The sequence below is a fragment of the Euphorbia lathyris genome, chromosome 10 (assembly GCF_963576675.1).
Source record: "Euphorbia lathyris chromosome 10, ddEupLath1.1, whole genome shotgun sequence".
Taxonomy (NCBI): domain Eukaryota; kingdom Viridiplantae; phylum Streptophyta; class Magnoliopsida; order Malpighiales; family Euphorbiaceae; genus Euphorbia; species Euphorbia lathyris.
In genome coordinates, this window is record NC_088919.1 from 375,428 (window position 1) to 447,516 (window position 72,089).

Sequence of the window (72,089 nt, forward strand, 5' to 3'; positions counted from 1 at the left end):
CTCTAACTCTTCCTCTTCCCTCCTAAATCCTTATTGCTCTTAGAGTATAAAATCTTCACCAAAAACCAAAAATGTACTCAGCAAATCTCAACTATCAAACCAAAAACCATCAAACTCAATATCACGCCCAACTAAGGACGAGGGATTCAATTGTAGGGCGCACGAGTTCACCAACAGCTCCACCATTAGTATGATATTGTCTGCTTTGGGCCAAGCCTGCACGGATTTGTTTTTGGGCTCCTTCCCAAAAGGCCTCATATTAATGTAGTTGGTGAACTTCTTTAAAACTATGTAACTCCCTTATATCTTTCCGATGTGGGACTTGGGATGTATACCCAACATCAAGGACATACCATTGTGGAGTCAATTTGAGGTTTTATGTACATCTCATGGTGGTGAAGGTGGAAGTAGGGTCTCGAGGTGCAAATATTGTAGTAAGACAATAACCGGTTCTTATTCTACATTGAAAGCGCATTTATTGCCCAACAAGGTGTTCAAGCTTGCAAGTCTTTGATAAATGACTTATATTGTGCTTTTTTGGTATATATATATATATATATATATTTATATATATATCAATTCATGTATCCCCGTATCCATGTCCAAGACGATGTTTCTGTATTCAAAAATTTCAAGCTTGTCGTACTGGATACTCTGATTTGCACTAGTATCAGATACGGATTCCCAAGTCCATGTAACATAGATTATTATTATTATTAATGTGCTATGAGAATTCTGTATAGGTTAGGATCAGCGTGTTAGTCCGACCAGGTCCTGTGATTTTTTCACTACAAATGTTTCGGATGTCTCTACATAGGGCATATAATGTGTTGGGATTTCAGTTAACTTCTGATCTTGATAAGTATTTGCGTATTCAAGTCCTTCACAACCAACTCTCTAAGGAAATTTATAAATTCGTTCTCATCTTTCCAGTTAGAAAAGCTAAATGTCTTAATTTAGTAGATAGAATCACTTGTGTTAAATTAGTTGCTTCTGCTATCCCAAATTACAACTGTAATATTCTAACAATTAGGTCAATAAGAATTAATTATGATTAAATAATAATTAGGATGATGAAAAATAACGTACCAAAATATATTTTTTTCAATAGTATGTACCAAATTATTTAATGTATATAAATAAATGATAATAATTTTTAAGTGGGTCAAGTAATCGTAGATAGTTGGGTTTAAATAGAATGGGCTTAAATTTATAATCAGATGCATATTTAAGTGGCCCATTTCAGTGAGAGCATTGGGGTCTTTTTTTTTTTTTTTTTTTTTTATGAAAAATGCTTGTATTTTCATTACATGATAGAAGAAGTACAACAAGCAAAATACAACAAAGAAAACATTACACAAGCAGAGGCTAAAGCCAATACAAGATCCACGAAGGGATTAAAAAGACTACAAAGAGCAAATAAAACCATCAAAGGTATAAAAAACATCAAACAATAATATAACATATATTTTTTGTAAATCGAAATCTGTAGAAAAGCATCTGCAATCCAAATTTCATCCTTTAAGCCATTCCGAATATTCGGATCTGAGTCCTTTTTTCTGTTGCAACCACGCAGATTTATTGATCCACGGATAAGATAAACCGTTTCCGCTCTTGCTAAATCCGAGAACAGTATAAACGACAGAATAATAGAGAGTAGATACAATTCAAACAGATAATGAAGATCCGATAAAAAAATATATGATCAGACAAAACAAAAAACAATAATAATAAAAAAAATATAAAAACCTAACCCGATAGAAGGAGGGTAAAGGAAACAAACTTCCTTTATCCTCCTTGTAGTAGATCAACAAAACAGAGACTTTGACACACAGGAAGGGAAGGGAAGGGAAGGGAAGGGAAGGGAAGGGAAGAAAAGAATATATGAAAATCACATCAGTTATATTATAATTACATCATATCATAAAACTTAATTCTAACAATGTCATTATTTTTTATATATTATAAATTAAATATATTTTTTTATTCTAATTTATAAATTTTAAACTCAAATTTATAAATTCTAACCCTAAAAAATATAGCATATACTCCTAATTTATAAATCATAATCCTTAAAATATACTCCATCCATTTCATATTACATGTGGTTTTAGAGAGTTGCGTAGAAATTAAGATATTAGAAAAAACGATATTATTGTCCCTTCTTTATTGATTTTACTATTTATTTATTCTATAATAAATTCATTATTTTAATTAATTTTCATAAACTCAAGTTTTATTGCAGGAAGAGTAATCCTGGTCTTGTTCGTGACGACAAGCTCCTGAGAAATTCAGATGGCACTTAATTGGGTGGTTAATTTGGTGTCAATATTGGAGTGTGTACCACTTTTGTTACTGAGCTTTAGGGGCTTTTATGGGCTTTAGTTAGCTTATTAAAGAGTGCATTCAGCTTTGAGATTGTGCCTAGGACATTCGTTTTATACATATTTTTTGTGAGGGGATCGTTCGTAGTTTTTTCTTTCCCTTTCTTTTTTGTTTGGACCATGTGCCTTATTCTGTAACAAAAAAAAAAAATGATAACAATAGTAATTCAATCAAAGAGGAATAATCTACACAAATACAAGAATAAATGTATCTTCTATCAAAGAGGAAGATGAACACTTGGCGGGCTAAGAATTATGATGAATCCGAGTCTTTGTTCGATAATGAAATTTGTTTATCTTATTCTTCTATAATTCATCATCATTTTTATGATTATTGGAGTCTATAAACACTTATTCTTTGTCCAATATGCTATTTTTATATTAGTTTATTAAATAAAAAGTATATGACTTTGTTTGGTTTACTTGGTTTCAAAGAATGCAAGATACCCGTACTCGGATTACAAGTTTCATTGCCTTCGTGTTCTTCATCTATATAGGCCTCTACCTACCTACACACAAGGAAATCACTCAAATGGGGCAATCATTAAATAAAATAACTCCAGGTACCTATCCTTTCTTCATTTTATTTCCATTCATCGATCATATTTATTAGAAAATTTATAAATATTTATTATTAGGGTTAATTACAAATGGATATTTTATGGTTTTGCAATGAATATATGTGATATTTTTCGTTACACATATAATTCTGTGGTTTGCAAAATTTTCATTTTTTTATTGATTTTGCCAAATTTGTCCGATAACGACCTCAAGATGAAAATTTTCAAGAATTAATATTGTTTATTATCATATTTACAATGAAACCATATTTTTTATTTTTCCAAATCATCATTTTTGGAGTTTTCTCTCTCTAAATATTAACTTTCTCTTGTAAAAACAAAGTCTGAATAACTTCAAACCTAAAAGATTGAAGAATTAAAACTCATTGAAATATGAGAGAGAAAACTCAAAAAATGAAGATTTTGAAAAAAAAAACGCGTTTCACAGTAAATATGATAATAAACAATTTTAATTCTTAAAAAATTTCGTCTTAGGGTCATTATCGGCCAAATTTGACAAAGTCAACAGAAAATGAAAATTTTGCACAGATATCCATGTGTAAATCCGTAATTCGTGAAACCACAAAGCATCTATTTGTAATTAACCCTTATTATTATTACCTGAAAATCATATATTCTCTATTGAATCTTTAAAATAAAAATGCAGGAGCGGAGGAGAAGAAACAAAATGACATAGGTTCAATAATAGAAGAATGTTATAACAATTATTTTGCAGACACCAAAGACTGGACCTTAGCTGATTTCTACAGAGCTATTTGTCAAACCGTCGAGTAATTATTTAATTAATTAATTAATCAAATATATAATTTCTTTGAATATCAAGTTTAATAATATGAAAACATTTGTTATGACAGAGAAATTAATAAGAAGCTTAACAGCACACAATTTCGAGTGCCAAATGCTGACAAACTCAATGAAGTCTACCAGGTATGCTCCGGAGACTTAGGTGCCAATCTAGTTGGGATGTCTTTTCTCTGTTCCGGAGCTTTTACTAAGAAGAATAACTATTTTATATGCTATTAATTAAATAGTTTAAAATGAATGTATGTAGATGCATTACAAAGAGAAAGGAAAAACAATAAGCAAGGAAGAATTTCAGAAGATATTGGAAGAAGTGATAATGAAAACTGGGTTTACAGGATTTGGATCAAAAGATATACTAATCTTTCTCTATGGAATTCCAGCTGCTGCTTTGTTCATCAAGCAACGTATTGCTCCTAAAGCTCTCTCAGATGATGTTTTCATCCCTGCTGTCACTTCTGCTACTGTTTTCCTCCTTGCCAAGCTAAACAAAATTTGATTCCAAAGAACAAAATGTCGAAAAATGTAATAGAAAACAACAAATCTTGTGACGAAAATTGTAATTGAAATTGAATCAAACTTGAAGCTTAAATGAATTAATGCTTAGAAATGACCTCGGTCTTTAAAAACTTGATGATTGCTTAGAAATCCGTTGCAAGTAGGATCTTCCGCTATAGATTTTAAGGCCCGTTCTACATGAAACAAGAATATGGACTAGAGTTGGTTAAAATTGTTTAAAAAAATTAAAAAACAAGCATACACGTTTTTCTTGTTGCTGAAACAAATTTGTAGGAAGCAATTAATGCCAATAATCCAATCTTACTGAGATTTTTTATGATATGTACTTCAAATCTTCAAACGCTTTGACAAACGGCATGTAGGATGGTCCCAGGCCGATACCCGTCAATAAATCTTCTTTCCCCATTTAGATATTGTAAAGAAGCTAAATGATTAAAAAGATGTTTGGCCTTTTGAATATAAAAGGAGATATATTCATCTTCCTCGATAATAACCGTCGAAGCTATGTGGACAGTAAAAAAACCTCAAAATAATGCGTATTGAAATTGAACAATCCAGCGGGTATCTTAATAGTAATGTGTATAAAGTCACAGTATTTCATTAATTTGTTACTGTATATAAAGTGGAATATCCAGCAAATATTTTTTTACATTGAACAAGTCCATATAACATTGAAATTATTAGGTATAAAAGGACTGAATGGTAGAAATTCTGATGTTTTGTATTTCTGCATTTAGTCTTTCAACAAATCATAGAAAACTTGTGGCCTTCTATAATCTGATATGCACATACCCTGCAACAATACAATTTTACTTAATTGCTATTTAATATGAATGATCAGGAATAAAAAAAAAAAAAAAAGCTTAATATTTCTCCAGTTCCCTCTACTTGTCCCGCTTTGTCACTTAGCTCTCTATATTTAGTAGCTAACCTTTCAGTCCCTAAACTCAACAATTGTAACACATTTAGTCCTTTTTTGCTACATGACATTGACATGGTACATGTTGGTGTTACCAACACTAGGAGGCACGTATGTGCCATATCACTGCCATGTAGGCAAAAAAAGTGATTTACTAAATCCAGCCCTAATTTTACACTTCTAGCCCCGTGAATAGACCGAAATACCCTTTGCACTAAATTTCAAAAAACTCAAAACCTCTCAAGAAGCCGAAACGATTTTTGCTCAAATCCGGACAAATTACTGAGCCGAATCATGGATGGTGATAGAAACCGTAAAGGAAAAGCTAAAATGGTACGATTTACCGCTTTATTTCATTGATTTATGGATCGTTTTGGATCTGTTGTGATGTTTAAAAATTTCGGCCGGAATCGCAGTCGGGCGTATGAACATCACGCCCGATCTGCGGTTCGGGCGTATGAGTATCACGCCCGACCAGTGGTTCGGGCGTGATAGCCACATGCCCGAACCAATGGTAGGGCGTGATGCTCATACGCCCTAACCACTGATAGGGCGTGATGTGCATACGCCCGACCAATGGTTCGGGCGTGATACTCATACGCCCCCTTTTTTAATAAAAATTAATATTTTTTAAAATTTTAGTAAATTTAGTGTAATTTTAGTTTAATTATAGTAAACATTTTAGTAATTTAGTGTAATTTTAGTATAATTTAGTATAAATTGAGAATAACTATATTATAATTTTATTAGTTTAGTAGTATTTTAGCATAATTTTATAAATTTAGTATAATTTACATTATTTACAATTTTATTAATTTAGTGTAATTTTTTTTTGTAGACGGAGCGGCCTACTAGGGGTGGGAAATCCATCCCGTCATCTGCTCGTCGTCTAGATATGGACGACGAGGATGATACACCACGGCATACGAGATTGCGTGGTATAGATATTTCTGGTCGTAGGCGGAGAGGGGCTGCGACGGAGCAGTTGAGGAGGGGGCCGATTGCGGATCAGGCCGATATTCATGGCTCAGAGGGGGCGACTGATTTTGATGACAGAGAGCCCGATGGCGATTCTTTTCAGGACTACCTAGATGTGGTTGCCCGGGCAGTGCGACAGTCCGCTGTTGCACATGATCGCGAGGTTGAGGAGAGCGATGAGCAGCCGACCCCGGGGAGACAGCCGACCCAGCGTGTAGGAGGTCGTTTTGCGAGTACAGGTATTTTTTAGTATAATTTTAGTATAATTTAGTATTTTTTTAGTATAATTTAGTATAATTTTAGTATAATTTAATATAATTTAGTATTTTTTATTATAATTTAGTATAATTTTAGTATAATTTAGTATAATTTTAGTATAATTTAGTATTTTTTAGTATAATTTTAGTATAATTTAATATAATTTTAGTATAATTTAGTATAATTTAGTATTTTTTATTATAATTTAGTATAATTTAGTATAATTTAGTATTTTTTAGTATAATTTAGTATAATTTAGTATTTTTTAGTATAATTTAGTATAATTTAGTATAATTTTAGTATAATTTAGTATAATTTAGTATTTTTTAGTATAATTAGTATAATCTTGTATAATTTTGTATAATTTAGTATTTTTTAGTATAATTTAGTATAATCTAGTATAATTTTGTATAATCTAGTATAATTTTGTATAATTTAGTATAATCTAGTATAATTTTGTATAATCTAGTATAATTTTATATAATCTAGTATAATCTAGTATAATTTAGTATAATTTAGTATTTTTTAGTATAATTTAGTATAATCTAGTATAATTTTGTATAATTTTATAATTATCAGGGACAAGCAAACGTCCCAAAGGTAGTGAGGACGAGAGCTGGGTAGTTACTGCACCGGTTGCTGGTGGTCCCATTGATGGTTCCGTGATTCCTAGTTTTCTAGGACATGTTGCCTCACGGATGTTGGGAGGAGAGATTCGGTCGTTTCTGACATGCTACAACAGATCATCAGCATGCCGAGATTTGTGTCAGTGGTTTTCTGGTGCGTCACCCGAGGTAAGAATAATATAGTGTGTCAACATTTATTGTAATTCGTATTTTTAACTATAAACATACAAAACATTCTGTAATTGTATAAATTGTATATGTGTCATTTTACAGCTGAGGGAGATGATCGAGAGGACTGGTTTGTCTCACCTTCCACGTGCCATGTTCAGGAACCTCGACACTCCGCTATTGACTGCGTTCGTGGAGCGGTGGCAGCCCGATACGAACTCCTTCCACATGCCGTTCGGTGAGATGACTATCCAGCTGCATAATGTGTGGCAGATTCTTCGGATCCCGATCGACGGTCCGATGGTGTCCGAGTCTCCCACTACTGACTCGCTTCATGCCATGTGCATGATGATGTTTGGGGTGAGTCAGGCTGAGCTTCTGTTGCCGACTAGTCATTTATGGGGAGGTGGAGGTGTATTTGTTGGGGCTATACAAGGGCTTCTCGCCGAGGGTAGGGATGACGCTACTCGGGCCACAGCGTGGATGTGGCTTATGCTTGGATCCACTCTGTTTGTTGACAAGTGTGGAGATAGGATTAGGCCAGCCCATCTTCATGAGGTTTACAGCGGTGTCAGCGGGGCAGCTGGACTATCATGGGGGTCTGCCACACTAGCCATGTTGTACCGGCAGCTGGGGATAGCGAGCAGAGGAGACTGCTCAGGTATATGCGGATGTTTGACCCTACTGCAGGCATGGATATATGAGTATTTTCCGGTTTTCCGGCCGCATAGAGGAGCTCACCTGATCCCAGCTGACCATGCCCGTGCATTGAGATGGGAGGTCGGGGTACCAGGCAAGACGACCGCCTGACTAGATACCTTTCGGGGGCAGCTGGATCGTATGACGGCGGCAGAGGTATTTTATAAAATTTTAGAATTTATTTAATTATTATTTATAGTATATTATTTTTTTATTGAGTATTACTTTTTTCCAGGTGACGTGGTTGCCTTATGGTCCTGTCGCTGATGATGATCGGCTTCGAGTGTCCTACGCCGATTGGATACGGTGTAGAGACATCGTCGAGCCGTATATGCCCGACCGAGCGCTGCGACAGGTCGGATATACTCAGCCTATCCCAGTTGAGCGTATTAGACCTGATAAAGCAGTACGACCATGGAAGTCGTTATCGTACAGGCTCACGCATTCCTTAGTCACAGTTGAGGACACCTGGCGGAGATTTCCATCGGCTCGGGGCATTGATCGGAGGAGATGCCGACCAGTTGGATACGATCCCACTGCCTGTGATCCTGCTTATATGGATTGGTATATGCAATATTCGCATCCCCATCTCCTTCATGCACCACAGGCTGGACCGGTACAGCATGCTCGCGCCAACAGCGAATTTGTAAGTTTATTATTATTTAATATTATTATTTAGTATTAGTTTATATGTGTTTAATTTTTAATATTTATTTATTACTTTTTTTTTTGCAGTGGGTTAGCTGGTTGTGGCGTGTCACCCAACTATCGGCTATCCACCGATCTGACGAGGATGTTCCACGCATTAAGAGGGAGATGGATGAGTTTATGGATGCGTGGCGTCGGGCGAGCTGATTTTTTGTTGTACACATTTTTTTGTTGTACACATTCATACATTTAAACACTTTTTGTTGTAGATATGAAATTTACTCTATTACGTTTATAAATGTTTATGTTTATTAATGTTTATTTTAATTTTTATGTTTTAAATTTTTTTTTGTTAAGTACATTTATGTAGTTACGGGCTTAACAGACTATTTACGGGTTTAACGGCCTATTTACGGGATACATAAGCTATTTTTTTTGCTCTCTCGATACACGGGCGTGTGAAGATCACGCCTTCCCGTGTGGTCGGGCGTGATTGCCCTACGCCTCACCGTGCGCCTTCCCGTGTGGTCGGGCGTGATAGCCCTACGCCTCACCGTGTGGTCGGACGTGCACGTCCGACCACACGGTGAGGCGTAGGGCTATCACGCCCGACCACACGGGAAGGCGTGATCTTTATACGCCCCACCATGAGGTGAGGCGTGATGTCCATACGCCCGTGCATCTAGAGAGAAAAAAAATAGCTTTTTCCACCCCCAAACCTATGAAAGGGTAATTTCGTCCTTCCACGGGGCTAGGGGTGGAAAATTGGGGCTGGGTTTAACAACACCCTAAAAAAATGACTAAAATGTATTACAATTGTTGAATTTAAAGGGCTGAAATGTTAGCCAGTAAATATAGAGAGCTAAGTGACAATACGGGACAAGTTGAGGGCTGGAAAGGTATTAAGCAAAAAAATCAGAAACTAGTGAGGATTTATAAAATATTTTACCTGCATTGAAGAAGCAATATGGAGCAATGTTGGTTCAGACCATGGTCTTCCTATAAACTGAAGCCCAATAGGCAAACCCTTTTTGTCATACCCAACCTATATTTATATATATGTTCAAATTAATTAATATCATCAGCTTCAAAAAAATAAAATTTAATCATCAAAACTTCAAAAAAATTGCAATAATTACAGGGACTGTTATTGCTGGAAGTCCTAGAAAATTTCCTGCTATTTGATATCGGACAAGTGCAGCTGAAATTAACCCAAATTAAATAAAATAAATAAAGATATTTATCTAAAATACTTGTAAAAAGGAAAAACAAATAAAATAAAATACATACCTCCATTTATGTAGTCAAGCTCACCGGTCTTCGCCGTATCATTAAGAATAGGGTATGCTGTTACGCTGTCGTTTTTTATGAACAATTCTTAATTATTATAATAATATTCCAATTAATTTTTTATTTGTTTTTCAGAATTGAAAGATAAAATTAAAATACCCTGTTGTTGGTGTGACAATGACATCTGCTATGCCAAATATTTTATTGTGAAACTGCATCATCCGATTCCTAAAATATTAATTAATTCATGATGTAAAAAATTAATATTTGTAATTTAATGCATACAAATTGATAATTATGATATAATAAGTAGATGAAATTTTAAAAATATATATATTATTAAAAATAGGATTATAAATTGGGATATTTACCTAAGTTTTTGAGCCTTGACATAGTCTTTGCCACTGAAAGCACCGTATACAGAAAGGGCTACCCTTACATCCCATCCTAACTCACTATAATTCCTACATATTTCAAAAATGAAATAATAATAATAATAATAATAATAAGGTTTAATATATCAGTAGCTACTGAACTTATAAAAAAAATAATTGGTTTCTAAATTTATAAAATAATCTTGTTTGCCTTTTGAACTCATTTAAAATTCTCCCTTATTTATGTCACGTGAATTTAGAGAGTTAAACTTAATCATTTTATTCTAAACAAGTTGGGGAGATTAACGAAACACTTATTAAATTCATGAGCACAATCAATTTTTTAGGTCAAGTTCAAGGAGCTTCTGGTATATTAACCTAAATAATAAGAATAAGGATTAATTATAAATAAATGGCATGTGGTTTCACGAAATTGTAAATTGGTACATGTAGTATTTTTCATTACTAACGCAATCCTGTGATATGTAAAAGTTTCATTTTTTTTACCGACCTTGCCAAATTTGACCGATAACAACCTCAAAGTGAAAATTTCAAAAATTAAAGCTGTTTAATATTATATTTACTATGAAACCACATTTTTTATTTTTTGAAATCATCATTCTTTGAGTTTTTTCTCTCTAAACATTAACTTTCACTCTCATAAAAAAAACAATGCCTAAATGACCTTAAACCTAAAAGGTTAAAGAATTAAAGTTGCTTAAAATATCATTTAACTCTTGAAAATTTTCATTTTGAGTCGTTATCAGCCAAATTTGACAAAGTCAGCAAAAAGTAAAATTTTTGCAAACTACATGATTGCCTTTGTAACGAAAAATACCACAAGTATCAATCTGCAAATCCGTGAAACCACATGACATCTATTTGTAATTAACCTTAATAATAATAATAATAATAATAATAAAAAAAATAATATTAAATACAGGTTTTGAAGATAGGAACTAAGAGAGGTGGTGGACTCAGTTCCAATTGTTACATAGTGAGCAAGGCGCATTGCTTCTATATCTGGTATGGTAACCTCTGTAACCTGTCAAATTTAATTAACTTAAAGTTTAGGGATTCAATAATAATAATAATAATACCTTCCACCCATAATAATAATAATACCTTCCACCCATAATTCTTATAGAGTTGATCCAATGCATTTGAACAACATATTCTAATTTCATCACTGCAATCATTAAACCACTAATTGACATGAAATGCACCCAATTAGTGATTTTTCAAAAAGAATAAGGATGAAATAAATTAAGTAAATTTGGGTTAAATTTGAAATTTTGAAAATTTCAATATTTGGTATAGGAAATTAAAAAGATTGCTAACCTCCCAATATACTGCAAGTTTCATGTTCGATATTGGACTTGAAGAGTTCAACAATGGAAAATACTGTGTTGCCTGAGAATGCCAAACAAATAAAGAAGCTAAAAATGAGAAAAATGCCATTTTTTAAATTATATATTATGATACACTTATCAAAAATATCATTTCTAATTTTTATTTAGTAATTTAGATTATAATTATAATTTCCGTATTAAAAAATTTATTTTTATAATCTATTGATTAGTTTAAAACATATCTATATTAGATATTTTACATATATTTTATATTTTACATATTTTTTTTTTTTGGTAAGAAGGGAAGAAAAAAAAACAAACAAACAAAAACCTAACCCGGGATCAGTCTAGGAAGACTGACCACAATCCTATCCTCAAGAAGAGAAGGTAACAGAAAAGAAGGAGGAACGGAAAGGGTAGAAACACCTAACATCCCCCCATGCCCAGCAGCTGCCAAGCGATCCGCCACGCGGTTTTGCTCCCTATAAATATGGGAGAAGGTAAGAGAATCGAAGGCAGGACGAAGCCTCAAGATGGCTTTAATGAGATTCTGACTCTTAAGACAAACAGCCTGTCTATCCGAAATCCTGTTGATAGCCTCCAAATTGTCAGACTCCACCGAAAGTCTTTTAACACCCATGCGAATGGCGAGTTTAATGCCAGACAAGATCCCCCAGAGCTCTGCAGTAAAGGAGGAGCCCGTACCTAAGTTATGGGTAAACCCAGCCAGCCAGGCGCCACCAGCATCCCGAAGAACTCCACCAGCAGCAATTCTGCCATTACTAAGGCAGGAGCCATCCGTATTCAACTTGACAACCCCTTCCCTGGGCTTCCTCCAACCAACTAACTGGACCTCTTTAACCGGGGAGGGGTGAACCAGGGGCTCTCCTTCAAAACTCTTTGTAATAACAGAGAGTTTTTTCGAGAAGTAAAACTGGAGGTCAGGAATAAAGACAGTCTTCTCAGCAAATAACTCTTCATTCCTCCATTTCCACATTTGGTGACAAATAATAGCGAAGAGAATAGCCCCGTGCTCCATACTGGCCAACAAATTCCCATTAACGCCTTCAGAGAACCAGTCAATATCAGAGAACCCCATAAAGGAAGGAAGGATGTGGTGAGGAAGGACCCCTTCCCAAACCTTTCTACTATTCGGGCAATCCCTCAAAGCATGGCACAATGTTTCCACATGGTCGTTGCATCTGCTACAGGCACCAGATACAGCCAAGTGCCTTCTGTGTCTATCTGCATTCGTGAGGAGCCTGTCTTTGACTCCCAGCCATAGGAAACTCCTAATGCGGTAGGGGACTTTGAGGGCCCAAATGGAATTCCAAATTTCCAAAGGAGGATCAGCCCTATTAGGGGTAAAAGCTTCATAGGCCGATTTGCAAGAATAAGAACCATTATTAGTCAAGGCCCAGCAGTGTCTCTCCTTATCCTCCTCCTGATTACTAATCTTCACACTTCTAATATTAAGGAGGGTCTCCAGGCTAAGAAAGGAGTCGAACTTAGACCAGATCCAGTCTCCCTCCGAGTCCACCACATCAGCAATTCTCCAGGAGAGGAGATCATTCGGCGGAGGGGCGATGCACACCTCAATCAACGGTTTGTCACCAATCCAGGTGTCATACCAGAAACTAATGGATCTCCCATTACCCACCTCCAAGCCAATCCCCGTACAGAACTCAGCAAAAACAGCACTAAGCCCTTTCCAGAGGAAGGAACAGCTGACAACCCTCTCCTTCGGGCCACCAAAGATTCTATCTTTCCTATACTTGCCGCACAGAAGATGAACCCAAAGGGAGGAGGGGGATTGCCACATTCTCCAAAGAAGCTTCATTAACAGGACTTTATTATTGTCCTTAGCTTGCCTTATACCAAGACCCCCCCTGCTCTTAGGCTGGCAGGCTTCCTTCCAAGGGACCAGGTGAATCTTCCTCCCATCCCCAGACTCTCCCCACAGAAAACGCCGATTAATTTTATCAAGGTCGTTGAGGACCGGCTCAGGGAGCTTACAGGCTTGCATGATGTGATTTGGAGCAGCGCAGTTGATAGACTGGATTAAAGTAAGGCGACCTGCAAGGGAAAGAGAATTAGCTTTCCAGCTAGCACACAAACCGTTAGATTTGTCCAAAATATCTTTAAAAGAGGCTTTGGACACCCTGTCACTATGAAGAGGGACCCCAAGGTATTTCCCAAACGATTGAGTCAGGGGAATGCCAGACATCTCACTCAGTCTTCTACACAAGCTATTATCCATATTCTTGGAACAAAGCATACGGGATTTATGGATGTTAATCTTCTGGCCAGAAGCCTCACAAAAGCAATCGAGGATATCCATCACAGCCTTAATTTGTTCCTCATTACCCTCCACAAAAAGCATGACATCATCAGCAAAGAGTAAATGGGTAACAGGGGGGCAATGTCTGTTGATGGAAACAGGGTGGAGAGTCCCTTTGCTCACCGCCTCTTGGATCAGGTGAGACAATCTTTCCATGGCAATAACAAAAAGGAAGGGGCTCATAGGATCCCCTTGACGAATACCCCTGGATGGAGAGAACTCATCCGACATATCCCCATTGATCATAACCTGGAAAACAGGAGAGGAGATACACTTTCCAATCAAATTCCTCCAGTTCTCCGGGATACCAGCTTTGGCTAAACTATCCAGAAGAAAGCTCCAGTTCAACCTATCATAGGCTTTCTCCAGATCCAGCTTGAGAGCCACGATCCCTTTCTTGCCTTTCTTAATCTTCATAGAATGGACAACCTCCTGGGCAATAACAACGTTATCCATCAATTGTCTTCCAGGAACAAAGCTCCCTTGATTTTGGCTGATAATATCCGGAAGGATCTTCCGGATTCTATTAGCCACAATCTTAGTAATAGCTTTATACAAGACATTACAAAGACTGATGGGTCTCATCTGGAGAAAGGAAGAAGGCTTGGCAACCTTAGGAATCAAGACAATGAGGGTTTTATTAACCAAACTGATATCGTTCAAACCACCAAAGACACCTAACACAAAGCTGTATATACCCTCTTTAACAGTGTCCCAGTGTTTATGATAGAAACTAGCGGGGATACCATCAATACCAGGAGCCTTAGTGGAACCGATGCTGGAGAAGGCCAGATCAATCTCTTTAAGCTCAATGGGATGGAAAGCATTATTAATAGCATCCTCCCCCAAACGAGGAAAGGAAATGCCAGAGTGGGCACTCTCTAGGTCCACAGCTTCCTCTCTGAACAGGTCCTTGTAGAAATCAAGGGCAAGGCGCCGAATGTCCTACTCCTCAAAAATCCACTCACCACTTTCGTCTTTAATAGCCTCGATCCTATTTCACTGTCTCCTAATGATCGTTGAGAGGTGGAAAAACCTGGTATTCCGGTCCCCGTCTTGAATCCAAGCCTTCCTAGATTTCTGGAACCACAGAAGCTCTTCCTGTCTAAGCACAGCTTCCAACTCGTTCTGAAGAGCTCTTAGGTGACCATTCAGGCTATGATCAAAACGAACCTCCAAGCAACGCTGAACACCTTCCATTCTCCTCAAGAGTTTGTTCTTCCTCCTGATAATATGACCAAAAGTATTTTTATTCCAAACAGCCACATTCCTCCTGAATTCCTCAGTAGCGAGGAGAACATCAGAGTGGGGATGCCAATTGCTTTTAACGAAATCCTTAAACTCGGGGTGAGACTCCCAAGCCACCAGATACCTAAAAGGTCTATTACCTTTCAGCCGATTTCCTTTGACCAAATTAATGAGGATAGGGCAATGGTCTGAGTGACGGAAAGGGAGATTAAGTACCTTGACCTCAGAAAACCTATAAATCGCTGCAACATTAGCGTACACCTTATCCAACCTAACAAACACACTATTCCTTTTCCAGGTAAATTTGTGGCCAGCAGCACCCAGGTCCGAAAGCCCACACATATCCATACTTTGCTTATGATTAAGACACCGGTTCACATAATGATTACCCCCTCCTCTCTGATCACTCAAGAGGGCAATGTCATTAAAATCCCCGGCAACCAACCACGCCTCCACCATGTTAGAGCTAAAAGAATGAAGGATCTCCCACAGCCTTCTTCGGTTAGTCGAAACAGGATCAGCATAGACGAAGGTAATAAAGAAGGGTTTATTACCCGGGTAACACACCTTACTATGGATGAATTGACTGTCCATAGTAACAATATCAATATTGACTTGACCTGGCTTCCAAAAGAGCCAAATCCCCCCTGCCCGGCCAGTAGCCTCCGACCTGACGCAATTCCAATTCTTAAACTTTCTAACCACCTCATCTGCTTTGGCTCCACTAACCTTGGTCTCAAGAAGGACAAAGCAGGAAGGGTTAAACTGTTTAATGAGATCATTGACATGAATGCGGGTAGCCTTGCTCGCCGCACCTCTAACATTCCAAACGAAGAAGTCCATCAGAGGGGGAGACTACAGACGCAGGCCCAAACCCTAGATCAGGTATTTGTTTGGGGCTCCGGAGAGCCTAGAGGCGGTCCTAGAAGGACCCCTTTTATCCAAAGAATTCAAACCATGAAGGTTCTTTTTAGGTTTCCCTTTGGGATTCTTCATGTTTAACTTACTCACTCCTATAGTCTTACCAATAGGAGCATCAACAGGAGGATGTAGAGTACTCGCCTCCCTACTCAAACCCTTCCCAGCTGACAGGATAGACTGGGGAATCTCTTTGCCTTTAGCAGAAGCATTAGAGACAAAGAGAGGATTAATAGAATTACCCAGACTAGAGGCATGCTCTACCGACTCCAGACTAGGCATGCTTAAATCAATCTGCTTATCAGAAGCATCCGAGTCTTGATCTTCCTCCATAGACAAAACACCGAACCTTGACCCGGAACCCGAAGCTGAGTCCACTCCAGTCTCAATCCCCTTCTTAATATCCGGGGGTCTGACCTTGATCTCAGGAGCAATCTGGAGAGTAGTCATCTTCGTACTGATATCTGGTGAATGATTAGCATTAACATTAGCCTGTGGCTTCCTTCTCACTGGTCTCTTGGCAAGCATCCATGGGCCAAAGCTCCTTACTTCCCCTTGACTCTTCTCAGCTTCGCCTATAATAGGTTGCACCAACTCCTCCACGTCCTTCCTCCTCTTAGGACAACCCTCAAGGGTATGGCCAAACATACCACATTCATAGCAGATGTTGTGTATACCTTCATATTCAATATGATAGACCTTGTTTTGAGTACAGAACTGAGAAAGAAGAGGCTTAGCGAGATCAATATCGATACATACCCTGGCAAACTTGCCTCTCACTGCCCCAATGGTAGTCTTATCAACATGGTGGACTTTCCCAACAAGGCTACCAATCTTGTTCAGGAACCTATCACTGTAGTATTCAAGAGGTAGGCCCGGGAACCTAACCCAAGTAAGGATCCTGTTAACAGAGCAATCATGGGGATCAAAATTTGGGACCCAAGGTCTTAGAGCCAACACATGATTGGAGATAATATACGGACCACCATTCACAACAGCATTGAAATCCTCAGCCCTTGTGAATTTAATGACATAATAGTCATTTTCAAGGTCTGTGATAGTAACCTTTCCTTTCTTTGCCCATTGAGCCTGGATCCTCTGGGCAAAATAATTGAAACTGATCCTTTTCCCCAACACAGTGACGATTAACGCCAATTTCCACTTCGATCTCATGACCCGCTTGTCATCTGAGGACAGCCGGATCCTAGGACACAACGGGTTATCAGGCTCTCCATCCTCAGAATCGGAATCAGAGAGAAAATCCCCGGAATCATTCTCAAAAGCATCCACCTCCATCATGGGATCCTCCTCTGACACCCCTAGCAACTTATCCCTCCAGGAGGGCCCTCCCAAATCCACGGAAACTTCCGCTTGAGCGGCTTGCGTAGTCTGTGCGGCTTGCGTGGCCTGCGCGGCCTGCGCGGCCAACGAAAGTCGCACGGCATGCTCATCCTGCTGGGGAGAGACGGCCGGTACTCCCTGTGGCCCAAGCACCGGAAGCGGCCCTCTAACTCCGGAATCATACGCGCGTCCCTCCGCGAAAAACGAGTCCAAAGCCGCGGCCGCGGCACCAACACCTTCCAGCCCCCGATTGGCCGCCGCATCCCTAGAAGCCCCCAACGACACCGACGCACCCCTAGCACCCCCCGTCGAAACCGCCGAATCTGCCTCCCCACCATCCACCCACTCCGATCTACTCCTATCCCTCGACCGATCCCTCCGAATCCTGCTGCTCCGCCTCCTCCCCCGAGGAGATCCCTCGGATCTCCCATCATCCGCCGCCGCCCACGCCTCATCGATCCCGGAGCCATTGCCCCGCCCGCGCCCCGCCACCACCAGATCCGACACAGGCCAGCCGCCTGCCTTCACCGACCCATCCCCCTTAACCTTCACGATCGCCTTGGTCATCGCCGAGAGAGAGAGAGAGAGATTTACTTTTCTTAAATTCTACTATTAGTTATAGTTAATTTAGTTATAACTAATTGAGAGAGAGAGAGAGAGAGAGAAAATTGAGTTATAAAATTGATCCTGTGTTTTAGAGAGAGAAGAGAGATCTGAAAGAGAGGAGATAGATCTAAAAGAGAGAAATAGATCTGAGAGAGAGAAGATAGATCTCAAAATTCTCCATCTTCATAAAAATTCTTCACCATGACAACAGATCTGAGAGAGAGAAGTCAGATCTGAAAAAGAGAAGATAGATCTAAAAGAGAGAGAAAGATCTAAAAGAGAATAGATCTCAAAACTCTCAATCTTCATAAAAATTCTTCACCATGACAACAGATCTGAGAGAGAGAAGACAGATCTGAAAAAGAACTACCTTGTATATCTTATATTTAATGACTAATTCTCATACAATATTCACTCTCTTCTTATATTTTACATATAACAGCAACTGTTAATCACAATTCTACCACACACTAATAATTAATTAGCTAACAATAACATAAACAACTATCACCTAATAGGTTAACCAAATAGACCTTTATATTAATATAATAGTATATTAAAAAAAATTAGTTATTTAACAAAAAAGGATTCCCCAAACATGAAAAGATTCGGAACATATGAGAAACATTCCATATGGAAGTTTTATTGGTAGGCTTATATAAAATATTTTTTATTGTTAGGATGGTGAGAAGATATCAATCAAACTCTAGGGACACACGAAATAATGTAGTAGAGAAGATGTTAAGGTACCTAAAAAGTAGAGCATCTCGAATGGTTTATACTCACAACCACTTAATATGTATGTCACATCATCAATTTAATAAACATCATTTTATTAAATTATCTAACTCCAATAGTTAAACTCTATAACCACCCAATCATAATGGATCCACCAATCACAAAAAATCCACCAATTAATTAAGTCAATCATAATGAATCCACCAATTAATTAACGGTTTTGATATATGCAGCCCTTAGGGCTGCATATAAGCATTAAATACAAATAGAATATTCTTTTGTATTTTCAAGATGTTTATTTATCATGCATTGAACTTTTAAATACACCAAAATTCATTTAATGTAATCATAAATTCTTTTATATTTTGTATATTTACATTAATTTTTTATTTTTTGAAAAGATATCTGCATTTATTATTTCAACAGATTATTTGTAACTGTGTTAGTAACAGAATAAAAGTTACAAATAACCAGTCGAAATAACACAGTTACAAATAACCTGTCGAAATGATAATGTTTAAGTCTGGCAGATAAAAGTTACAAATAACTTGTCGAAATAGCACAGTTATAAATAACCTGTCGAAATGATAATGTTTAAGTCTGACAGATAAAAATTATACACACAAAACTGCATATAACCCGTCAAAATACAATTAACTGTATGCAAATATAAATATTATCATTTTGACAGGTTATTTGTAACTGTGTTATTTCGACAGGTTATTTGTAACTTTTATTCTGTTACTAACATAGTTACAAATAACCTGTTGAAATAATAAATGAAGATGTCTTTTCAAAAAATAAAAAATTAATACAAATATAGAAAATATAAAAGAATTTATGATTGCATTAAATGAATTTTGGTGTATTTAAAAGTTCAATGCATGATAAATAAACATCTTGAAAATATAAAAGGATATTCTGTTTGTATTTAATGCTTATATCTGCATATATCAAAACCGATTAATTAAACCAATCATATTATTTTAAAAATAATCAAATATATATATAAATAATCAAAAGCTCAATAAACATTGTTATCACATATATTAAACTCACTCCAATGGGAAAGAGTTTATTAAAGAAGTATAATGAGTGGTTTATTAAGAAATTACTCTTTATGTTATCGACAAAAATATGAGGATACATAAATTTTTTGGTGGGGATTAAATGAGAGGAAATCCACTTCATGTTATATTTCATGCTAGGAAATTACATCATCTTTTTTTAGTAGCAAGAAATAAACATGTGTTTCATTATCTACCACGAAGCTGAGTATGTGGGATATTTTTTTTTTTTTGTATAATATGTGATATGGATTTATCGATTTTTGAACTATTCAAAGGTTATTGGCTCAAGTGCTTTAGTAGTGGTCAATAGTGATACCCAATCTTCAATTGATTATGCTGAGGATTAAAAGTTCCATAACAAGTCTAAGCATATAAAAATGAAATTTAACTTTGTAAGACATATAGTTGAATATAGAAAGATGAAAATAAAGTACATATCTACTCATTATGTTGGTCACACGAACTCTTAACAATATGAATGAGATGGGATAATAAAATGTGTTTTGTCACGTGTCAACGAGAGATGTTTGAATTTGAATATTCTGTGATTGGTTATAGGTCTAGATCCAACTCATGGGTGGAGGCTCATCATGTAATCCATATGTAGGTCCATATAGATAAGATAAGAATATAATCATATCTCTATGTTGTTTAGAATACGATGAGCACATATTATTAAGTTGGTCGGAATAAGATGAAATCATATCTCTATCCATTTTGAATAAGACAAGATCTTATCTTTTCCATCGCTCGAGTAATTACTGGAAATTCAGAACTACTAAAGTTTTTACACAAGTTTCAACGGTTTCAAATTCTTGGATTGTTTTGGGTCTTCTCTTTTTACTGTCAAAGTTCTCTTAATTATCCAATTAGTTCATGGATAGACACATACCAGTAACACATAGACATGTTGAAAAATCTTCCACTATAATTCCTAAAGAATTAGAAATCTACTCGATAAGAGGTAACATGTTTTTCTTGTATTTTGGATGTATATGTAGATTCAATGTATATTCTAGGATGTATTTTTCTCACAACAGTATCACTACCTTATATTTAAAACAATGGTTGATACACATATTTGCCCTTATGTTTTCCGAAAAAACAAATATGCCCTTATATCAAATAAACCAACTAAAATCTCCCTATATTTTCCACAAACCTACAGATATGCCCTAAACTAACAGAAATGTGATTTGGCACAAACGGCGTGCCACGTGTGATGCCACATCCCTCCACGTCAGTTGCCAACACATTAAAAAAATCCTACGTGGCAACTCGACCCTATAAAAGATAAAAAAAAATCTCATTTTACTGTACAATTTAGCGATTTTGGGTTAGAACATCTTCTTCCTTATCGATATGAAAGGGAAAGGGTTAGAGCATGTGTTCTTGAAAGAGAAAGGGTCGGGGCATCTTCTTCCCCCTCTTATTGTTTACTTTCTTCCTATGCTTTCTTCATATTAAAATTAAATTAAAAATCCCCAATATGTAAATGGGTTCATCTCCGAAACCCTAGAATCCCACTTCCAACGCCAACAAAATCCAGATTCTCTTCTACCTCATTTCGCCCATGGCCGCGTTCTTCATTTCCACTTCGCTTTTTGCTCTGTTTCATCCTCTTTTACCCACAATTACTGCTTTCAGACCCAATTTCACCTTTCTTTCCAAAGGTTTGATAAAGTTTCCAACTTTGCTCTCTACGGTGATGCCAAAGCGGTTTCTAATGGTTATGCGCTTCAACTCACTAACTCGGTGAATTCTAGTTCTGGGCGAGTAATGTACAAGAACCCAATCAAACTCGCTCGAGGTAATAATGAGAACCTGTGAATTTGGCTTTCCTTTTCAACTTACTTGTCGTTTTCGATGACACCAGAAAATGGAGATGGGTTGGCAAAATACAGTAAAAGGAGAAAAAACTATTCTCTTTTATAAGGTTTAGTTGACACGTAGGATTTTTTTTAATGTGTTGACAACTGACGTGGAGGTATGTGGCGTCATACGTGGCACGCTGTTTGTGCCAAATCACATTTCTGTTAGTTTAGGGTATATCGGTAGGTTTGTGGAAAATATAAGGAGATTTTAGTGGGTTTATTTGATATAAGGACATATTTGTTTTTTCGAAAAAATATAAGGGCAAATATGTATATTAACCCTTAAAATAATAAGGAAATAGAGAAGCTCCTACAACTTATTAAAGTAATCCCTTGGGCAATGGACTGGATATAAATGCATGCTAGTTTTTATTTGATAAGAAATATTGAAAATTCATAATAAAAGCATAAATAAACTTGAATAATTAATTATATTAAATTAATAATAAATTTCATTGAATAATTATATAATTATTGGAGTGAATTCTTACCGGTAGTATATTGGAGAGTTGATCTAATGGATGTTTCCCGCTAATAGCTGCATAACTGGAAACAAAAAACAATGTTATCTTAACTAACTTTTAATCACAAGAAATTTATGTAAACAAAACAGATACTAACGTGATAAATGCATCTTCTATGGTCCCTGCTAGTACTCCAACCATTCCCACTGTCCAGTTTAGAGGTATAACACTGTATCATATTACCAAAACTACATTAATTGCTTTTAAAAAAAATAAATTAAATCTTCACTCATTATTCTAATTTATAAGTATTAAAAGAAAACAAATACTAAGAGAAAGATGTTACGATTTAAGTAGTTACCCAGCATGTGGTACACGACCAAAAGTTGGTTTGAACCCCACAACACCACAGAGAGCAGCTGGCATTCTCACAGACCCTACTCATTTAACCAAGTAATACAGTAACATGATATATTATATATTAATTAGGACAACTAGTATCAAGTTTAGGCATGTAATTATATGTCATGTCTTTTATAAAACAAATTAACATATGTACCCTTAAGACTATCGTATGATTACATAAAATGGCCCATTACTCTTATAGAAAAAATTATATTTCAGTTTTACTCTTATAGTGAAAACTTTAGGTACATTACATACATTATATACAACATTTACCTTGTTTCATACTTTGGGGTGCAACCTTCATTTTTTCACACAAAACGCCACAACCTTATGGTGACCTCCCATTAAAGTGTATAGTGTATAAAAATGATCAGTCGACCTTAGTAAACCAACTATATCACCAATTTTTAATTAAAAAAAATGAGATTCAACCATCTTTTTCAACCCATTTTCTCTCTCTAACTCTCATTTTCCTTTTCTCTCTCTAACTCTCATTTTTTTCAAATTAAATATTTCAAATGAAGGAAAGCTGAAGAAAATTTCTTAAAGTCTTATCTCTGCTGATGGTGATTTAGTGATTTTACTGTACAAATAGTTTTTCTCTGTGTTGGGTTCACTCCCATTAGTTTGTCTCTTTGGTCGCCTATCAAGGATATTTGCTCTTCACTTCAAACTGACTATTTTTTGCGGCTGGGTACGAATCTAGTCTAAATTTTACATCAACAACTGACTAGTTTCAAACGCGGCGAATCAAATCAGGATTAACAATCATGACCAGCAGTGGCTTCGTGATCAACTTAAGGATTTCTGCAGCAATGGGGTGTGGTCGACAAATGATTTTTCACTACTTCTTGACCATGTTAATCATCAGATCTTGCCACAAACTTCTTTAAAATTAGCTTAAGAGCCTAACAAAATAGTGTTTTGGATATGTTCTAAGCAACTTTAATTTTTAAAGTTTTCGAATTTGAGGTTATTTAGGTCTTGCTTAGCTATAAAAGAGAAAGTATTGTTTAAAGAGATAATTCTCTGAAAATTGTTATTTAGAAAATTGAAAACGTAATTTCATGAGAATATGATACTAAACAAAATTTATTTCTTAAATTTTCCATTTCTAGATCGTTAACATTTATTTAAGTCGTTTATTTTCATAAAAGATTTTTTTTTATATTAGTAAAATGTAAATTTTATGGACTTTATGTTTGGTTGTAAAGTCATGAACAAAGTATGACCAAAGTTAAGAGTTGTACATGTAATCAACTTTTAGTCAACTTTTTAGTCTTTTCATTTAATTAATACACCATTATATCCATTATGTGATTATAAGATTTTTCAATTTTTTATTCTCTCTATTTATTTTTATATATGAAAATATAAAATTATTCCTAATTATATAAATAAAAAATCTATCTTTTTTTTCAAATAAAAAAATCTATCTTTTAATTTTCAAAGCTAATAAAATAATATAATAAAATATATAATATATATACATCAAAATTCCTATACTTGTGTATCCTAATTATATATAAAAAAATTATATTATTAAAAATCTTAAATATTTTTAAATTAAGATAAAAAAAATACAAGTAAAAAATAGAAGATAGATATACGTATACCTCCGCCGTCAACACCAAGAGCAACAGGGCAGAGGCCTGAAGCGACCACTGCAGCAGATCCACTAGACGAACCTCCTGCTATTCTTCCTTTATCGTATGGATTTCTAGTAGCCCTATAATTATTATGAAATGGTAAGAGTAATTAATTAATTAATTAAATATTATAAAACGGATAGAATAATTAACTAATTAAACATGTTTATTTAATTAATTACCCGTAATGAGGATTAATTCCACTAGTTCCAGCTCCAAGCTCGTGCATATTAGTTTTGCCAATAATGATAGCCCCACATGATCTAAGGCACATCACACTGTAGGCGTCTTCTTTACATTCTCTAACTTTGTGGAGCCACTTAGTACCCCCTTTATCAATTCATTTCAATAACTTAAATAAATAACTCAACTTAGTAATTAATTAATTAATTAATTAATTAATTAATTAATTAAAGGGTAAAGTGTAAAAAAAACTCATATGCTTTTATGTTTTGTCAAACAGGTATACGTGAAATTTTTTTAATTCCAAACAGAAACTGAGGTTTTTTTTTACAACCGCTGAGATTTTTCACTTTGCCAAAAACAATGACCTTAAAATTGAAAAATTCAACAATTTGATCATATTCTAAACAATTTGAATTCTTCAACTTTTTAATTTTGAGGCTAGTTAGGTATCGTTTGGTGACGAGGGAGAAAATCAAGGTTTAGAAAGAGAAAGCTATGAAATTATGATTTTTTTTTTAAAAATAAAAAAATTTGGCTCCATAGTAAATGTGGTATTAAACAATTTTAATTCTTGAAATTTACCATGTTATTAATTGTCATTTCTGTAGTGTCAAACATAAGATACTCATTTTTAGCAAAACGAAAATCTAAATACTCGTTTCGACAAAAAAAAAAAAAATTCTACAAATACCTGTTTTACTCACATTATTATTTTTAATTTAACTTTAATTAAATAAATAAATTACCTGTTGTGGGATATGGTGTACAATCTATTTCGTCCTTCACTGCAATTGGAACCCCATCTAGAACTGATATTTGCTCCCCTGCACCAATTTTTTATTTAATATTTGGAAAAACTACCGATTAAGGTTGATTTTAGCGGAAATCGTCTCTAATCGCTTAAACTATTCTTAATGTATACAGGAAGGATCGCTTAAAGGATGTATGAACAATCTCACAACTGATTGTCGGAGCATTTCCAATAGATTTTTACGCACTCTCTAAAAATAATATAAATAATTAACTCTTAATCATTTAAGAGTGACTAAGACATATCATCTCCAATAATACTCCTCGTATTCATTATTAATTATTAAAATTATTATTAATAAAAATGAAAGAGACTCATCAATAATGAATTATTAATAAAAAATAAATTAATAAGCCATCAAGAGGTGAAAATGTTCTTTGTTAATAGAGATGATAACAATATAATGTAATCAAAGTTGTAAAGTAATGTAATGGAATAATGATTCCATTACTATGTTTGGTTAACAAAATAAAAAAAAATGATAAAATTTGATTACCATTACGATGCTCATAATTTTTTAGTTAAATGTAATCATAACATTTTATTTATAAAATTAAAATCAACGATAAATATGAAAAATGAGAAAAACATAAAAAAAACACGAAAAACCGTGAAAAATGTTAGATTGAAGGATGAGAATAAAAATTATGAATTTCTTTCCATCCGTACGAAGTACTTTCTAGCTTGTTGATAATAGTTTTGTTCATGTTCATTGGATTGGATTGCGTCTTAATCTATTGCAAGCTTTTGTACTTTTTGTGTGTTTTTGTTATTCGTTTTTTCCGTTTTTTAAGTTTTTGAGTTTTCATATTTTTACCGTTTTCCATGTTTTTCTAGTTTTTATTCTACCGTTTAATAAGAATTGTGCATAATAAGTATTAATAACAAAAATACAAGAGTCGGTCACAGTGAGAATTCATCATTTTTTTTATGTAATGGTCATTACATAAATTTATAAAGAAAAATTGAATGATGTAATTGCGATTCCATTACGATTAAAACAATATGACTAATCCAAATATAGTAATGAACATTAATTGTAGTCGGCATTCTATTACAATGTCTATTACGATGTACCAAACAGAATCTTAGTAAACCCTAAACAGTTAGAAAATATTTTTAACTTAAGTGTAAAATATTTTTTAAAAAAAGTGTAAGATTTTAATTTAATAAATTATATAGTGATTTTTTGTTATAATAAATAATGTCCATATATTGACATTTATGGAGATAAGATATTGTCTCATTATAGACTTGAATGTGGGTCTTGGCCATAATTAAATGATGATGTGTTTTTAGTTTAAAAAAAATAAATAAATAAATGTGATAGTGATAGCATACCCTTTTGGTAACGGAAAGTAGAGTCAGAAGCCTGCCGTATAATATCTTCAGCACTAAAATTAATGAAAAAGGCCATCTTGTCCTTGTTGGATTCACCAATACCTTCAATTATCCGCTCTGCCACCTGATCATATACCAACTCAGTCATCACAGACTTCAGTTCAACTAAAAGAAAAAGTACCATTAAACACTATTTTGATTCCTGATATATCAAAGAAAAAAAAAAAAAAACTAATACACCATGACATGTGAATATAATAACTTTTTAAAAAAAAAATTCTATATAAATTTAATATGCAACTAAGAAAAAAAAACTACTAATTTTTTATTTATATACTGATGATTCGTGAAACCAACTGAGCTGAATCATAAGCACGGACCCATCCCAAACTTAAGCCCACGGTTCAAGATTAAATGGGCTCCTAATAAGGGAAAGGGCTAACCGTCCCGAAATCCCAACAAGGCACTAAACCACCCACTCAGAGAAACGGGACCACGTTTGTGACTACGTGGAGAACGTGGCACAGAAAGAGTAACCGCCCTCGGCGGTTACCTAGAAAGGCTTATAAAAGAAATAAGAAAACCAAGGGAGAGGTGAGTTCACATTTTTTCCTCAATACGATTATCGATCTACTAAATTCCACACAAAACTGACTTGATCGTCGGAGAGTTTTCCCGGAGATCCTGTCTCCGGTTTTGTTTTGCAGGTAACTACGACATGAATCATCAAATCAAATCTGCCAAGTTATCATTGGTGCGGTGAGCGTGGACCTTTTTTACCAACTTCTGGTTAAAGGTACACCAAGAACATGTCAGAGCCATCACGAACAACCGGAGTTACAACCAGATCAACTAGTATGAACAGTGAGTGTGTGCAAATGGCAGGACAGGTCTTGGCTACGAATATGAGCCAAGCGGCTGGAGATCGAATGATTAGTTTATTAACTGCAATCGCAGATCACAATACCGCTGTAGCAGCTGCCCCACAAGAACCCGTTGTCACTTCGACACAACCATCAACTATTCCTGCCGTATCTACGCTTCCGCAGTCATCTCGAGAGACGAATCGGGTGGGTCAGAGTAGTCGCATGACACCACATAGCCATCCAGGCAACTACTCGCACCAAGATCCTAATATGACGGTCCATCCGACCTGGCAAACATCCCAACCGATGTCAGGAATGCAAGGAATTTTTCCGCTACAACAAACGGAGCCTTTTGTCCACAGACATTCAGAGTTGATGACATCTGGAGCGAATGTGTCTGGGCGGGAGCACACTTGGAATTTTGATCCTATGACTGGACATCGGTTAGACCCACAGCGAGAACAAGTGTCGGCACAGTATGGCAGGTGGATATCACCCAGAATTCACCAGCAGCGGATGGAAGAAGTTCGGCGGGAACCCAATACTGAATTGGAAGATCAACTGCGAAGCATGATGGAGCGAATGGGGTACACCCCTAGGGCGAGAGCAGTGGTGTAGAGTGATTCGCCTTTTGCCCCATCGTTGCGGGAATTTATTCCAGATCACAGAATAAAAGCGTCGGCGATACCTAAATACTATGGGGATCCAAATTCTGACCCTGAGGCGCATGTCAGGAACTATAGAGAGTTAATGGATGTTGCAGGAGCAAGCGAAAGCATAATTTGTCGATTGTTCTCGACCACTTTGGGCGGAGCAGCATCCGATTGGTTTCGGTCTCTACCTACTGAATCTATTCACAACTGGACTCAGTACAGTCGTGATTTCTGTGCAAAGTTCGTGGGCTGTAAAGCGGCAGATGTGACGGATAGGCAGCTGAAAGAGATCAAACAGAGAAATTATAATTCCCTAAGGGAATTTGTTGTAGCATTCAATGATATTCTGGTGCGGTTGCAGAACCCAGATATCGTGAGCATTCGCAACATAATGGCGGATGGAACCACAGATTGGAGCATGCGGGAGGAAATCATCCGCAACAAGCCATGCACAGTGGCCGAACTCATGAAGATAGCAAAGGAATTCATGGAAGTGGATGATGTTAACAGGGAACATAAAGCTCAGACCCGGCGAGAAAGAGATGCGGCTAGATCCACTTCGGACAATCGGCGCCATCAAAATCAAACCCAATCTAGGGTTAATTTTGTTCGGAAAGGCGATCGCTCCTTTCAAGGGGGGGGATATCAAACACCATTGAACACGACTCGCCATGAGGTGTTACTTTGGATTGAAAAAAAAAACCCTGAAGAAGGATGTGCAGTTTCCTGAGGCGAAAGGTCGAACCAGTTTGGGGAGATATCCTAACAAATACTGCAGGTTCCACAGATTGAACGGCCATGACACGAATGATTGCTACGAATTGAAGAGGGAGATTGAAAAGTTGATTGAGAGAGGAAAACTGAGTCAATTCGTTACAAAAGAAACGATTGATGAAAAAGCAACACTCCCGCGTGAGATAGAAGCAAGACCAGAAAAGAAGCAGAAAAAAGGAGTGATTAACGTAATAGCAGGCGGGATCTATGAGCCTCCAACGAAAAGGGCTCGCCGTGAACAGCGAAAAAGCAACACGAGTAGGGAGGATGCCCTCAATTATTCATTTGCGCGAATCACAGAGCCGCATGCGGATGCGTTGGTGATTACGGTGGCCATTGAAGGATGGGACGTCAAGCGGGTCCTTATTGATACAGGCAGTTCTTGTAATGTTATTACTCGAACTGCATTCAACCAGTTGGGAATTAACGACGAGCGAGTAGAACATACGTTCATGGATGTAACTGGTTTTGGAGGTCAATCATCTCAAACAAGTGGACAGGTGGTGTTGGAGACAGAAATGGGCGATAAGAATCTAAAATGGAGAGGTGATCTAGAATTCGCAATTGTTGATCTCCCATTGGCCTATAATATAATTCTGGGGCGTCCGTTCCTGTCGGAAACGGAGTCGCTCATTTCAATGAAGCATTTGACATTGCATTTGCCAACACACCAAGGGCGAGTCATTGTTGAGGGTAATCAACTTATATCTCAACAAGCTTATACATTGTCACTTAAAACAAAGCCAGATGAAGAAGATAAAGTTGATGAGAAGTTGCCGGCTGAAGCGTTAGGAGAAACAGAACTATTCGCCATTTCAAATTACAAGAAAGTAAGGATAGCGGCAGGACTTCCAGAGGAAACGAAGAAAGTCATTACCGAGGTGTTGATCCAATGCGAGTCGGCATTCGCCGCTCCTGATGAAGTGCTGAAGGGGATAAGTCCAGAAATAGCAACACATCGTTTGAATGTGGACAAAAGTGCAACCCCAGTACGATAGAAAAAGAGAGGACATGCTCCAGAGCGGCAGAAGGCGATTGAAAAAGCAGTGGCGGATTTGCTAAAATCAGATGCAATTCGAGAGGTCACTTATCCGGAATGGCTAGCCAATGTGGTGCTAGTCAAAAAGCCGAATGGAACGTACAGAATGTGCGTAGACTTCAAAGATTTGAATAAAGCTTGTTCGAAGGATATGTATCCGCTACCTAACATTGATATATTGGTAGATGGGACTGCGGGATTTGAAGCTTTATCATTCACCGATGTGAAATCCAGTTACCACCAAATACCAATGGAGAAGGCGGATGAGATCAAGACGTCATTCATAACTCATCAGGCAACTTATTGCTTCAAGGTGATGCCCTTTGGACTGAAAAATGCGGGAGCAACATATCAACGGATGATGAACAAGATATTTTCAGACAAATCAGGCGAGAACTTCTCGATCTATGTAGACGACATGATCATTAAAAGCAAGAAGATGCAAGACCATCCGCATGATATTAAAGAAATCCTGGAAGTGCTGATCAAATATGGCCTCAAATTGAACCCGGAGAAATGCACGTTTGGAGCGAGAGCAGGGAAGTTCCTGGGTTTCATTGTTAGTGGCAAAGGAGTTGAGGCGAATCCTGAGAAGGTTAAAGCAGTGATGGAGATGAAGACGCCAAGGAGCATAAGAGAAGTACAGAGACTCAATGGGCGGTTGGTGGCATTAGGGCGATTCATATCATGCTCAGCTAGGAGATGTCTACCTTTCTACAATGCCATCAAAAAATATAAGTCCTTTGAAGGGACACCAGATTGTCAAGAAGCATTCGAGGGGATAAAGCGATTACTATGTTATCCGCCCTTAATGAGCAGGCCAGAGGATGGAGAAGATTTATTTCTTTATGTATCCATCACCAGCACGGTGATATGCACTGTAATGGTGCGGGAAGAAGAAGGGCAACAATATCCGGTGTACTACGTGAGTAAAGTCTTAAAGGATGCAGAACTTCGATATTCGAGGTTAGATAAAATGGCCCTCGCGGTGATAACCACGGCGGCTAGGTTGAAGCCATACTTCCAGGCGCATACTATCACTGTGAGAACTGGAATTCCAATGTGAAAGGTACTGCAGAAACCTGATGCATCCGGGCGATTGATGGAATGGTCAATTCACTTGGGAGAGTTCGATATTCGTTACGAAGGAAGACCAGCTCTAAAAAGTCAAGTACTTGCCGATTTCGTGAATGAGTTCACGTGGGATGAAGACGAATGTCCAAAAGCACAAAAAGAAGAATGGAGTATGTTCACAGATGGGGCATTATCCACAGATGGAGCTGGACTGGGAGTCGTCATCAAGGGTCCGGATGTTATTCGCCTGTACTATGCGGCAAAGTTAACATTCAAAACTACCAACAATGCCGCGGAATATGAAGCAATGATATGCGGATTGAAGTTGCTTAATGAACTTATGCCAGAAAGAGTGGTAATCTACAGCGACTCTAAACTAATGATAAATCAGATCACAAAAAATTATCTGGTGAAACAGGAAGATCTGGTCAAATACCATCAGGTTGTCGGTAGATTGACGCAGGAGTTAACACATAAAGGAATCGTCTGGGAGATGGTGCATGTTCAAAGAGGCCAGAACACAAAGGCTGATGAGTTGGCCAAAGCAGCGGCGAGTAGAGACCCATGGAGTCAAAAAGCATGTAATTTGGAAATAAGGTCGTCGCCAGCATTCGAAGCCGATCAGATTATGGTCATCGAAGAGCTAGAAGATGATGAAGATTGGCGGATGCCCATCCGCCAATATCTGGAACATGGAGATTTGCCGGTTGATAAAAGTTTAGCCAGAAAGCTAATCGGGCAGTCAGCGAGATACTCAATTCGGGATGGGACTTTATACAGGAAGTCATATACATATCCATGGTTAAAATGTATTAGCCGCAATGAAGGAGATTACGTGCTGAGAGAACTCCATGAAGGAATTTGTGGTGCGCATGAAGCATCCGCGGCATTGGCAAGAAAAGTCAAGTTGATGGGATATTATTGGCCGAAGGTGGTGGAAGATTCCCAGAAAATGGTAGCGGAATGTCACAGCTGTCAAATCCATGCTAATGAAAAGCATGTCCCAGGAGCCGAACAAGTAACTATAATGACGGCGTGGCCATTCACAACGTGGGGGATTGATATAGTGGGGCCATTCCCAGAAACAACAAGGAAGAGGAAGTACTTGGTAGTCGCAGTTGACCACTTCAGCAAATGGGTAGAAGCAGAGGCAGTAACCGCTCAAACACCTGAGTAAATGATCGAGTTCTTACGAGAGAATATTATCATGCGGTTTGGAATCCCACAAACGCTTATAACCGACAACGGTACCCAGTTCAACTGTGTCAAATTCAAAGCATATTGCGAAAGCATGGGGATCAAGAATCATTTTTCGTCCGTAAATCATCCCCAATCGAATGGTATGACAGAGGTTACCAACAGTGCCATGATTCAGGGAATCAAGAAGCGACTAGGTGATAAGAAAACAGGTTGGGCGAATGAGATACCTCATATGTTATGGGCATACAGAACTTCTGTAAAGGCAGCAACAGGCGAAACACCTTTCTCGCTGGTTTATGGAGCCGAAGCAGTCCTACCTGTTGAAATCCATTCGCCTACAGATCGGGTAATTTATTACTGCGACACCCAAAATCCTATCAACATTAGAGATGCATTGGATTCTGTTGAAGAACGAAGAGAAAAAGCTTACATGCGAATGGCAGTATATCGCAATAGAATCAAGAAGTATCATGACAGAAGGGTGCGAAAGGTGATAATCAATGAGAGCGACTTGGTCTTGAAAAAAGCAGATAAAATACAGTCCAGAGAAGGCAAAGGAAAATTAGGCGTCAACTGGATCGGACCTTACAGGGTATCCAAGAAGTTGGGACCATCAACTTTTGAAATAGAAGAGATGAGCGGCAAAAAGCTCCCGCGCACCTGGAATCTAGAGAATCTACGCCTATATAAACAGGCCAAGTAGTTCAGGGAAATGACGAGTACTCTTTTTCCTTTTATGAGTTTTTTCCCACTGGGTTTTCTGATAAAAGGTTTTAATGAGGCTTGGATCCCACACAGTTTATGTATCCATGTAATGAAAAGTCTTTTTTCTTCAATAGCAAAATAAAGACATTACAACGGTTACAATTATTCAATATGTTACAATTGAATGCAGGTCCTTTTGAAACTGATAAACTTAAACACATAAATGTGTTGTCTACAACAGAAAGGCGGATGCATTATGCATCATTCGCAAAAACCCTATGGTTAATCTTAAACACATAAATGTGTTGCCTACAAAAGAAAGGCGGATGCATGATTACGCATCATTCGCAAAACCTTATGGTTAATCTTATGATTATTTGAAAGAAAAATTATAAGGCATAAAATTAAGCGAATAAACGAGTACTCAAAAATTGCAAAAAGGGTCTGGCCACCCTAATAAAAACAAAACTAACTACGAAAAATTACAAGTATGAAGTCGGCAAAAGGCAAGGGTCGCATACGAAAATAACCGGTATTAAGGCAACAAAGAATAAAACAGCAATTGCACATATATGAAAAGCGGCAGGTGAAGAAAGCAAAGTCGCTCGATTAATATATATACTGGCAGTTTGTTACATACAACAGTTCAGATATAAATAAAATTATACTACAGTTTCTTCTCCTTTGCCTCTATTGCCCCCTTCGCCTTCAGCGGCTCCTTCATCTTCTCCAGCGGGGTGATCTGCTTCAAGCGAATCCCCAACAATCAGATCAGTAACCGCATCAGAGCGAGGTACCTCTTGTTCAACGTGAGAAACTTCTTGTGGTGCCCCTTCTTCTACATTCTGATTTGGGATCTCGCGGCTAATTGGAGAGTCATGAAAACTCTGCCAATCTAGGAGAAGTACCTCATCCATATCGGCATCCTCGGCCTCCAACTTGTCCCATTTTTCAGCTAAATCCTTTTCAGGAATGGGAACCTTGGGGCGATTAAGTACACGATCTGGATGTCCATGCTCATAAGCCGCATGAATCCGCTCTCCATACCAATAGATACGAGCACCATCTTCAGCTGTGATCTCCTTGGCCCTCCTCTTTTGCATCTCCAAAGCTTCCTTGGACGAATTCAGATCATCAATGGCCTTCTGAAGCTGATCGGACTTAGCCTGGAGGGATTTGAGAGCTTCCTCCTTCTCGCTGATGGCCTTCTGACAAGCACCTTCAAGGACCTTTACTTTGCCTTGGACATCATCAAAAAGCGACTTCTGAGTCGCCAATTCAGTGCCAAGGCTTTCCAGCTCTCTAGCTCGTTCAGCATCCCTGCAGAGGGCACCCTCCGTGAAATTGATAATCTGCATATAGGACGATACATGAATAAAAAGAGCGAATGGAGACATGCATTTGAGGAATGGAACATGAGTAGAAAGCAATTTACCTCTATGGCACGCTTCTCAATCCCCTCCATGGCAGTTGGAAGCGGCACTTGTTCGCGCACGCGAGAAGCAGAGGGGAGTCGCCTAAGGACATTGCATATGGAAGAAACAATGTCCTTACAGGAAAAGCTCACGGCTTTACCAAAGGTCCTAGTCCACCACCCGCTAATGTCAGGAATTGGCTGCGAATACATAAGGAGAGGGATCGGAAGAACAGCAAATAACTGATAAAGGAAAATAAACAACACAAAAAGAGTGAGTAAATCGTGATACCTCGTGAAATGGAGTACTGCCCTTTTCTTTGGATGGGGTGGATATGGGTGTACCACCAACAGTCAAGGATACGGAGGTATTTTTCTTCCTGGGGCGAGAAGACTCCGTATCCGCATTACTCTTCCGCTTCCTATTTAAGGGAAGGTCCTCAGAAGCAGAAGCAGGGCCTTGTGAAACGGAAGCAATTGTGGGGAAAGCCGCCTCAACAGAAGGAGTCGCCCCCACAGGAGAATCCGCCCCTGCAACAGAAGTTGTTCCCGCCAATCGCCTCTTCCTCCTCGCCAAGGCTTTCGCTTCCCGATCTGCAGCGAGTTGGGATAAAGGGTCACCCCTGTAAAGGGTTAAGAGAAATCATCAACTAGGAAATAAGCTAATAGTACCTTGTACGAAAACGCGATAAGGGATATAAACAACGCGATCTTCCTCGCGGTAGGCAATCGCTACTCGGCTCCTTAGCATATGGAATGCCTGATCATATGTCCATACAAAAGGAGGAGTACTCTTCAAGAATTTTACAATAGCGGATTCTTCCTTGCTTGTTAACCAAAGTTCAAACTCTTTACATTAGGTCGGCCCCAGCAACGAAGAAAGTTCGGATTCCCTTCATGGAACTTGATGAAGAAATAAGACCTGTCCCACTCGCGGATTTTGTTCGACTTCTCGTCAAAGCCGTAGTAACCGCTCTATCGGATGAAAGTAAAATACTCCCATGAACTTTTGAAATGATGAAGCTTGGAGAAAATCTTGAGCGAGAAGGGAACCTCCAGACAATCCGCCAAAAACTTGTCCAGAGTCAAGTCGGCCCATCCATTGGGGTGCAGTTGCCCGGGTGCGATTCCATAACCTCCAAGGATGGAAGCAATCTCATCTGCCAGCGGATACGTGAAACCTCAGATAATTTGAGCGACAAAAATGGTAAAATACCCCTTCGGGAAGTCGCCGGGTCCTCTATTTTCCCCGGGAATGCTTGTTTCCAGGCCTTGAAGCCAAGGATACTGCTCCCGCAAGTCATCAATCGTCTCGCGGCAGACTAGGCTTCCTGACCTATCCTTCTTCGGTAATAAACGGGGAGTGGGGACAGGTGGTGGAATCAACTTCTTGGGGTCGAAACCTAGGCCCTCATCAGTCGTATTCGCCAGATGGAGAAAATCGACAGGATGAGAATCAGACCTAGGAGAGCTAGTTGAAGCTTCATCAACCATCTCATCAACCTCGTGAGACACCTCGCGATCGTAATTTTCGTCGAAGGGTGCAAAATCAAGTTCAGGGTTCGACATATCGGTGAAGGAAATGAACAGAAATAAAAGAAAAAATGGTTGAACGAGTTACGAGTTACAGAAAGGGAAACTTACATGTGAGAAAGAATGCAGAGAAGAACGAACGCAAAAGGGTTGATGCCGGAGAGGAAATGACAGAAAAACGAACGAACTACTTTCGAATTTTGAATACCCAGATGAAGATGGAGAGTTGTCTAAGACATATGAAAAGACCCTAAAGGGCTCTTGCTAAACTAGAGGGGAGGCATGTGATGATTCGTGAAACCAACTGAGCTGAATCATAAGCACGGGCCCATCCCAAACTTAAGCCCACGGTTCAAGATTAAATGGGCTCCTAATAGGGAAAGGGCTAACCGCCCCGAAATCCCAACAAGGCACTAAACCACCCACTCAGAGAAACGGGACCACGTTTGTGACTACGTGGAGAACGTGGCACAGAAAGAGTAACCGCCCTCGGCGGTTACCTAGAAAGGCTTATAAAAGAAATAAGAAAGCCAAGGGAGAGGTGAGTTCACATTTTTTCCTCAATACGATTATCGATCTACTAAATTCCACACAAAACTGACTTGATCGTCAGAGAGTTTTCCCGGAGATCCTGTCTCCGGTTTTGTTTTGCAGGTAACTACGACATGAATCATCAAATCAAATCTGCCAAGTTATCATATACATATCACTAGAGGCTCTGGAGAGAAAGTTGGAACTATGGAGATAAATTTTAAAATTTAGAGCTTTTAAGTTGAGCCAAAGTAAGACGGAATATTTGGAGTGTAAGTTTAGTGGCGATAGGAGTAGGGAGGCAGAGACAATCACCATAGATGGGAGAGTTGTTCAGGCATCAGATTGCTTCTTGTATTTGGGATCTATTATCCAAACGGATGGAAAAGTAGATGGAGATGTTGCTCATAAGATTAAATCTGGATGGGCGAAGTGGAAGAGTGTTACGGGTTTCCTTTGTAATCCCGACATGCCTAATAGATTGAAGGGAAAATTCTACCGCACGGCAATCAGACCAGCATTGTTATATGGTACAGAGTGTTGGAAAGTGAAACACTGTCACATTCATAAGATGTCGGTGGCGGAGATGCGTATGTTGAGATGGATGTGTGGTCATACGAGAAAGGATCAGGTGAGTAATGAAATAATTAGGACAACAATAGGGGGGTTACATCTATTGAGAATAAAATGAGGGAAACCCGACTAAGGTGGTTTGTCCATGTAAGACGAAGAGCGCTTGATGCGCCTGTTAAGAGGACTGAAGAGTAGCAAAGAGATGTAGTGGTGAGAGGTAGAGGAAGACCTAAGCAAACTTGGAGGAGGGTGATCGAGAGTGATGTGAGTTTATTGGGGATTGAAGAAAATATGGTGGTGGATAGGACAAAGTGGAAGGAGAGAATTTGTGTCACTGACACGACTTGATTTCACAGTTTTATATGATGGTTCATGTTAGCCGACCCCGAATCATTTCGAGACTAAGGCTTTGTTGTTGTTGTTGTATACATATCACTAGGGTTGTAAACGAGTTGAGAGGCTCGGTAGTCGGCTCGATAAAAACTCGGCTCAACTCGGCTCGCTTTGTAAATGAGCCGCTCGTGAGCACGGTTTACTCGCTCGGTTCGTAAACGAGCCGAGCTTGAGCATGCAAAACTCGGCTTGAAAGCTCGCGAGCAGACTCGATTAGAATATTTAGGACCAAATTTTAGTTTTGTAGAAAACTATATAGTTTTGTGTTAGTTCACAAACATGTAAACTTAATATTATTTCATTTTCTATTAGATGAGTTGGTTCACAACCATGATAAATGAGTAATAGACGAACAATTTATAAGCATCTCATTTATTTATTCACGAACTTTGCTTGCGAACTTATTTATATACATAATTAAAGAGTTATTTGCGAGCAAACTTCACAAATATAATTAATGATTTATTCACAAACAATTAATGATTAGATAATTTTCTGAATGAACCAAGTCCAAAGAGAATTTTAGGTTCGAAACAAGTTCGAGCTCGTTGAGCTAGCGAAAACTCGGTTTGGGTTCGAGCTCGTTAGTTTTATAGCGACCCAAGCTTGAACAGGTCAAAGCTCCGCTCGACTCGATTACAGTCCTAGTTACACCATTGATAACTGAGTTTTGATGATTATCGCAAAATGATCATCCAACTTCAATCTATCTTAATAAAATAATTCAAATTTGAAATTTCTTTTCAATTAAATCATTATGACGACTTCAATAACAAAAAGACACTAAAAATATGACGTGGATTCCTTATCAGCAATAGTTAACTTTCACTGCTTATTGAAATGACATTTGACTACTACCTATCTGACACGTGTCGTTTTAGTTAGATAGGTGACAATCATATATCGTTTTTCTAAGCTTTGAAAGTTGACTAGTATTAATATAGAAGTTATGGTATATTTTTGGGGTTTCTTTCCCATGAAGTGGTTTAATTGAAATAAAATTTAAAATTAAATGATTTTATATGGTTTAATCACAAAAGTATGGGTTGTCATTAAAAAGTACGAGTACTAAAAAGAAAAGAAAAAAAAGTAAGAGTACCGTGAGGGGAGTTAATTGTCCAGAAGAATATGCATTGGAGTAGTCTAGAATGGTCCAACGACGGAAACCCTTGTTTTTATAGTCCTCACACTCTGACTTTGGTAAGCATTTAATTGCCTCCCCAACCCTTTGAGCTGGGGTTAATTCTTTATCTATCTCTTTCACTTTTTCTTCTTCTTCTTCTTTCACCTCTGTCACAACAATTAATTAATCCATTATCATTTTATCTCTTTTTTTTTTCCCAAAAACTTAACAGAATTATTTAAATACAGAGAAAATACATGCGGTTTAAAAGTTTGTAAATAATAATTTATAGTTTTTTTGCATTATGGTGTATGTTTACCTACTTTTCTGTTTTAAGTGTTTGATTAGAAACTCCAACCTAAATTATCTAAAAACAGTGAATCTATGTTCTTTGGAAAAACTATTTTTTCTAACAACAAACCGTAACAAAAATAACAAACATCAGGTAAACCAAACAGACCCTCAATCATTTCTTCAAAAATTATTATCATGACTATTTACCTTAAAAATGGTTGTAGCAATTAAAAGGACTGATTTTACAAATTATCTAAAATTCAATATCTAATTTTGTAAATTAATTAAACTGTAAGTATTATTTATTAGAAAAATCGACTCATATTTTTTAAATGTAAAGTTTAAAAACTAAATTTCTATTTACAAATTTTTAAATCACGTAATAAAAATTTATATTTACAAATAGAAAAAACAATGAGATTTATTTATATACCTTGGAATGGATGCAAGGGTACATAGATGGGCGATTCCTGTATATCTGCATTTGAAACTAGCTGCCAATAATAATAACAATAATTATCTGTATCTATCTCTACAATAGATTTATGGTCCCTACTCACACTTTTCTTTTGAAAAGACACTTTACCCAACTTTTAATATCGCTTTTAACTTTTTAATTTATATCACTACAACTAATTTTGTATTTTAATATATAATATTTATTATCCATATAAATAAACTTGCATACAGTACGTAGGTACTCAATAATCAAATAAATTTCAATATTACTACTTCTAAATAGGGAAACACAACGAATCGGGAAATCGAAAAATTAGTTTCCAAAACCAAAATGAGAACAAAAAGTATGTTAATTGAAATCGGTTGATTAGATTATAGTTGTTTATTTTAGAAATCAATGGCTAAACGAAATTGAAAAAATATCCAATTATGTATATACACACAAATAGTTAATAGAAAATATATGTAAAATTTAATTTTCCATCTATAAATAACTAATAGAAAAATAAATAAATAATTAATTGTATATTTTAATATTTTATTGATTAATGTGTCACATGCTATTAAATTATTGAGCTCGCACAGGAATGATACAGTGCATCTCACATATAGTGAAATCTCTTGAATTGAGTAATTTAAGGTTGTGAATGTGATAGACATTTTCTGTTCTCGTCAGATTCGCACCAACGAGCTTATAGAATGGGAAAATAATTTTTTTATTCCTTGAAATTGAAATAAAGATGGGAATGAGGAGTTCCCTCTTTGTTTTGCGGGGATTCAATTTCTAAAACTATCAATAAAATTACATATATATTATTTTAAAATCAATATTAATTTTATACTTAGTAAATATAATAAATATATACATATAAAAAAAAGAGCGGCCCGGTCGCACTATGCGTTCCCGCTGAGCGAGGGTCCGAGGAGGGGTCCCACCACAAGGGTGTACTGGGGGCAAGCCTTCCTCTGCCAATTTATTTGTTAAGAGGCCGCTCCTAAGACTCGAACCCGTGACCTCTTGATCACACGACAACAATGTTTACCGTTGCGCTAAGGCTCACCCTCTAGAAATATATACATATCTATCCAAAAAAATATACATATTATTTGTATTTAATTAACATTATTTTTTTTTATCAATTTAAAGTTTTATTGTAAATAAATTTAATTTTTCATTAATATTTAAAAAATAAATTAAAATTCCCCCACCTATATGTGGGGATCTCTATGGCAAGGAAATTGAAATTATTTTGCTTTGGAATAAGATGAAAACCTCTAACGTTAATAACAGGACAAATTTTACTCCGTGCAATTTTATTCCTAATGTTGCTAGCAATAAACAAATTTACCCCTTTAACGTTGATAAATTGGTTCAATTTAAAAAATAATTTATGAAACTGTCTTTTCAATCACGAACTGTATAATCTACACTTCACTAATGCATCATTTTATCACTAATCGGTAACATATTATAAATATATGAATAAACGTAAACTTTTTTTTATAAAAGACTAAAAAATTATACTGTATTTTGTATGAAATTCAAATATTTTATAAAAATTCGATTATTAAATCATACATTTTGTGAACTGATAGGCAACATATATATAATAAAGAGTAAAATATTTATGTTTTATAATAATGTCTATAATTGATCCAATTTATCAACGTTATGAATAAAATTATTTTTAACTGTGAATATTAAAAGTCAAATTACTTTTAATTGTTATGAGTATTTTTTTTACATGTCCCTTTTAATTTCCTAAATATTTAAAGACGACAAAGTGTGAAAGTATTTTCAACCTTAGATTAACTGCTACAGAATGATGATTAAATTGATTAATAATTTTGTGGTAGAAAAATTGAATATAAGATGACCAACCTGAACCACTAATATGTTCATTTGTATTTGGGGGAGATTGAAATAACAAATATTTAATACCCACAACTTGCCAATTGTGATTATAAAATAGTAAATACTCGGTGGTTGTCAATTTTATTTAGGGCAAATTTTAAATAAAACTCCTATAGTTTTATTATTTTACGGATTGGTATTTATTACAAAATGAATTATATAGTTTACACAATTTTCATTTTATATTGATTTTGTTAAATTTGGTTGATAGTGATTTCAAAATGAAATGTTTTTTCATATTTATTATAGAAACACATTTTTTATTTTTTAAAATCATAATTTTTGAAGTTTTTTTCTCTCTAACTCTATTTTTCTGCTAAAAAAACATATAAATGACCTCAAATTTAAAAAGTTGAAGAATTAAAGTTGCTTAAAATATTTTATAATTCTTGAAAATTTTCATTTTGAGGTCGCTATCGGTCAAATTTAGCAAAGTCAACAAAAAAAAATGAAAAATTTGAAAACCACATGTTCGATTTGTAACAAAAAAAACCACAAGTACCAATCTGCAAAAATAAAAATATATGTTTTTCTTATTAGTCAAATTTTCTAATTTATTTTCTCATTGAGAATCCGTTTGGTCTACTTACTATTTGTGGTTGTTGTTTATTGTTGTTTACTGTTAAAGTTTGCTATTTGAAAAATCTGTTTTTCCAAAAAGCATGGATTATCTGCTTTTGTAAGAAGCTAATTTTCATGTATAAGAGGAAAACAGAATGCGTCTAACCAAACACCTAAAAACTCAAACTCTCTATTTTGAGTGAAAAGATAAATAAGAAAAGAAAAATTAGTAACCAAACACTCCCTTAATATCGGTTTGTTTTCATTTTTTTAAATTCTAAACAAAACATAAATAATATTTACTAAAGTTTAAAATAATTGTTTTTAACATAAAAAATCAAGGCTTAAACCATTATTTGGCCCTCGATTTATCCAAAATTTTGTTATTCGCCTCTGACCTATTATTTGGTTACATTTGGCCCTGACCTATACCAAATAGTGCAATTTCACCCAATTTAAATGAAAACTTGACATAATTGTTATTCTATTAGCACGTGACGATATTTTGACATTTAAATTTGATAAATTTTCGTTCAGATATTTATTTTTATTTGTTTTTTTTAATCTAATTAATTATTTAGACATAAGAGAGTATAAGAGAGTTTATGTGACAATTAAGCTTCAAGACGTGTGGTGTGTCAAGTTCATATATCAAAATATTATTACATATGAGACGGGATAACGGTTTTGTCAAGTCTCCATCTAAATTAGGTTAAATTTCACCAATTGGGATAGTTCATGGACCAAATGTAACAATGTAACCGAATAATGATTAAAAACCAAATGATAAAATTTTAAATAGTTCAGGAGCTGAATAACACTTTAACCCTAAAAATCAACTAATATCTAAATTACTCATTTATGAATTAAATTATAATGTATATATTTATTTATTTATTATTTTCTTCAAATTTGATTAGGTAAAAATCATTGAAATGAAAGTTTCAAACAATTCAGTTAAACTCTGACTTCACCAAACCCCTTACATATCATCATATGAACCAAAGACCAAATCATATTACTGCTTATTAAAAAAACAAAAACATATTGTTTGTTTGTTTTTTTTCTTCCCTTCTTACCAAAAAAAAAAAAAACAAAAACATATGAATTTTTCAATCTGTAAAATACAAAAAAAAATAAATAAAATTAAACAATAAATGAACAACTCTCATCCTCATATTGAGTTGTCAATTTATTCAGTTTAAGACCTAAACAAGCTTTTATTCTACTGTTTCAAAATTAACTTGGTATTCATAAAATATAACACATTAATGGATAAGATTCATATCTGAACCTCTAATTTAATTAATTATTTATATTGAGAAATTAAAAAGGAGATGAGAAAAGTACCTTATGAATTAGATTATTTCTCTTCAAGAAATGAAGAAGTAAAGGTCCGAAAATGGAAGATTCAAGAAACCAGACAAATATTTTGACCAGAAATCCAGCCATCCGAGGGGCTTTAACATTGGCTCGAATATATTGTTCAGTACTATTAGGACCAAGATTAACATTCTCCGCTGGCTCGTAAACCACACCCTCCACCGTGAATAACCCCATGTGACGGCGGCGGTGGTGGTCGGGAAATCAAGAAATCAAGAAAGCAGCTAGGTAGGAACAAAGTTAGTAAGCAAAAGAATAAAGAGATAGTAGTAGGAGTAATATTTAAAGAAAAACAAGGATGTTACTGTGTTACACAAGAAAGAAGGAGATAGGCGGAGATGGCAAGAAAATGGGAATTAATGGATCCAAAAGCTATGTACTCAGCTTTATTTATATATATAAACTGTTACTTTTCTCTGTGGCCATTAATGGAATATAGTTGTTTAAAAGTGAGTTCTTATGTAAATTTCACTATAGTTTTCCTATATGCTTCACTATAATAGAAGTGGGCTTTACCGGGCTTTTTAAGTGCCTGGGCTTACCTAAAAAAAACTTTAGAATTAAAACATACTTTATTTAAATTTGATAATTTAATTTAGTTTATAATTTTAAATTTAATTATGATATTTATGTAGGAAACCTAAAAAAAATACAGAAACATACGTAGAAGAATAATAAAAAAATACATGTTTTCGTACAAAGAGTTTCATTTTTTTTTTTTTTTTGTACTTGCAACTTTCATAGTTGTTTTTGTGCTCGGTCTGTCCTCTTATTTGTTTTATAACTTCTACACATAGTCAGTGGCAAATACAACATTGTTTGGTTGGGAGGCGACTTTCGTACGTGGTGTGCAAATTTTTTTTTTACTAAATTGAGCTTGTTCAATTTTTTTTTTAATATATATATGTGTTATAATTGGAGTGGTCAAGGACCAGTTTTCAAGTATGAATGTAAAACTTTTCAAAATTAAGCTATATTGTGTTTAAGATTCTTAATATATAAAACAATTGTATCTAACAGAAAAAAACAGATTTAGGAACGGTCTAATAGGTAAAAAAAAATAGAAATTTGGATTTAAAAAGTGCCTAACATAAAAAAAAATTAGAAATTTAGGTTTAATGATGGCCTAACAAACAAAAAAAAATTAGAATTTTAGATTTAAAGATAGCCTAACAGGGTAAACAAATTGGAATTTTGGATTTAGAGAGAGAGCCTAATAGGATTTGGGCCAATTTTGGGGTACTATTTTAGCACCCGATCATTATTTCATAGAAACAGAGGACCGGAACCAACACAACCTCAAATTTCGTAGAGATAGGAGGCCGAAACTACTCATGGTAATGGTGGTTCTGACGGTCGGTAGGGGCCAGACCCCTCTGTCTCCGCCCCTGCACATGGTTAGAGTTTGCTAACGTTCTATTGTATTCTGGAAGATATAATTAATAGCGACTAAATCTGTCTTAAAGAAACGATTAATATACATCTCAGAAGTTCACTCCATCTGATTTTTAATTCGAGCGTTCAGATTTTCCATAATCTCGTTTATAAGAGCACCTGTAGTGGTACTCTTAAAGGACTAACTAGCAATTATTTTTATGTATCCAACCATTATATCACATAATTTATTGTATCCGAAAGTGAATACCCTCCAAATTCAGATACTGATCAACATAAAAAATGAAAACAAGAAAGAAGAGGAGGAGGTTTGGTACGCGCTATTTTATTGTCTTGAAAATGAAATGTTGAGTTCAACCACCACCATGGCGCGTAGGACAGAAATAAAATTTTGGATGGTGGGCCCAAGTTAAAAGTGGCTGCATCTTTTTTTTGTTTTTGTATTTTTTATAATAACAATAATAATAAAATAACATTTATAATGGCAAAGTAACATCATTTGTACAGTATTTGAGTATTTGATATTTGAAAACTTAAATTGCATACAACAATAGTCCACTAAAAAGAAATCCAACGGTAACAAACGGATAAATTTACAACGGTAATATTTATCTCATATATATATATATATAGTTAGTGGTGGTTTAGTTTAAAATGGATAACAACAATTCACAATCTTTAATTATTTTTACATAGCATTTTTTTTTCAAATGGAGCATAATCGTGATGGATTCAGTCAGTATTATTCTTTCGTTCCCGATTCACAGAAACTCCAAACTCCTAATATTCGAGCCCAAATTTTCAAATATCTCCAATTCGACCCATTCCGCGCAATTATCAACATGAGTCAAATATATCATATTCCCCGAACCCACCAATGTACTACAATCCGGAATATCACTACCAACCAGGTAACTACAACCATCTCTCGTATCTTCCACAACCGTATATTAATCACGAAAATTCGAATAGAGATCATTTTGGAGCAGCCACAATGCAACAAGATTCACCTAATACCGGGTCTATTGCCGATTCAGAAGCGCTTCCAACTGATGTTACTGGTGACAATCAATCAGATGTGGTGAGGGCAGACAAAGGGAAAACGACGAATATGAAGTGGACGGAGGCCCGAGAAAAACTGTTATGCCAAAGTTGGTTGGTAATAAGTTTAGATGAAGTTATTGGCAATTCTAAAAAAAAAAGATTATTGGAAGAGGATAACAAATTACTACAATACTTACAGAAATGGGGACGGGCCTGAGGTGACTGAGGAGCAGGCTTCTAGCCAATGGTTCAGAATGAGTAGGGAAGTTTCAGCATTTAATGGAGGATACATTTCGCTTACTTCATCATACCACAGCGGCCATGACGAAGCACAAATAATTCGTATGGCATGTGAATTATACACTAAGAGAAGTAAGCAGAATTCAAAATTTCGTTATCTTCATTGTTGGGAAATCCTAAAAACCCAACAGAAGTGAATTGATTTTGCAAAAAAAGACGATGATGTTGGAAACTCACCAGTAGACGGAAGCTTGAAGCAAAACATAAATGGAGTTTCTGGATGAAACATTGCTGGACTAACAAATGTCTCTCCATATATACGGATTGCATAGTATTGGTAATCAAGCATCTTCGCCGTGCAATCAGACTTACTCAAAGTTGACACTATGCTTTTCTCGGGAGGAAAATTAGGGAACACATTGGTAAAATCAGATGAAGCCATTGATAGTTGAGAGTTTTTGTTGAAATGAATTTAAAGAGTGAATGTGGATAAATGAAGTAGAAAAATTGTTTCCTTTTATAGATGGAAATATAGCCGTTGGAATATAGCCGTTGGAATGATTATTGAATATATATTGAATATTATTAAATTAATTAATTAAATAATTAAAATTTATAGATGGAAATTTGTTTTTTCTAATTAAATAAATTAATCAAATAATTAAAATTTATTTTTTTCGAATAACATAGTAAAATTTATTTTTTATTTAATTATTAATGATTATTGAATATATATTGAATATTATTAATAAATATAAACATTTGAATTAAAAATGAAGAAATTAAAATGTTATGACGTGTGGGACCCATTAAAGTGATGTAAAAGTATCTAACCACTAGAGGGGTTTTTGTAAGGAGAGTGTTTTGTAATAGTATTATTTGATGATGTGGAGGGTGTTTGAGTACCCAACCACTTGTAGGGCCCATAAGTTCACCAACAGCTCCACCATTAGTATGATATTGTCCGCTTTGGGCCAAGCCCGCACGGATTTGTTTTTGGGCTCCTTCCTAAAAGGCCTCATACTAATGTAGTTGGTGAACTCCTTTATAAACCATGCATCTTCCTTGTATCTTTCCGATGTGGGACTTAGGATGTATACCCAACACCACTAGGGATGCTCTAATAGATAATTTCAATTGTTTCAATATTTTTTCTGCCTGGTACTGTCTTCCACTGCCTTGTTAACCATTCGGACCTTTTCACCATTATTGCTTGGCTTTCTTAATGCTTCCATCGAGTAGGTCAGCCTCCTCCGGCGAGCGGCTTCTGTTTTCCTTCAGGAACGTTGCAGAGATCTCAGTAGTCATTTTTTCCTCTAACTGTTGTAATCCATAATAATAATAATAATATATCTAGTGCTTTCAGATTATGATATAGACTGACATAATTAATTACAATATTACATTGTAAATTATATTAAAAAAAATGTAACCAGATGTTACATCTAAGTAAACATGTGGATACAAAAATGTGAAAGCATAGTGAGAATAGAAAAACTCAAAAAATAAAAAATAAATAAAAAATAACTTCTTTTTTAGGAAAAGAAAGAAAAGAAATTGTAGGGCGAAAATTTGTTTGAGACATGTACGTTAGTTATGGCTGCCAAATTGGAGAAGAAAAAGGTACTCTTTGGGTTCAATCGTTCTTTTCGCTCTCTTCACACAAACAGAAAAAAAAAATATGGAAAAACAAAAAAGAAAACAACACAATCATTGTTCCAAGATTCATTTTCTTTTCTGAAGACAACCAAGAAAAAAGAAAATTTATTGTTCTTGTTCTTGTTCTTGATTTAATATTCCAAATGCAACTATTCAATTTTACGTAAACCAAGAGAAGAATTCCACAAAAAAAAAAAAAAGAAAAATACACAAAGAATGAGCAAAGAACAAAGCGGAGTCATAAAGGCTTGGGAGGCCACAATACGCAAAACTCAGGCAGCTAAGAAACGTGCAAACAGCATTTTCGGCACCAATTCTCACGGGGGCGCCGACGAAGATACCGACGAAGACATGGCAGCTAATAGTCCTCATCATTTAGAACCTTACCACGCAGAAAAAGTGTTATCAAACGGAGATTACTACACGGGCCAATGGTTCGACAATTTCCCGTGTGGACATGGTAAATATATATGGACAGATGGGTGCACTTACATAGGTGAATGGAACACAGGCAAAACCATGGGAAAAGGCAAATTCAGCTGGCCTTCTGGTGCCCAATATGAAGGTGATTTCAAGAGTGGTTACATGGATGGATTTGGGGTTTACACTGGCCCTAGTGGTGACACTTATAAAGGCAATTGGGTTATGAATTTAAAACACGGACACGGCGTAAAACGCTTTGCCAACGGCGACGTTTACGACGGGGAATGGCGACGAGGGTTACAAGAAGGACATGGTAAATACCAATGGGTAAATGGGAATTACTATACCGGTGATTGGAAGAATGGTTCTATTTTTGGTAAAGGTAAATTTGTTTGGGGTAATGGGAATTTATATGATGGTAATTGGGAAGATTGTTTGCCAAAAGGGAATGGAACATTTAAATGGCCAGATGGAAGTTTTTATGTGGGGATTTGGAGTAAAGATCCAAGTGAACAAAATGGTACTTATTATCCTTCCACTTCAACACAAGAACTTGAATGGGATCCTCAAGATGTTTATAGGATTCATTTGTGTGACACTCAAATTTGTCCTGGTGAGAAGGTCACCATATTGCCGTCACAAAAACGACTTGCCGTTTGGCATTCCACGAAGGGCCCGACGTGTGATAGGCCGCGGAGGTTGTCGGTGGATCGGGTGAGTGTTGGGGTAGAGAGAGCATATGAAAAAATGGGTATGTGGGAAGGAGATCAAGATGATCATGATCATCAGGTTAGACCTTTTGAAGCTAATTTGTTAGGTTTGAATCTTGAAGAGGGATTTAATTCTAAGTATGTTCCTATTAAAGTTCCTAAAGTTGTTAAGAGACAAGGTGACACTATTTGTAAAGGTCATAAGAATTATGACCTTATGCTCAATCTTCAACTTGGAATAAGGTATTATAAATCTTGTTTCTTTTCTTTTCGATAATTTTTTTGAGGTCACGATTCAGATTTTCCGTGTTATAATAATATTATGTAATTTATATACATCATACGGTTTGGTATGTTATAGAAATTTAGATGATTGAATCCGCAAAACCTTCTTCTATAGCCTCACTCAAACCTGCAAAATAAATGAGCTATCGACTAGCCGAAGTAAGCATTCTAATGCCTCTAAGTGAGTTTCAATTTTAGGGAAAGAGAAAGAAAAAAGAAGAAAGGAAGATAGGGTTTTCCAACATTCGCTTAGATTTTGTATTTATAGATTGTTTCACATTTTGTTATGCTTTCTGTTATTGCCTTTGAAATGACAAACCTTTATTGGAACAATACTATATGACGATTCCATTACATGTAAATTTACACTATCTCAATTTTTATGAAGTGACAATTCAGATTTTCGTATTATAATAACATTATGTCATTTATATACATCATACGGTTGCTTATTGATATGCTATAGAATTTAGATGGTTGAATTCGCAAAACCCTCTCCTATAATCAGGGCAAGCACATTCTGATGTCTAAGTCAGTTTCGATGTCTCATAGATCTTCATAGATCTTGTATTTATAGGTTGTTGCACATTCTGTTATGCTTTGCACATGTAAAGTTCCTTTGTCTTTTGTGCTTACATGGGACGCTCAGCTTTTATAACATGAGTCGGGCTCTATTTGTATATTCGTCTTGGAGAATGACTTTTCGCTTATCATTAGTTATATATGCATAGAATAGATAGATACGAATATTAATTGCGGATGAATTGTTGATTATCAGGCATTCAGTGGGAAGACCAGCTCCAGTAGTATCTTTAGATTTGAAGGCATCGGCTTTTGACCCTAAAGAAAAAATATGGACTAGATTTCCACCCGAAGGAACCAAGCACACTCCACCTCATCAATCTTCCGATTTTAAATGGAAGGACTATTGCCCTTTGGTTTTCAGGTATTTTTTATTATTATTATTATATGGCAAAGAGAATAATATATATCTCCACGTGTTTAAATCGTATATATTATACACAAAAAATCAATATGAAAGACAAAAGACGAAGATAAGGAATATGAAGAGTAACCGATTTTGGTATTGAAAAGAAATCAATATGGAAAAGAATCTTATTTTATATTTAGGGCTCGTTTGTTTCAGCTGGTTCTGTTTGCTGTTTGCTGCTACTGTTTGCTGTTTGCTGTATCTGATAGGTAGTAGATATTAGTTGTTTTCCTGCAAAATAAAAATAAAATAGTTGTTTCTAAATTTTACCAAAACTTTCTTTCTCGTGGAATGACACAATGTCAAATAAGTTAGGGTTTGAATTGAAATTGTTTGATTTCAGAACACTAAGGAAGTTGTTCAAGGTTGATCCAGCTGATTACATGTTATCAATATGTGGTAATGATGCACTTCGTGAGCTATCTTCTCCCGGAAAAAGCGGTAGCTTCTTCTATTTGACAAATGATGACCGATATATGATCAAAACTATGAAGAAAGCTGAAGCCAAAGTACGTTCATTTATTTCTTATTATATACATTTTATTTTAGAAATTCTACTGTGCATCGGAACCAGTACTAATCTTAAACGGTTGATTCTGTAATGTAGGTGCTTATAAGAATGTTGGCGGCTTATTACAACCATGTTAAAGCGTTCGAAAACACTCTAGTTACCAAATTTTTTGGTTTGCATTGTGTCAAGTTAAATGGACCCGTCCAGAAGAAGGTATGTTGCGCGGAAACTCTTTTTCATTACCGTTTCTGCCTTTCCCAGGGCCGGCACTGGGCCTAGGTCCGGGGTGCGACGGCCTAGGGCCCAGGGCTGGAGGAGGCCCAAATTTTTTTTCTAGCCTTATATGTATATATGAAAGTTAATTTTTGTATAATATAAGTAGTGATAAAATTATATAGGAGGGTATATTTCTTTCTCAAAAGTCTGTTGATAAAAAAAAAAAAATTTAAAAGACATGTCCAACTTTTACACTTTAAGGTGTCGTTTGGTAAGATGTAATGACCTTCGTAATGGAATGTCCATTACATTGAAGGCTCATTACCATGTTTGGTTGCATGTTACAATTTTATTGTAATGGAATGAGAAAACTTTGAGTTAAATTTTGTTGAAAAAATCTTGTAATCCCTATTACATAGAAAAATGACTTGAATTCTCATTACATTGTCATCTAACCTCTCATTTCTCAAATCTCACGTCTCATTCTTGTCAAAAACGCAAAAAGTAGAAAAACATGAAAATTGAAAACGAGAAAAATGAAAAAAAAAACCAAAAAACCGAAAAAATGCGAAAAATGAAAAACCGGAAAAATGAGAAAATAGAAAAACGGTGAAAAATGTTGAAAAATGTTGAAAATGGAAATTAAAAAAAACAAGAAAAATGTAAAAAAAAATATGAAAAAGCGCAAAACTATATATTAATTTATTGATTTCGGTTAATCTAATTTTGTATTTGATTTCGATTCAATTTTTCACGTTTTTCGTTGATTTTAATGATGTAAATAAAATTTTATGATTGCATTTAATTAGGAAAATATAAGTGTTGTAATGGTTATTACATTACATCATAATTGTCAACCAAACATGGTAATAGAATCACTATATTACATTACGACCTTGATTACATTACATTGCATTACGGCATACCAAACAGACCCTAAGAGACTCTTATGACTTATTTTGCTTAGGGCCCCTAAATTGTCAGGACCAGCCCTGACCTTTCCCTTTGTGTTTCAATGTATTAATTGATTGATTTCCAGGTACGATTCATCATAATGGGGAATCTATTCTGCTCAGAATATGTGATACACAGACGTTTTGATTTGAAAGGATCGTCGCTTGGTCGGACTACTGATAAGCCGGAATCAGAGATTGATGCAACCACTATTCTTAAAGATTTAGATCTTAATTTCATTTTCAGATTGCAGAAAGCTTGGTTCCAAGAGTGTTTCAGGTGCATAAATGTTTCAAACAAAAGTTTAAGTTTATAGTTAAGGTCGAATAATAGTTTTTATTATAATTTTTGAAACGCGGTAATCGATGGTTTTAACAGGCAAGTAGATAGAGATTGTGAGTTTCTTGAACAGGAAAGAATCATGGATTATAGTCTACTTGTTGGTCTTCATTTTAGAGAAGTTGCACCAAATGGAGAACTCATTCCTTCTGCATCTCAACCTGGAGGTTTTTTCTTTTTCTTCTTTTACTTTTTTTTTTTTTTTAATATGAGATATGGGTACGACGGGAACACGACAAATGGGGGCAGAGACAGGAGGGCCCCAGCCCCTAGCCTCCGAAACCACCCTTGTCAATGGTGGTTCCTACCCTTGTTTCCGCCAAATTGGGGGTACGAGGTTACAAGATACTCCACTCAAATTTGGGTGATCCTCCTTTGGAAATTTGGAATTCCATTTGGGCCCTCAAAGTCCCCTACCGCATTAGGAGTTTCCTATGGCTGGGAGTCAAAGACAGGCTCCTCACGAATGCAGATAGACACAGAAGGCACTTGGCTGTATCTGGTGCCTGTAGCAGATGCAACGACCATGTGGAAACATTGTGCCATGCTTTGAGGGATTGCCCGAATAGTAGAAAGGTTTGGGAAGGGGTCCTTCCTCACCACATCCTTCCTTCCTTTATGGGGTTCTCTGATATTGACTGGTTCTCTGAAGGCGTTAATGGGAATTTGTTGGCCAGTATGGAGCACGGGGCTATTCTCTTCGCTATTATTTGTCACCAAATGTGGAAATGGAGGAATGAAGAGTTATTTGCTGAGAAGACTGTCTTTATTCCTGACCTCCAGTTTTACTTCTCGAAAAAACTATCTGTTATTACAAAGAGTTTTGAAGGAGAGCCCCTGGTTCACCCCTCCCCGGTTAAAGAGGTCCAGTTAGTTGGTTGGAGGAAGCCCAGGGAAGGGGTTGTCAAGTTGAATACGGATGGCTCCTGCCTTAGTAATGGCAGAATTGCTGCTGGTGGAGTTCTTCGGGATGCTGGTGGCGCCTGGCTGGCTGGGTTTACCCATAACTTAGGTACGAGCTCCTCCTTTACTGCAGAGCTCTGGGGGATCTTGTCTGGCATTAAACTCGCCATTCGCATGGGTGTTAAAAGACTTTCGGTGGAGTCTGACAATTTGGAGGCTATCAACAGGATTTCGGATAGACAGGCTATTTGTCTTAAGAGTCAGAATCTCATTAAAGCCATCTTGAGGCTTCGTCCTGCCTTCGATTCTCTTACCTTCTCCCATATTTATAGGGAGCAAAACCGCGTGGCGGATCGCTTGGCAGCTGCTGGGCATGGGGGGATGTTAGGTGTTTCTACCCTTTCCGTTCCTCCTTCTTTTCTGTTACCTTCTCTTCTTGAGGATAGGATTGGGGTCAGTCTTCCTAGACTGATCCCGGGTTAGGTTTTTGTTTGTTTGTTTTTTTTTCTTCCCTTCTTACCAAAAAAAAAAAAAAAAAAAGATACTCCACTCAAATCTATCAGCTGAAAAAGAATCTGGCTTAAAAATTTATGAAATGAGATTGAAAAAAAATAAAAATTAGCCCAAAAAGCTTTAGTTGGATTTTATATATGTAAAAATAGATTCCGTCAGCCGCGGGAACCACTGTCTATCTCCACAAAATTTAAAGATTAGGGTGTTATATTGGTGATTTGCTTAAACTTTGATTAGGTATTTAATAAATTGGGCATTTGAACTAAAACTTTGATTGAGTTTTTAATAATTTGACCTGATCTGAGGCGGTTTCGGCCCCTGTCTCTAAGAAATATTAATAGCATGCTGTTTTAGCACTCCGAGATGGTCTGAGAAGTGTTAGACCCTTCCTAAATCCAAATTTCAAATTTTTTTTTTCCTGTTAGACGTCTTAAATCCGAATTTCTAATTTTCTTTTGGTATGTGAGGCCATCTAAAATCCAAATTTCTAAATTTTTTTTTCTTGTTAGACCCTCCCTAAATTAAAATTTTTTCATTGAAGGCAATTTTTTTTATATATTAAGAATATTAGACACAATCTAGCTTAATTTTAATAAGTTTTACATCCATACCCATCAACTGACCAATTTTATATTCGCCACTGATATCAATCCCTTTTTTTATAAAATTATTAAAAGATACCCCTAAATTCTACTTAATTAACCCTAAAATGTCTCCATTAATGCATGCTACATGGGGAGTGTCCGACATTTATACGTTAACCTCCTAGAAGTATGATGCTTCCTAGATTAGGCACGTATTCAAATTCAAGAGATTATAGATAATAATTATTATATAGCAAAAATAATATGGAAATATTCTGTACAGGTGAAGTTGATGTTGACGCTCCTCGTCTTTCAAGAGCAGACATGGATGATCTTCTTCTTGACCCCAACAGGTAACAATAATAAGAAAATCTATACAGATAATGCATTTCTTTGATTAAATCAATCAATTAATAATTTAGTTTAAAAAACGAAAGCAGGTGGGCACTAATAAGACTGGGAGTAAACATGCCAGCAAGAGTAGAAAGAACAGTAAGAAGAAACCAATGTGAGTATCAACTAGTAGGAGAAGCAACCGGAGAATATTATGATGTTATTATGTTTTTTGGTATAATAGACATTCTTCAAGACTATGATATTAGCAAGAAACTTGAGCATGCTTACAAGTCTATCCAATATGATCCTACTTCCATTTCTGCTGTTGATCCTAAACAATATTCCAGGCGTTTTCGTGATTTTATTTTCAGAATTTTTACTGAAGATATGTGAACTTGTTCTTCCTTACTTATTTATGTAATTTCTTACAATCAAATTAATTGTGTCTTTGTTAATTAAGGTCGTTGTAAAAATATTATCATATGTATATGTAATTAAAGAGTTTTGTTTCTGATCCATCAATGTTATAAACATCATTTCTTTTGGTAAACTACTGGTGTATAGTAATAAAATATGCCATAATTAATCATTGTAACCAGGGCCGTTCTTGGCTTTTTAGAGATCCGGGACAATAAGGAATTTGGTATTAGAGAATATATTAAGTAGATAACCTTGTATCACACAGTTAGTTCCTCGCCTGTATCTAGATTAGTCATTGAACTCAACATAAACTGTACTTTTGTATAAATAGACAATTTGTCATCAATAACAATTACGGAAGAATCCAATTTGTTACATGGTATCAGAGCCTAACTCTTTTTCCTAACCCTAATTCTATCTCCTTCTCCCGAAATCACGACCTTACTCTATTGCTCACCACCACCGCGGCTGCCATTAACGCCGCCGCCCGACACCTCCTTCCCTAACCCTAAAACCGGCCGATTAAACACCGACCTATCTCTCTCTTCCCAAATTAAATACCGATCCCTCCCTTCCGCAAACCTGAAACACCGATCGACTCCCACAAGGCAGCCATGACCAACAACTCCAACAATTCCTCCATCGGACCAAACAACACGAACACTGTCAATTCCCACACCAACAATACCAAAACCACAGTAACAACCCATCCCTCCCTTACCGTATCCAACATCTCTACATTCATCAAAATAACCCTTGACATCGAAAAAGGTCATTATCCCGCCTGGTCCACCCTATTCAAACTACACGCCAAAGCATTCCAAGTCCTCAATTACATCATCCCTCCTCCCACTCCTACCGCCCTATACCACTCCAATCCCGATCTCTGGTCCCGTATTGATATTGTGGTCCTGCAACGGATCTATAGCACCATTTCAATTGACCTCTTACACACAATTATTGAGTCTGATTCCACTGCAGCTTTAGCCTGGACCCATCTACAAGAAATTTTCTCTGACAACAAGCATTCTCGGGCCTTATTCCTTCAACAGGAGTTCTCCAAAATCAAACTTGACAACTTCTCTGACATCTCCTCATACTGCCAAAACCTCAAGTCCCTATCTGATCAACTGTCAAGTGTAGACTGTCCTGTGACAAATGATCAAATGGTCCTCCAACTTATTGCTGGACTGTCTGACGCTTATGATACTGTGGGCACTCAAATTAGACACGGCGATCCCCTTCCCTCATTTCAGAAAGCCCGCTCCATGCTCATCCTAGTGGAAACGGCTCGTGCCCGGAAGACCGCCCCACCATAGGACACTGTCGCTCTCACTACAGCCACCGCCGATCCTGCCCCGACACAATTCCCACCTGGACGCTCGGCTATTAACCGTCCTAACAATTTCAACCGCGGCGGCAGGCAAGGCGGTCGCCATCACTACCGCGGCAGAAATACCTATCGCGAAAATCAGCGCCATCCTGGCTACTCCAACCGCTGCGGCTACCCTCAGCCATGGGGTTACTCCATGCCATGGGGCCAGCAACAGCCATGGGCAGCACCTCCTTGTCCTTTCCCGTCCAATAATTGGGCGAATCAGAGCCGCCAACCGCAACAACCAGGCCTTTTGGGTCCCCGTCCAAACACGCAGCAAGCTCACTTAAGCATAATGAGTCCCTCATATGCCCCAACTGACATCGCAGAGGCAATGCACACCATGTCCATTGCACCACCATCGGATCAATGGCACATGGACACCGAAGCCACCTCGCATATGACAGCTCACCAAAGTACACTCACTTCTTATTTTAATTCAAGCCTCAATGAACGCTCTGCGTCTCCTTCATCCTCTGCGTCTTCTACGTCCGTAATGTCCCCTGCGTCAGTCCCGTCGCGTCTTTCTCCAGCATCTGCATCATCATCCGCGTCTCCTACTTTCCCGTCTCCAGCGTCTGTCTCGTCGTCCAGTTCCAAATCGAGTCCTCCCTCGCGTCGTTCAGTGCCTCACACATCAATATCCCCGCCCTCCCCTCTACCATTCATCAGCAATGACAACTATCCTATCCAATCCCCAACAGAACCATCAGATCAGCCCTCACATCCCACATCACATAATATGGTCACACGAGCTCAACACGACATATGAAAACCACGTCGTATGCTGAATTTATCGGCCTCTACACAGCCAATCATCTCCCCCATACCAAAGACACCAATACTTGCATTAAGTGATCCAAACTGGACACAGGCCATGACTGATGAATTTGAGGCCTTAATTCAAAATAAGACGTGGGTACTCGTACCCCGTCCCTAAAATACTAATGTTATTCGTAGTTGGTGGATTTTTAGGCACAAAACACATGTAGATGGATCTTTTGAGCGTTACAAAGCCAGATTAGTTGGAAATGGTTCAGGTCAGTTGGCTGGCATGGATTATGGTGAAACATTCAGTCATGTGGTTAAATCGGCAACAATTAGAGCTATTCATAGTATAGCTTTGTCCAGAAATTGGAATATTCGGCAATTAGTTGTCAAAAACGCCTTCTTGCATGGAGATTATGTACATGCACCAACCTTTGGGCTTCCGAGATACTCAATTTCCTGATCATGTTTGTCTGCTTCGCAAATCACTTTACGGTCTTAAGCAGGCTCCTCGAACCTGGTATCAGCGGTTTGCCAACTTTGTAATCAAGGTGGGATTTACCAACAGTATCTCCGATAACTCACTATTTGTTTGCAGACAAGGTACAGATACAGCTTACATCCTCTTGTACGTCGATGACATCGTTCTCGTCACTTTGTCAGACAGGCTACAGACATCTATTCTATCTCAATTGAATTCTGAATTTGCAATGAAAGATTTGGGTCCGTTACATTACTTCTTGGGAATTTCAGTGACTCGCTCACCTAGCTCAATTTTTTTATCTCAAAAGAAGTATGCATCAGAAATCATTGAGAAAGCCGGTCTTGGCTCCTGTAACGCAGCCAATACCCCTGTCGACACCAAACAAAAGCTTAGCGCTTCATCCGGCTCCGCCTACCACGACCCTACCGAATACAGGAAACTTGTCGGCGCTCTCCAGTATCTCACTCTCACAAGACCAGATATATCTTATGCAGTACAACAGGTTTGTTTGTTTATGCACGATCCAAAAACCTCACACATGGCTGCCCTCAAGCGTATCCTACGGTATGTGCATGGTACTCTTGATCTTGGTCTCAATCTGTTAGCCTCCTCACCCACTCAATTGACATCTTACACTGATGCTGATTCGGCTGGCTGTCCAGACACATGTCGCTCCACTTCTGGCTACTGTGTCTTCCTCGGAGACAGTCTCATCTCTTGGTCAGCCAAACGATAGCCTACATTATCCAGATCCAGCGCTGAAGCTGAATACCGTGGGGTTGCAAATGTAGTTTCTGAAACATGCTGAATCCGCAACCTCCTTCTTGAACTTGGATGTCCAATTGAAAAATCCACCTTGGTGTATTGTGACAACGTCAGCGCTGTATATTTCAGTGGCAATCCTGTTCAGCACCATCGCAGATGGATATTCACTTTGTTCGGGAAAAAGTGGCAAAAGGTGAAGTCTGTGTTCTACACGTCCCATCTCGTTATCAGATTGCCGACATTTTCACTAAAGGTCTCCCATCACCTCTGTTTGAAGACTTCAGATCTAGTCTCAATGTTCGGCCTCCGAACCATTCGACTACGGGGGTGTATTAGAGAATATATTAAGTAGATAACCTTGTATCACACAGTTAGTTCCTCATATCTAGGCATGTATCTAGATTAGTCATTGAACTCAACATAAACTGTACTTTTGTATAAATAGACAATTTGTCATCAATAACAATTACGGAAGAATCCAATTTGTTACATTTGGAACCCTTCATATATAGGTTGTAATTTATTTTTTATTACAAGTTGGAAGCTAGATGAAAATGAGTGTTTTGCGGATTTAGCGAAAGATAAATAAACGGAAAAAACGAAACAATATTTTACATGATTTATCAACGTTATGTTGGCTAATCCATGGGCAGAAGGAGAATAGTGTTTTTTATTAAGGAGGCAGAAATGAGATTACACATTAGGGTTTACATAAGAGAGTATTTATAGTATTCAATCTAACCTAAACCGAATTGGACCCCACGATGTCGCTTCCAAGTAGAAAACCGAAAGCTAATACTGATCCAAATAGGAAACAAGATTGTCTGTCGTAGTGTGTAATAAAGATTCAAAGCATTACGACAAATAGGCTGTCAGACATCCTTCTGTTATTAAGTTCCACTTCGTTGAACATATTCATCCAAAATTCTGAATTTAGTGTACTGTTCAAACAATGCATGATGGCAAAATTACCAATGAAGATCAAATTTTGAATTTAGTGTAGAGTGCAAATTTTGCATAACAGCTAAATCACATAATGGAAAAGAATCGTATAAGCTGCATGATATGTATACAGGGCCTGATGGGCTATAGTAACTTAGAGACTATATATTTTTATGTATAATTTATTATGGCTTCGCTATAACTTTTACCGTTCTGGTCATTCAATATATATAGTTTGAAATTGTACTTTTTATGTCAATGAAAATAAAACTCAATTTTTATTAACTAAGCTTCAAATTGCATCAACTGGTAAACGTTAAGTTTAAGAATACATTGTTTTCTATCTAAAAACTAAATTCATTATCCTCCAAAAATTATAATGCTAAATTTATGTCATAAGGCTTAAAAAATAAATAAATATTATTAATCTTTTTTATATAACTAGGTTAAAAACACAAATATTTATAAATATATACCACTAAAAATAAAAAATGAAAAGAGGAAAAAGTGATAAGGATACAAATCAGTTAAGCAGAATCATATTGAGAAGTAATATGTTCCATGTACATATTACATAAAAAAAAAAGGTTTAATACATCATTTAAGCTTGATTTATCTCCTGAACTTTCAAATTGTCTTGATAGCCCCCTCAATTTGCATAACATGTTCAGTTAGCCTCCTGAACTTGAAAAAAATATAATCAATTGATCACTTGGTCGCAAAAAAGTAAGCTAAATGTGGAAGATGTATTCCACGCATCTTACATAATTCAAAAATAGATTGACAATGAAGTTATTACTTACTCAACTATAAAAATTGTCTTCTCTAATATTAGAACCGTATACCCCGGTTTTGGTCGTTTTATTTTTTTTAAGACTCGTGCAATACATCTTCCGCATTTAACTTACTTTTTTTTTACAACTGAATGATCAATTGATTACATTTTTTGCAAGTTTAGGGGACTAACTGAATATTTTATATAAGTTGAGGAGGCTATCGGGATACTTTGAAAGTTCAGGGGACCAATTAACTTTTTTGTACAAGTTGAGAGAGCAAATGATGTAGGGTAAATTACATAATAGTCAAGATTAACCAATTATTTACAAGTGTCTCAAATTATTATACAAATTTATTTAAATGTAAAATTTATCTGTTTTTTTTTCTACAACTCATTAACTGAAAATTTGACAAAAAATAAAATAAAGTTATAATATTTTGATATTTTAAGATTTAAAATCATATAACGATAAAATATATAAAAACGATTTTTATAATTGCAAATAAAAATTAAAATCTGATTTTACAATTACCAAAAGAAAATTGAACCCCTTTATTAATATGAGTTATTAATATGGGTCCTGAGCTCCTCATTTCATAGGGGTCAAATACAGTAATATCATAATTAAGTATAAAATTATAATTTAGTTATATTACTAAACTTAATTCTTAATATGTCATTATTCTTTATATATTATGATTTTTACACCATAATTTAAAAATTATAGACTCCAATTCAAAAATCATAAACCCTAGAAAAAATATTGTAGACTTATAATTTATAAATTCGAATCCTTAAAATATATGAAAAGTACTGATTTTACTAATTTGACATAATCCAAAATTATGACTTGATATAGTTGTAAATAGTTTTTGAAATATGAATTTCTGTGTAATTTTCCCATTTCATAGTTAGAGGGAGCCCTACTTATAATTTCGAGAGATGGACAAGTTTTTTATTTATTTACTTATGTTTTTTTTTGTAAGAAAGAGATAGGACAAGTTATGTACATTACAGTAAAATCTCTATAAATGCATATCTTTCGGACCGGAAAAAAGTATTCATTAAATGAGATTATTTATTTATCGATAAATTAATAAATTATTCATTTATCGATAAATATTCATTAGATATGTAATTATCTTATTTAGGAAATATATTATTTGATTGATTTGTAATTATCACATTAGCGTAATTACAAATCAATCAAATAATTATAGGTATAATTATATATATATATATATATATATATATATAATTATTACTTTATATTTTTATTGGGCCCTTAAGGATTTAAATATTTTTTATTATTTAATACATTTAGCGAGGTTATTACTTTAGTCCATTGACCCAAGTCGGGACCAGAAAAATTTATTATATATAATCGAGGTTATTACTTTATCGAATATTCATTTATCGAGGTTTAACTGTATTTGGTTTATTTAATGTATAAGAGCATCTCCAAAAGTCTCTTAGATCACTCTCTAAAAATAATATAAATAATTAACTCTTAGTGATTTAAGAGTCACTAAGATATATCATTTCCAACAATACTCCCTATATTAACTCCTTATTTATTATTTTATTATTAAGATTATTATTTATTGTTATATTTACCAATAGTGTGAGGAGAGAGACACTTCAATAATAAATTATTAATAAAAAATGAAGTTAAGAGACACTAAGAGGTGGAGAGAGACTCTCTATTAATAGAGAGGATGGAGAGGCTCTTAGTAATTTGAGGAGCCACTAAGAGGCTGTTGAAGATGATTTTTAACTCTCCCTCTTCAAATTTTAACTTAAGAGCCAATTTAAGAGGCTGTTGGAGATGCTCTAACTATTAGGGTAATATTCTTTTGAGTTGTATTCTATATTAATATGGTAATATTCTTGTACAAGGAAAGATATCTATTGTAAAGAAAAGTCTTCCTATTAGCATAACAACATAACCCTATTACGTTGTATATATATTTATTGAGTAAATTACACTAATGATACCTCAACTTTAACTCAATTCACACTTTTTGGTATCTATATTTCATTTTGTCATAAAAATATATCTGAATTTAGGATGATAAAATAATGTAATATTTATAACCTGCTACAACCGGTTAACCATTAAAAATGATGATGTGGCATAACTTGATATTATAAACCAAAAAAATTCATATTTTAAGTACTTTAATGTTTTGTTTTATTAAATAATCCAAGTATTTATTAATAAATTCAAGTATTATATTTTCTTTACGTGTTTTATTTTACTTTTTAGATACTTAAGAAGGATTTAGGATAAACTTGCCCCTGACAAGCAAATGAACCAATCTTATGAAGAAAGTTGAAATTCCAGATTACACGAGCGCGCAATTTCCAGATTTTATATAAAGTCACAGATGCTTCACCAAACGATTTCCTTCCCAAATCCTAAAGGTCATATTATTCTAGAAACATTCTAAAAGACTTGGCTTCTCCCCCAAAGTTGCATATCTTCTCCTCCCCATAGACACGTTCTCCTAAAAATGTGTCTTGAAAAGTCGTGTCCCTATAGAGGGGTGCCTTTCTTTTCCTTTATTAAAAGAAGTCAAATTGAGAATCAGAATTGCAGAATTACATCTGAGAATTATTATAGAAGAATTAGAAATCAACTCATCATTTTACATTTGAAAAAATAGAGATCAATGAAGAATAAGAAGACTACATATAAATTCCTCTTGCTAAGGATCTTGGGGTGAAGAAGCTTCTTGTTGAATCAGATAACCAAGAAGCGGTTAAAATGATTTCTGAGGGCAATGTTGTTTGCCGGAATAACCTGAATATTATTAAAGGCATTAAAAGGATTGGCTCCTCCTTTGAGTCTATTAGGTTTACTCATATTTATAGGGAGCAGAACCGTGTTGCGGACCGTCTTGCGATGGAAGGGCACTCTAGTGTGTTGGGTCTTTCTACCTTTTCTTCTCCGTCGGTTTTCATCTCTTCTTTGATCTTGGAGGATGTGGTGGGGGTCAGTTTTCCTAGGCTGATCCCGGGTTGAGTGGTTTTTGTTTTTCTTTTCCTTTCCTACCAAAAAAAAAAAAAAAAAGACTACATATAAAGGATGGAGATATCATCCTTCCTTTTAAACTTCATTATTTCTTACTTGAATCTCTACGTACATTTATGTTTAATGGTATATTTAAGTTATTACATTTTACAATCAAATCAATATTTAAGTGTTATTCATTTACTATAGTAAATTTCTATTACAGAGTTTTCTTATATGAATGTTATCCATCTTTTCATCTATTCATATTCTTAAGTTAGGAAACAGTTTGAGAAATTGATCCTATATAAGATTATAAGGAATTGATCATTCAATATTCACTAGAAAGATCGAGTTTATCGAATGATTGACATATGTTAACTTGTATACTTATGATTTTGTATGACAGTAAAATTAATTCTCTAAGTGAGAACTTGAAATTAATGCTTCATATTGTAAAGGACTCTAATTTACGTAGAGAGAGTGAGCTGGAAACTATAATTAACTTAGCCTGTAAAGTAAAAAAAAAAAGTTTATGAAAACATACTTTAAGTATAACCATTCCATTTCATTTCCATCGGGTAAATTTCATCAATGGTGTATAACCTTTGACTCATTTCACACTTTGGTGTAAACCTTCAATTTGTCTCACTAATATGTACGACCTTATAGGTGACCTCCCACTATAGTGTACAATAGGTAAAAATGACCGGTCAACGCTCAGTCAATGCACCACCTCAGCTTTGACCGGTCAAAAAGTAAAAAAAAGTCATAAATTATTTATATACCCTTTATTTAAAACTTTTTTTCTTTATTAATTTTATCTTTCTCTATTAATTTTATCTCTCTTTGGATTTTCTTTTTCTCTTACACACTCTCTCTCTCTTCCTTTCTCTCTCTATGATAATAAGCTTGCAAAGCTTTTTCTTCCTCTTTCTCATACCTGAAATACATATTTTTGCCCAAACAAAACTCTAATTCACACTTTCCACAATTCAATCAAAATGGAAGTGAACCATAAATATCAGATCTTTGTCCATTCCATGATGTGCTGGATACATGTGAGCTACTTCTGTTCCTTTCATTCTTTATTTTTATAAGTAACTAGAATTTGAAGAAAAAAAAAGATCTAAAAAGGAGTAATGAATAAATTAATGATTATGACTTTCACACATTAAACCATTCTTTTTTCAGTGAGGCGCAAAAGGCAAGGATGTTTCCTTGCGATTTAAGAAAAAAGGGAAAAACTTAATCTGAATAGATAATAGGGTAGCAGCACCGGAGAAGCAGAATAATAATAGGGGAATAGATATCAACACAGTCTTATAAAAATGACGATGAAATTGAGACTCATATAAAGATTTTTAGAGAGAGGGAGTTAGAGAGAGAGAGAGGGGTTAGAAATCAGTGGTCGTGGAGATTGGATGATAGACGATGGCCGTCAATAGGAAGTTAGGAATTAGTGGTGGTTCATTTATACGAGTTTTTAGAGAGAGAGGGTGTTAGAGAGAGAAAGGGAAAGATAGAGAGAGGGTTCCAAGGAAGGGGATAAGGGTATAATGGTAATTGAATATAAGATGGGTCCCACATTTTGTAAGGAATGAGTTGAAAAAAATGTGAAATATCAGGTCTGACCGGTTTGACCGGTCATTTTTACCTGTTGTACACCATGTTGGGAGGTCACCTATAAGGTCGTACATATTAGTGAGACAAAATGAATGTTGTACACCAAAATGTGAAATAGGACAAATGTCGTACACTATTAATGAAATTTACCCCCATTTCCATCACATTCATTTATTCATAAATATGTTCGTAGTTTACTTTAGATTATTAGAATCAGATAACTTAAACCAAGATTTACTGTAAACAAAAGAAACAGATAAAGTGATAGTGAGTAATAACTTGTTCCACTTACTACAAGAAGACCGTGCACTTATGTAAATTCTTACTTGACCAAACCTTTAATTTAAATGTGGGAACCACATTAATTATAAATACAATTTTACCTTTTTTTTCCATCCCTAACTTTCTATCCTAACTTTCCATTTCCATTATTCTCTCTCTACAATAATTTCTTCCTTCTTGAATACCTAAAAATCGGGTAAATTACACCCATGGCCACTGAACTTTACCCATTTTCATATTATGGCCACTAAACTTCATTTCTTCCCGGTATGGCCATTGAACTTTACACATTTTAACACCGGTGGCCACTCAATGCCTCAAAACGACCTTTGACGACTAAAAAAAATCCAAAGCGTTAATAATATTCTAAGGAACTTTAATGCTTGAAAATTTTCGTTTTTAAGTGGTTTAGGTGTTGTTTGGTAAGGAGAGAGAAAATGAATTATTAGAGAGAGAAAACTCCAAAATATGTGATTTTCGAAAAGAAAAAATGTGGTTTCATGGTAAATATCGTTCTGAACAACTTTAATTCTTGAATATTTTCATTTTGAGGTCGTTAACGGTCATCTTGAGAAGTTAGTTAAAATTGAGTGGCCAGCAGTGTTAAAAAGTTTAAAGTTCAGTGGCCATACCGGGAAGAAATGAAGTTCAGTGGCCATAATGTGAAAATGGGTAAAATTCAGTGGCCATAGGTGTAATTTACACCCTAAAAATCTAAGAAAAATCTCAAGAATTCTTCAAATGGGTTGTTCTATTTCTTCCAGAATTCCGAGAAACTCAAGAATACCTAAAAATCTAACAAATCCCAAAATCGCCCAACAAGTTTGGTTCATGGTCTAGGTTAGGTTGTCATCCTCTCCTATCCTAGTAGAAAATTTATTTTTTTCTATTTTGGTTTTGTTTATGTATTTTCTTTTCATTCAAAGAAAATGGGCTAATCTTCTTCATCCGAAACTGGGACCAACTTGCTTTCAGTTGGCAATGGAGAGATGCGACATGGTTCTCTAGTTATCCCTCATATGGTTTCTCGGTTAACACCGCCTAGTGAATCATCAAGGATACATGTTACTTCCTATTTGATTTTGGCACCTAATTCAAGTGGTGCTTCAGTTAATGTGGTTGTTGATTTGAAAAATCTCCAGAATTTGGTCCGACCTGTGGTTGTTACTAATCCTTTCTTGCTGGGACACAAAGAATCAGTTGGGGTTCAAAAGTAAATCCAGGATTTGATTTTGGTTTTGGTTGTCCTGTTTTAGTTTTGGTTGTCGTCCTATTTTTCTCTTTTTCTGGGTTTTGATTGGTATTTTTAGGTTTTAGTTTTTTTTATAGATAAAATTAGAGAAGAGAAGAAAATAATAACTGAGAAGAGAGGATAAAAATAGGAGAAAAAGTGGAATGTAGAAAAATTCAAAGGGTGAAAAAGACTTTACATGTAAAGTGGGACCATTTTCTAAGTTTAAAGGGGTCAAAGTAGTGACATGGCGCGTTGATTGATCATCAATCAATCATATGTATTATAATCTCCAGTCACCTTTAAATTCGGATTTTTTTGTAACAAAATGAAATCTAAATACCAAAGTGTGAAACGAGGTAAAGTTTAGGTATCATAGGTGTAATTTATTCTATATTTGTGTCTATCATCAATATAAGATTCATTTTCCATATTCTACATGGTATCATACCCATTGATCTTATAAAGTATTGTTTCTTCCAAACATAAGCACTCTTGCCTCTACTCTACCCGAAACCGCAAACATTGTTACCTCATCCTGCCTATGAATGACATTTATTCCTCCTCTTAGCACTATGTTTCTAACAACAAGTGATAATCGAGTGATTATTAACCCTAATGTTGGACAATGGCCTCACCATCATTCCTTCAGGTAAATTACATACATTGTGTACAACATTTTCCCTCTTTCATACTTTGGTATACAACCTTCAATATTGAATGATTTTGAGCAGAAGCAAGGCACTCATTGAGATAGCAAGTAATGTAAGCTTGTTCCTATAGGGCTTGTTCTACTACAACGACACTTGTAGCAATGTGGGGTAAGATAAGGAGTTGGAGAGCCATTCCATAAAGGGCCTCAAAGGGGCTCATGCGTATGGCACTATGGTATGAGGAATTGTACCAAAATTCAGCTAGACTTAGCCATTGGGACCAGTTCTTAGGTGTAAGAAAACACATATTGTGCAAGTAAGTTTGAAGGCACTGATTAAGACGCTCTAAATAGCCATCAGTCTGAGGATGATAAGCACTATTGTAATGCAAGTCTGTGTCAAGCGGTTTCATGAAATCTCTCTAGAAATGGCCCGTAAAATGCAATCACGGTCTGAGACTATGGATTGTGCCATACTGTGCAATTTGAAGATACTATCTATGAACGCTTGTGCCATAATGGATGCTGTGAAAGGATGAGATTGAGCAATAAAGTGACCAACTTTAGAAAAATAGTCTATCACCACTAGAATAGTATCAAACCCCAAAGATGTAGGTAATTTTTCAATAAATTCCATAGTGATATCTCTATATGCACCATTTGGAATAGGTAATGATTGTAAAAGCCCAAGATAAGCAACATGTTCTGGTTTGCAATGTTGACATGTGTCAGACATAGTTGGCAACCTATTGAGACATGTGTGGCCAATAGAACCCCTGTTGTAAGTGTGTCAGGCGTACCCTTAATGCTAGAGTGCCCTCCCTAAAGGTGAGTTATAGCAAGCTGAAATCAGTTGTTGCCTTAGAGAACATGGAGCCCCACTTATCAACCTATCTTTAAACTGTAATAGTCCTTTAACATAAGTGAAGTGGGGGCCAGAATTAGGGTTGACGGTTAACTATTGAAGGAGATTAGTAGTATAAGAATCACCTTCATATGAAGTGTGGATTTCATTAAAGACTGAAAAATGGAAGGGGCGTTAGTTATCCCAAAAGGCATTACCACAAACTCATAATGGCCCATGTGAGTTATGAAGGCAGTTTTAGGTATATCCTCCTCCTTCATTTTAATTTGATGGTAGCGTACCCATAAATCAATCTTGGAGATGATAGTGGCTCCTTCAATTTCATATAAAAGTTATTGCATCATATGAATAGGGAACTTGTCCTTCATGGTGTTCTTGTTCAATTCCCATCGACACAAAAGCACTAACTTCCATCATTTTTCTTAACCAATAGCACATGAGATGCATAAGGATGGTGACTAGGTCAGATGACCCCAGTTTCGAGCGTTTTAGAAATTAGTTTCTCAATTTCAGCTTTTTAACAATGATAATAACAATAAGGTTTGATATTGACAAGGTTAGTGGAAGCTTTGAGTGGAATGGCATGACCACGAACTCTTATAGGGGGTAAAGTTTGTGGTATTTGGAATAGGTGAGAATGTCGAGCTAAGAGGGCTTAAATTGGATGTGAAGGTTGCAAAACAGTTTGTGGGGGGGGGGGGGGGGGATATAGTGGTATTTTCTGGCAGCAGAAACAAAAACAAGAATTTTTTTTGAGGTTACCCTTTTCCATTCCTTATTCACCATACGGTTGACATATTTAAGGGCCATCATTTTGAGTTTGATCTCATCACTCATTCTTTAAGTTCAAGATTGTTATCTTTATGAATCAATTGTTGGTCCCTTATAACGTGACAAGTTAGTTCCAAGGGGGGGGGATAGGAACTATTTAAAATTTTGTTCGTTAAGGCTGACTTCTTTTCTTATGAAAAGGTTTACACAACGTCACTAAGTAGATTCAAGACACAAGCTTAGTCAACTTGTGACTAAGTCTGCTTCTTTACTTGAGTCAGGAAATAGCACTTAGAGTTTATTCCTGAACTCATCTTCTTAGTAAACTTAACTCAGCGTGAGTTCTTTACTTAGTCAGTTTTCACAGCAACCAATATATATTAAAGGATTTTAAGGGTTGGAAAGATATTACTCAGCAGACTTATCCTGGTTCGGCCTCTCCGCCTACGTCCAGTCCTCGGAACTCGTTCCGAGCTTTTTGAATTCTCTACTAAGCTCTTTAAAGGTAGAGCACGAAACCTTTTACAAATAGAAGCTGAGTATAACAAGAGTACCTTCCTCTATACCTCTACTCATTCCTATATCTAGCGCTGAGTACTATAACCGAGTACTCAGCCTCTCCTTTCTATTCTTCTAGAAATGATAAAGTGTTTGTCCTAAACAACGATTGTTAAGACACTTTAGATGATTGGAAATCACTCTAGACTTTTACACAATAATATGGAAATTGGTGTAAGGTATTTGCTTTGCTTTTCTCACAGAATCTTCGAGTATGAATTTGGTCAGCGTTTCGACTGCTTGAAGTTCTGGATCGATTGAAGCAAGTGGATGGCCTTTATATAGTGACACTTGAGGCACCTGGTCATTTCGAATTTCGAAATAACCGTTGGAGGGAAACGGCTTCCTGTCGTTGTCACTCTGGGCGTGCTCAGCGTCGTTGGCCAATAGGATTCACGCATCTTCTGTCCTCGTCAGTCTTTGGCAGAATGTTTCGACAATTAAGGAAAAGTCCACGAGACTGCTTTCTGCGCCTTCTGAACTTTTCCCAAAGTAGAAATATTTTGTCTAGAAGTTGAACATTGCATGCCGCTGTCCAGACTGCTTTGTCGTCCAACTCAGCAGCTTCTTCTTGAAGCTTTTGCCATGAAGGCTTCTCGATCCTTTTCTTGATGAGTCGTCGTTTTAGTTGATACGTCTACGTTTTGAACTCTTAGGCCGAATGGTATTGATGTGTTGACTTGGGCTTGACTTCCACTTTATGGGCCTTTGGGCTTTTTAATCTCAATGTCTTATACACAATTAAACTCAACATTGAACAAACACATTAGTGTAATAAATCAAAGCATTTAAATTTAATGTGTTAGAATATTTTTATCATCACTTAAATAATTTTGTCAAATCAAAATCATGTGGAAAGATGTTTCAACAAACTCCCCCATTTTGATGTTGGCAAAAATATTCAGTCGAAGAACTCAGTGTTGAGCTCCCCCATGATAGTTGACCTTATTTTATCAAATAACTCCCCCGTAAGGGTTGAGCTACTAACTTAGTTTTACTCTAAACATTTCAAGGTTTACTTGTGTAAGTCTAAGGTCAGTTTTCAGAGATAGGTCAGCTCATGGAACATATTCTATTTAACTCAGTTTTACGCGGAAGGTTTAAATATCAGAGAGCGCTGAGTAAGCTTTGTTCAATGAGTTTTAGTTAAGTGGACATATAAGAAGTGGTCAACATGTATGATCAACACAGCAGACATATCATCAATTAATATAGACAGTGTAGTACAGTTGATTTAATGAAGATGCGTTTTAACAAATTATATCAATCACTTAAATAAGCATCGCACAAAAGTAGTCAGTATGAAAGAGATAGAGATGCATATAATTTGTTTTGAGTTTAAAGTCAGCACAACAGGGTTCACAAAAAAAGAACATAGATATAAAGGTTCAAAAGCTAGCTATCCTAGACAATACAAGTTAAGCTACTTTTGTTTGCCCTTGCCCTTGTGTTGCAGCTGACTAACTGAGGCTTGTTGAGTTCTTGGGGTTTGTTCTTTCTCCCCCGTTTTGCCATCATCAGGTTTGGGAATGAAGGTGGCGTCAATTGCAGCTTGAGTGAGGCGCTGAGAAAATGCCTTTAGCTTTCTCGTGCTTTCATTCATTCCGTCGAAAATTGGAACACCATCATCCACAATGGACCGAGGAATTCCGATTGATGCAGCACTCAGCATACTTAAAACAGCGGCTTGAGACTTGCCAATCCAGTGTATGGTTTCAGTGAGCATGGCAAAGGCTTGATGAAACATCTTTAGCAAAGAGGAGTCATAATACTCACGCTGAGCGTTGATTTGGCGCACATTGCTGAAAGTTGCTCAAGAATACTTCAGAATCTCATTGGTTTTAAGCTCGTTAGTTGCCATCTCTTGTCTGTTTAAGTTCAGCAGATGCACAGCCTCGCTAATTTGCTCAATGGAGCACTGAGAGGAGGTGGAAAGCTGGTGATTGGTTTTCTCTTGCTCAATGTGAAGCTGGCTGAAGAGATGTTGTACTTCGGCAGAAGTGGCATATGCTGAGTTCGCAGCTGACAGTTGATGAAACTCCCTTTGCAGTGAGTTTATATGGTTGACCATGGTCAGCTGGAGTTCGGCCAGCTTTATAATAGAGTCCTGTCTGGGCTGTTGAGATTGTAGGGTAGTTATGACACTCAGAAGATCCTTCATACCTTTGATCTTAGTAAGAAGCTGAGTGACAGACGAAAATGGAGTTGTCTCAACAGTAGTAGATTCAGCGGCATTGGTATGTGATTGATGGAGGTACTGGATGAGAGCTTGAGCTGAGTCAATGATTCTTCGACCAGACTCAGAGGCAATAAGGTAGCTAAAGGATCCATCTTGTGTTGGCCCAAATGCCGGAGGTGGAGTAGAACCGAATAAGGGCAGTGTTTGGTTCTGCTCGTCATTGGAAGGCCCAGCATTGTCAGCGGCTGGCCTGGAATTAGTATTGTCAATGGAAACTGACTGAATCTGATTCTGCTCATTGAGTTGGGGAAGTGGAGGATCAGCAGAAAGAGTTGCTTGCTCAGTGTCAGGCTGAAGCTGACTAGGTGATGGAATTTGAGGAAGTTCTGTTGAAACACCTTTCCACAAGATTTTGATTTGACAAAATCATCCATGATTAAGAGGCAATTAAATTTAAATGCTTTGATTTAATTGTACTAATGTGTTTGTTCAATATTGAGTGCAAAAATATATATATAAAGTAAGACAGGTAAGAAGTCAGCATAAGCCAAAAGCTGAGTGGAGCGGAACTCAGCATGAAAGGATAGAAGCTGAGTAAAGTAGAACTCAGCATCAGAAGCTTCTTTCAAAGTTGCCAGAATGAAGCTAACTAAATTAGAAGACTCCTTCAGAATTGAATAAACAAGAACGGAGCTGACTAAGAAGGGACTCAGCATAGAAGTTGAACATTCGAAGATAACGGATGAAGCTGAGTAACAGTCAGGACAGCATGAAAGATCCGTTCACTAAAGGACAAAGTCTGCCAATCTTCTACACCAATAATTGAAGCCTCGAAAGCACACAGAAGACTAATTCCAAGAATCATGGGTCTGTGGATTATTGGTAAAAGACAACTGGCACAAAAAAGACAAGTCTGATGCAAGAAGACAAAACCTGACGCCTGAAGAAAACAGAAGAAGGGAATGGCGGAACAGTCTGAAGCTGACCAGAAGCTGTCTCCTAAAAGAGCCGTTTTGGACACAACGCCTAAACCAATTCAAAATGATCCAATCTTCAGAAATTCATCTATAAAAGGACAATGAGAGTTCTTGGATCATTGGCTCATGCATCAAAAGAAAAATACAAGAGAGAAAATCTTGAAAGCACTCAAATACAAAAAGATCTTACACCAACTTTTCTATTCTATGTGTAA

At 36.2% G+C, this 72,089-nt stretch overlaps 4 protein-coding genes across 4 annotated transcripts; 2 read left to right on the forward strand and 2 right to left on the reverse strand.

Annotated features, from left to right (window-relative positions):
- The first annotated feature begins 2,814 nt into the window (after positions 1-2,814).
- On the forward strand, positions 2,815-4,358 carry LOC136208606 (uncharacterized). Its single transcript, XM_065999664.1, has 4 exons — positions 2,815-2,947; positions 3,612-3,735; positions 3,820-3,892; positions 4,017-4,358. Exons 1-4 carry the CDS (start codon positions 2,821-2,823, stop codon positions 4,263-4,265), a joined length of 573 nt encoding a protein of 190 aa, XP_065855736.1. The 5' UTR covers positions 2,815-2,820; the 3' UTR covers positions 4,266-4,358.
- A 493-nt stretch (positions 4,359-4,851) lies between these two features.
- On the reverse strand, positions 4,852-43,516 carry LOC136208604 (fatty acid amide hydrolase-like). The gene is made up of 19 exons (XM_065999662.1): positions 43,050-43,516; positions 39,198-39,258; positions 38,447-38,637; positions 26,593-26,716; positions 25,187-25,264; positions 24,437-24,584; positions 24,222-24,334; positions 22,559-22,634; positions 22,355-22,426; positions 22,225-22,279; positions 11,587-11,658; positions 11,371-11,451; positions 11,187-11,290; positions 10,243-10,335; positions 10,031-10,099; positions 9,872-9,936; positions 9,721-9,782; positions 9,531-9,626; positions 4,852-5,078 (listed from the first exon to the last, which is right to left on the reverse strand). The coding sequence occupies exons 1-19, from the start codon at positions 43,257-43,259 to the stop codon at positions 5,019-5,021; spliced, it is 1,830 nt and encodes a 609-aa protein (XP_065855734.1). The 5' UTR covers positions 43,260-43,516; the 3' UTR covers positions 4,852-5,018.
- On the reverse strand, positions 33,509-38,421 carry LOC136208605 (uncharacterized). The gene is made up of 4 exons (XM_065999663.1): positions 34,990-38,421; positions 34,610-34,911; positions 34,339-34,518; positions 33,509-34,255 (listed from the first exon to the last, which is right to left on the reverse strand). The coding sequence occupies exons 1-4, from the start codon at positions 35,066-35,068 to the stop codon at positions 33,566-33,568; spliced, it is 1,251 nt and encodes a 416-aa protein (XP_065855735.1). The 5' UTR covers positions 35,069-38,421; the 3' UTR covers positions 33,509-33,565.
- A 4,120-nt stretch (positions 43,517-47,636) lies between the features above and the next one.
- Positions 47,637-54,578, forward strand: LOC136208936 (phosphatidylinositol 4-phosphate 5-kinase 4). Its single transcript, XM_066000234.1, has 8 exons — positions 47,637-48,796; positions 49,617-49,784; positions 50,173-50,338; positions 50,437-50,553; positions 51,596-51,789; positions 51,889-52,016; positions 54,133-54,202; positions 54,290-54,578. The coding sequence occupies exons 1-8, from the start codon at positions 47,637-47,639 to the stop codon at positions 54,576-54,578; spliced, it is 2,292 nt and encodes a 763-aa protein (XP_065856306.1).
- The last annotated feature ends 17,511 nt before the right edge of the window (positions 54,579-72,089 follow it).

Coding starts and splice junctions, on each gene's coding strand:
- LOC136208606 (XM_065999664.1), top strand. CDS start 2,821: ATGCAAGATACCCGTACTCGGATTACAAGTTTCATTGCCTTCGTGTTC. Junction 2,948..3,611: donor ATTAAATAAAATAACTCCAG/GTACCTATCCTT, acceptor ATAAAAATGCAG/GAGCGGAGGAGAAGAAACAA. Junction 3,736..3,819: donor GCTATTTGTCAAACCGTCGA/GTAATTATTTAA, acceptor TTGTTATGACAG/AGAAATTAATAAGAAGCTTA.
- LOC136208605 (XM_065999663.1), bottom strand. CDS start 35,068: ATGCTAAGGAGCCGAGTAGCGATTGCCTACCGCGAGGAAGATCGCGTT. Junction 34,519..34,609: donor GCAGTACTCCATTTCACGAG/GTATCACGATTT, acceptor ATGTATTCGCAG/CCAATTCCTGACATTAGCGG. Junction 34,256..34,338: donor TTGAGAAGCGTGCCATAGAG/GTAAATTGCTTT, acceptor TCCTATATGCAG/ATTATCAATTTCACGGAGGG.
- LOC136208604 (XM_065999662.1), bottom strand. CDS start 43,259: ATGGGGTTATTCACGGTGGAGGGTGTGGTTTACGAGCCAGCGGAGAAT. Junction 39,259..43,049: donor GAAATAATCTAATTCATAAG/GTACTTTTCTCA, acceptor TATTATTGGCAG/CTAGTTTCAAATGCAGATAT. Junction 26,717..38,446: donor GACAATTAACTCCCCTCACG/GTACTCTTACTT, acceptor GTATATGATCAG/GTGGCAGAGCGGATAATTGA.
- LOC136208936 (XM_066000234.1), top strand. CDS start 47,637: ATGAGCAAAGAACAAAGCGGAGTCATAAAGGCTTGGGAGGCCACAATA. Junction 50,339..50,436: donor TGAAGAAAGCTGAAGCCAAA/GTACGTTCATTT, acceptor TCTGTAATGTAG/GTGCTTATAAGAATGTTGGC. Junction 52,017..54,132: donor TTCTGCATCTCAACCTGGAG/GTTTTTTCTTTT, acceptor TATTCTGTACAG/GTGAAGTTGATGTTGACGCT.